This window comes from Abrus precatorius, unplaced genomic scaffold (genome assembly GCF_003935025.1).
Source record: "Abrus precatorius isolate BTA unplaced genomic scaffold, Abrus_2018 Scaffold3, whole genome shotgun sequence".
Lineage (NCBI taxonomy): Eukaryota > Viridiplantae > Streptophyta > Magnoliopsida > Fabales > Fabaceae > Abrus > Abrus precatorius.
The window spans coordinates 3,484,881-3,556,969 of record NW_020874373.1 but is presented as its reverse complement, the minus strand read 5'-3'; the positions used below and the strand labels follow the sequence as shown (position 1 = coordinate 3,556,969).

Sequence of the window (72,089 nt, the reverse complement as noted above, 5' to 3'; positions counted from 1 at the left end):
ATCAAAAGGGCTAAAGTATCAAGAACAAAATCATCAATAATGATTCTGATATTAATGTAAAATTTTTGAATTTTGACCTTATTGATCAAACACATAAAGGTTTCTTCCAAATTACCAGAATCGACCATTTCAGAATCATTATTTTCAGGAAGTTCTTCTTTCTCAATATCAGATTCATCATTTTATTGGGAAAGAATAACTTGATGAATTTGTTGTTGTTCTTTAATATCTCTAATCTCTTTCTTGAGATTGTTTATCTCAATTTGGAGATCTTGAATAGTGGTTGGTTTGATATTGAAATTATTTTCTAATCTTTTGAAAATATTCGTTATATCAAATTTATTTGTAGTAAAATACTCTTTGGGTTTAGATTTTGATTCTAAAACCTCTTTGAATTTGATTAAAAATTCTTTTCTTTCTTGAAGATCAGAAATAGAACTTATTGCTTCAAAAAGAAAATCTTGTTCCTTTGTCAAAATATTGATTTCTGGAGTATCATCACTATCAGAAGAAGAGATGATTTGATCTTCAACAGAGGGATCAAGGTTAAGGTTGTTAATTTTCTTTTTCAGCCTACAGTATTTACTGATATGGCCGGGTTTACCACATTTGTAACAAGTTACACCTGTTATGGGCTTTTTGGGAATATTGTTGGGGATGACATTTTCCCCTTGCTTATTGGAAGGATGTTTCCTATTGTACTTTCTTTTATAAGGTTTCCTATTGGTTTCAACAATCTCTTTTTTGGGAGTTTGTTTTTTCTTTTTGGTGGAGCAAGATGGAAGACCAAATTGCTCGCAGAAAAATCCTAATTCCTTCTTATTCAGGGCTCTTTCTTTGGCAAGTTGTTTCTGTAGTTTATCTTTTTGACAAACTTTGATGTCATTATGGATAATAATGGCAGTAAGTTGACTATAGTCATAACTGTCATAATTAATTTCTCCATTAGGACAATGACTTCGGAGTTTGCTTCTAATAAGGTTTCTGAAAGATTTTGGAAGCCCATCAAGGTATTTCTCTTTCCAATAGGCTTGGTTACAATCTTCTCTGGTTAAAACCCTAGACATAAAAGAATCTTTATACCACTTAAAATTCTCTAAGGATTTACATATAAAGTTAGAAAGAAGCTCATCAGACCGTTATCTCCATAAAGAAGGGTCTCCAAAGAAATGTTGGGATCTAGTATATAACAAAGTATATACAGCATCAGGGAGCTGTTCATTATTGCTGACAATGGTTTTACCTTTGTCATCAATTTGTACTGCAGAGATAATATTTTATCTATCAGCTTCAGTGAGATAATTATCCCACCATCCTTTGAGTTGGCCAGTAAATCCTGCAACTAGAATATAAACAATAGTGTCTTCAGGCATATTTTGATTAGTAAAATAGCCCAGAGCCACAACAGACATGTTTTGGAGTTTGGCAATGATATTATATTCAGATAATCCATCAATATTCTAAATATAAGTATCATTAGAATTGAAAATTTGGATAAAATCCTGTCTATCTTCTAATATAAGATCAGGGGCAATCGCTCTATTATAATAGAGTTTGGAAGAATTTTTCCGGTTATTTACTAGATTAATGGCTAAAATGGAATCTGTTTCAGAATTTTGTTCTGAATCAGATTTAGAGATGACATTAATAGTTTTGGCAAGGGATCTAGTCCTAGGTTTGGCACTGGATTCTTCCGAGGCTTGAGGAGTATCTGGAACAGTAGTGAGCAAACTAGTGATTTTACTAAGTAACTCATTCTGGTTGTCATCAATGGCTTTGGCCTTTTCTTTTTGTCTAAGCTCAAGGATTTTTTGTTTGGCTTTGACGCTAATCTTAAAAGGTTTGAATAGAGGTTTTTCTAATTGAGATTGGGAAGAAGAAGAAGCCATTTCTTCAGCTTTGGGTTTAACAGGATTAATAGAGATTTCTTCTCGTAAAACCTGAAGGTATTTGTTGGTGTAATTAGCCTGTTCCATGAGGCATTGAATATCACTGGGAATGATAGACGCATAAGGATTTTTGGTCTTGAAAGGAGTAGCAGTAACATAATTACCGCTTTTATCTTTTAGATTTGGTAACTGATATTGAGTTGTGGGTGGCAGTTCACTTTGAACAATTTATTCATCTTTGATTTGCCAAGATATAACATTAGCAGAGGAAGTACTAATAACGTCCTCTTGTCAAGGATAATTAATATTATTATGAATGGTATAAGTATGATACCAATCAAAGAATGGGATGTTTTGCTTGACTTTTTCGAGAAATTGATAAAATTCCTCTTGGATATCGGACCTATTTTTTTCCTTATAATTTTGAAAGAACCACTCTCTTTGAGGTTTATATTCCTCAGAGTATAAATCTTTCCTAAGGGTTTCTTTGTCTATAATGAATTTATGAGATAACATCATAAGACTTATTAAGGGAAGAGTAAGTTGGAGATTAGATACTCTGGTTTTCTTCTTCTTTTTCAGAGGTTTGATAGACATTTCTAGGGATTCTAGAAGAGGTATCTAAATCTTGTAGGTTTATAGACGGGTCATGATTAATAGATCTAGGGATTTCAGACCTAGAAACTTGAGATCTGTAAGAGAATGACCTCCTAACAGAAGCAAAACTATAACGACTGCTATAAGCATCTACTCTATAAGAGAAGGAGTTTCTCCTATCAAAGGTTATTTCAACTTTTCCAGAGTTGTCCTAAGAAATATTTTCAATTTGAGGAGCAGGCCTAGGGATACAAGGCGAAGCTTTATCTAAAACCCACTTTTCAGGAAGGAAAACTTCATCCCACTTGATTATTCTTGGGAGAGACACATTAGCCTTTGTCATATCAGTGATAAACAAAGTAGTCTCACCTCTTTGAGGTTTAAGAAGGACTCTAGAAGCACAAGAGTTCATGGCCTTATACTGGATCCTATAAATTAATGCGACAGAAATAAATCCCTCTTTCATGTTTAAACCATGAAAGTATATATTAAGGAACAGAAAGTTAAGGATAGGGTCATCTAAAAGACTCACTGTTTTGTTTGAAAAACAATTGAAATAAATTGGACCTTGGCCAAGACTAGTTTCAACGGTACCTATAAGGGAGTCATTGAAATCATTATGGCGAGCATCTCTAAGACACATAAGGATAGCAACATCTATACCAATGTCTATGAGAGGTTTAATGGCAACTTGGACACATCCTATGTGGAGGTACTTGTATTTACGCTTGTGTTCATTGATAGAAGATTTAGACAGGAGATGAAATTCTTCTCCTAAATCTTTTCCTAAAGGGATATTGTTTTCAACAGTCTTAATGATATAATCAAAATTGTTTTTCTTGGAGTGTTCTTCAGGAACATATAATATATCATAAGGAATTTTTGAGATAGTCCAGTCATCCATACTTTGGTTAATCTTTTCAAAACGAACTTATTCGTCAAAAAGATTATGTTTTGGTGTGATTTCAAGAGACTGATTCTTCTGATAATTGAAAAGAGTGTTTTTGGTAGAAGAGAAGGAGGAGGAGGAGCTAGAACCTGAACGAAAGGATATGCGAGAAAAGGAGCGGAGAAGGCGAGACATCATAAAATAATAATCTGGCACATTACCCTCATTTGGTTCTATAACAATACATCTGTTAATTATTTATAACTCTTTCAACTAGATCTGTTTATTTGTTGACTTTTTTTTTTTTACAAATTCTGAAATTCTTTTATCATAGCCACTAGCTTCTTATGTTCTTTGTTTCTTTTGAATACAATATCGTTGAATTAGTCTTACTGCCCTTTATCCACACGGGACTTACTACTACAACTCTATTCAAAAGAACTAAGAACTGTTGTACTTCCAGTAAAAGCTTTTTCATAAAATAAGGAACTATACAAAAACAATATTTCAAAACCATTAGTTCGTGACGTTATTATAGACATGGACGACCATAAATGGTCTCACCCAAAGGGCCTGTCAGCTATCCAGCTTATAAATCATGGTTGCAGAAATTTAAATTTTCAGATCCAGAAGAACATAGTTATAAATAATCAACAGTTATATTCTTATTTCCCTATCAGACTCTGATACCAGATAACCTGAAGTAAATTAAGGAAGAATAAAACTTATATATATATATAATAAACAAGTTTTTTTTTCACTGTAAATATTAAATGTGTGAAATTATTTTTTTCAAATATATTTTAGAGTTGTTTGTACAATAGTTTATCTATTTTATTTATTTTGTTTTATATATATATATATATATATATATATATATTTTGTCCAATAATCTCTGTTAATGTTATTGATCCTAGTTTCGTGTTTTTTATTTTAGGTTTTATATTTTTTATTGATATTGTTGTTAATTTCACTTTTTGAATTTGAACAATATGTTTGAATGTAACAATATATATATATATATATATATATATATATATATATATTATAATTTTTTTAATAAAAATAAGAAATTTATTTTAACAACAAATTTAACATAATATTTTTTTTTACTAATTATGTAATTTTATATCATTTTGAATTTTATTATCAATAGAATATAATAAAACAAATAAATTATTTGGTATTTTTATATTTGATCTCCTTTCATACTATATTTAATTATTATCATTGACAATATTTAACTATTAAAACCATGCAACATACATGATTTCATGATATTTTAATCTTTGAATTTTTAAAAACACGATAATTTGCTCATTTAATTGCATATTCATAAAAAATTAATCTCAACGACCCTTGTATAAACTACTAGGTAATGTGTCCATTTCTTAACATAATTAATTTATATTTTTTAATAGATATCACTTGCATTACATTCTTGTTTCCCATGCATTCACAACCTTTGACTTAGATACTGATACTCCATAAACATGCATAATTATTATTTTAATTAAATTATGTTTAAAAAGCATACACATGCATTACTTATCAACTCACATTAAAGTTACTAAGTTGTTGTATTGTATTAAAATTTGAAATATATTTATCTAAATTTGACCATTTATATATGTTATAATTCATTTTTCATTGATGATTGATGTTAAGTCTATCTATTTTTTTTATGTTATTTTTTTATATTGACACTTAGATTTATGTATATATTAAATACTTTAACACTCCTACGTTGCAATTTTCACTCATCCACAATTATTATTATTTTTATTTATTTTCTATTAGATTTAATTTGAATCTGACTTGAGTTGTGTACCTGAATATAGTGAATAAATCTACTAATGAAGATTCTTTACATATACAAATACTCTAAATTAATATTTTACTTAAACGATACTAAACTCCTTTACACTTGTACCAATTTCTATAACACTCTTTAAATATAGTTCTCACTTATTTGGTGATTCTTTAAACAAAAAGAAGTATTGAGTTAAAACAGTGACTAGTTCAAAATTAAAAACTTAAATGAATTAAAAAAGATAAAAGTAAATAAAAAAATTAAAATGATCAATTTACTAATTTTGTTAAAAAAATATATAAATATATTTATATTATCTTGTTTTATTTAATAAAATTTAAGAAGTAGTATTTTTTTTCTTAATTTTTAAGATGAAAGTATTTAAAATAAACTAAAATATATTTTATGTCATTTAACATTAATCAACTAATTTTAAATGTTGCTTCTACTTGATTTAGATAACGTATTTTTTTTTTTAATTATAAATTTTCACTTTATCTTTATTTTATTTTATATTTTAAAGAACTGTATAAAATAGAAAAAAAAACTATTTTTATTTAATATCTATAAACGTTTGAGAAACCAAATAGCTCCTAATCTTTCTGTCTTTGGTCAATGAATAGCTCAATCTTTCACGTCCATCGTAGTTTCTTACCCAGTTAATTATTGTGATACCCAAGTGGGCTTTAGATACCCGCTTAGAATGGTACTGGGCTTTTTGTTCAGCTGCTTCGAGATAAAAAACCAAAACAAATCCCACAACGTATAGTCCAGTTTGGCTCGGTCGACGGTGTGGTTACGCCGCTGCTCTGCCGTTCGGGGATCCCTTTGTCACATTCCGCATCATTTTCGGTAGCTTGAAGGTACGTATTTTGCGTCTCCTTCGTAGGGTTTCCGATTTAAACCATCAATTTGAAGTCATGTGATTTGGCTTTAAGCTCTTAGTTCTTCGTCTGGCGAATTGACATGGGTTCAATCTTCGAGTTTCCGTTACCATTATTTATTTATCACTTCCCTGCGTTGCCTCAACTCTAGGATGGAACAAACTTCAATTGAAACTGTTGGTAGAGTTGTCAAACGGGATTAAAATTCATGAACTAACCTCTAAAATCCTATAATTGGCCCTGTCTTTTATCAACCCATTTTATAATAGGGCTGTTTAGCCCTACCCCATACATCTCATAAATAAAGTGGGCTAAAGTACTCAGGCTTGGGGCTGACCCATGGATCACCTCCTCCTGATGTTTTACAACCCGAATAATCTCCCAAGTTCTAACACCGTCACCCTCTGAAACACAATTTTGCAACCGCAAAAGAGAGGAAGGCTTTCGTAAGTTTAACCCTAAGTTCAACAATTTCTTCTTATTTTAAGTATGTCCTTCCTTTTCAGTTTTCTTTTACTATTATACTTCCGAATAAAGTGCTTTCAGTTTTCTTTTACTCATCTTATGGGTTTTGTTTTTTGAGGTGAGTGTGGAGAAAATGAAGGGAAAATGGAGTTTTTGGTTGAAAGGAAATGAATTGATTGGTGCTTTTGATTTGTTTCTTTAATCGAAAATGTGGCTTTTATTTTTACTTTTTTGCTTTTGTTTTTCTATGGAGAGGGTATCTTGCTGTATTGCTTTCTCGGCAGCCAAACAGCGCTTTATTTTCGGATTAATTTTCTGACTTTTTTCAACATGGACCTACCTATATGTACCTTCTAGCTACTGAAAACAAACACAATTTCGCTTCAAATTGCTGGTACGTTTGCGTAAATTTTTTCTTTTTAGGACATTTAGGGAATAATGATTTTTTTTTTAATTTATTTATGAAAAAAAAAAAAAAAGTGAGAAGGGATGCCACGGAAGCAGAGGCTTGATGACACGTTTTTGGCACATTGCCTGCCAACCAAAACCAAAATTCCGAAATGCGCGCGGGCTTTGATTTCTTTAAAATTTAAATTATTCCCTTTCTTTTTCACACCACCAAAACGGCACCGTAGATCTCGCGTTCAATGGCTTCTGTTACCTTTTCCTCACGCCACTCTCTATCGTAATTCCCACTATCCCTTCCAACAAAACCATCACTCTCGTCGTGCTTTCCTTTTCCTCCCCCAAATTGCTGTTTCTGATTTCTCACGCTTTTAACAGGTATGCTGTGAAATTAACCGTGTCTGAACTGCCACTGTCCAATATTTTACCCATTTTATCGTATTATAATGATTGATTAATTTAGTGTGTTTAGGAATTGGGAGTGACGAAAAGGACGAATGAAATTCGGGTATGCATTCACTGAGTATCTGCAGGAAGAGCGAGAGTGGTTGGTCGACGAGAAATGTGCTCATATTGAATATGTGAGGTTAAAAAAAGTGTTGAAGCGTTGCCAGAGAGATACCTCTCTCCATAAAGACCAGTTATGTCAATGTCAATCTTGCCCATGTAAGCGCTCTACTTCATCTTTATATTTGGTTTTGCAGTTTTATTGTGCTTCGAACCGTTAAATGAATTGAAAGCGAGGAATTTGTTTGTTTGTGAATGATCTGTTGTGCGAAACTTATTTGGAATGATGTTAGTTAAAGGAGTCAATTTCGATTATAAGTCATTCTTAAGTCACACCGTCCTTATTTTATGTTTTTTCCAGATGGGGTTGTGAAAGAATTCATATCTTAGATCATTGGGTTGACTGGTTAAGTAATCAAAAGTAAGAGTATATAAGTATTAAGTTTAGTGATACAGAAAGTTCATTTGTGTTTTTCTTTTTGAAAAGAAAGAAGGAAGAGAATGTTTCTTCGAATAAGCAAGAGGTACTGGCTTTAGCATTTTATAGCGAAAACCGCTTTTTAAAATCAGGTTAGTGCTGTCAATGTAGAGCTTTTCTGATTGACAGTTACTTTCATTATAAGGTAGATGGCTGATGATGGTTCTCTCTTGTTCTTATTTTTTTAGTGAAATAGTTTACTTAGATCTTATGTCTGCTGAGATTAGTATTATTTAGTGAATATTGTTTGACTCTCTGTCTCTGGCTGCTCTAATGTCAGAGTTTTGTTATACCTCATTTACTTTTCACTATCATTGAATACTTTTTGCATTTGATAAGAGCTTATGTCACCTGCAATTAGATTTAAAGCATGTTTTAATCAAAATACTTATTGAACATTATGGTGTGCCTTTTATTTTAACCGAACTGTATTACTTAATGCAGTCTGGTAACATATTTTTGTTTTCCACATGTAGTGTGTGATCAAAAGTTCTTCTCTGAGCTGATGAAGGAAGCATCAGATATAGTAGGATATTTTAGTTCAAGAGTTAAGCATCTCCTTCATCTTCATATTGCAACAGGATTGCAGAGATATGTATTACGATTGAGCCAGTGCTTTAAAAATGATAGCCAAGCCCTTGCTCAAGAAGGGAGGATTCTGTTTGAGTACATTGCAATGAATGCCATTGCAATGAGGAAGATACTTAAGAAATATGATAAAGTATATATCAGCTGAGCCAAATACCGCTTAATATCACCCCTTTTCATTTTTTCTTCTATGCTTTAGTGTTATTGTGTTCATTCCTGCCTTTTCTATTCTACTACAGGTACACAGCTCTACGAATGGGGAGAATTTCAAATCTAGGATGCATGCCGAGCACATTGAACTTTTGCACTCACCTTGGCTAATTGAATTGGGTGCTTTTTATCTGAATTCTAGTGGACTTAATGATTGTGAAATTGATGGAGTCTATGGTCACTTTTTGTGTGACTTAAACATAAATAAAGCTGCAATGACATTAATTCTTCCCGATTCTATTAAGCTTGAGTATGATCTAACTTGTGCAATTTGCCTGGTAAGATTCTATTGTATGCTGTACAAGATAGATATTTTACATGTATATCTGTATCTCTTATAAAGGCTTGGGCTGTGATATGATAGGATTTTGTTTTTAATCCATATGCTTTGGGTTGTGGTCATATCTTCTGCAAGTCATGTGCTTGCTCAGCCGCCTCTGTGATGATTTTCCAAGGCCTTAAAGCTGCAAGTCCGGAATCGAAGTGCCCTATATGCAGAGAGGTATGCATTTTGCAGTATTGAATATTTTGATATATCAAAGAAAGAAATAAAACCCTTGACGCTGCCCTTGTTAGACAATCAAAATTATGAAAAAAAGTATTAGTAAAATAATGTCAGATATAAGTCACTATTGCAGTTATGCAATTCAACAGAGGTGGGTTTGGCCAAGGTCGTTGACTGGCCTATTTTAAGGATCCTGTTTTCACTATCTAGATCACTCTCGTTAATTGGTTTGCAAACTCTTAATTATCTTTTTACAAAAACCAAATCTCCATAAGATTATTAGAGGCATTGTAAACTATCTTCAATAGCATTGATCTAGCAAATTACATTTGTTGTCTTCTCAAAACTTTTGATTTTTCCATTTTGCTCGTATGCACAAAAGTATGGCTGCCTTATGACTAAAGTATAGTGATTATGTCATTCATCTTATTCCCTGGACTTTTAAAGAATATTCTGATTTGCTTTTGTATTTTTAATTAGAAAAACTTTCTTTTATAGAAGATAAATACTCCATTTCTTCCTGCAGGTTGGAGTTTATTCTAAGGCGGTGCACATGTTAGAACTTGATCTGCTTATGAAAAGAAGGTATTACATGCATGGTACATGACAATTTTATATTTATTTTTCTTATCTGAACCAATGCCATTGCATTAATTTTCAACGTTTTCCAGGTGCAGAGAATACTGGAAAGATAGGCTAGCTGGTGAACGAGTTGATACGTTGAAGCAATCCAAGGAATACTGGAATTTACAGTCCACATATGCAGTTGGATTGCTGTAGGTTTTTATACTTTGACCATCGAAACATCCAAGTCGTACGGTTAACTAATAGAACTCCCAGGAAGTATTTTACTTGATTATGAGTTCGTCCTTCGGTCATGACTGAACTGCTGTAGATGAAGTGGGATTTAATTAGTTCTTAATACCTTAGGATTAAATAATAAATAAAAACTAGAACTTTGGAAAGCTGCATCTTCAGCTGTCTTTGTTCGAAAATTCTAGGCAGAGATGGTGATAGTCTGCTTGATTGCCAAATTTTTTATGTTAAAGGAAGTTAACAAATAATTGTTTTTCTTGTTAAATTTAAACTTGAAATTTTATGTGAATATTTCTCATAGAAATAAAGAGAGATTATCAATATTTGGATTAGTTTAATTTGTTTATAAATTTATAGTGAGACTGTGAGAAAAACGTTTACCCTTAATATTTAAAGGAATGCAAACTTGCTTATAATAGTTAGTATGTGTGTATCAGAATGTCGTCATGCTACAGAGGTTTGTGTGTGTTCATCTGTATGGGTAATATTTGTCAATGAAATAAAGTATTAGTTTAAATATGTTACTGGTCTCTATGCTTTTCCTAATTTTGATGTACTTTAATTAAGGTTGAAGTTTTCATCCTTCTTGTCACCTCCATTTGTAACAGCACCAACTTTGGGCGCTTATGTGACAGTACATGTGGCATGCTGACATGTCCTTGACAATCCATGTTTATTCCATTTTTTATTATGTTTGATAAAGATGGTTTGTAGTTGGATTAGGAGTTTGGTGAGCTTGTTTGTTTGTTTATTTTTCAAAAAAAATATTGGGCCTCAGAGAGTCCCTTTACATTTTATTACTTAAAAGTCCAATATCTGTTAAAAAAAAATTGATCAAATCTGATACAGCAATGCAATGGAACCAAAGATAAAATCTTCGTTAGTGCATTTACCAAATAAGCATCTTAAAAGTGGAAATTGATTAGTTCTAGATCACACGGGAGATAGACTCGCATAAGCAAAAACAATCTCTCTAGAGTCTAGCCCTTCCCACAAACACAAAAAGAAGGGGGAAAAAAAAGTCTTATCTACTTAATCAATCTAACCCTCGATTAACCTAGCCATTCAATACCTGAATAGAGGACGAGCAAAAAAATAAGAACTTGATATAGAGAGGGGAGACACGCCAATGGGTCAAAGAAGAATGGAGTTCCTAGTTTAGTGTTGCAACTAGCGGTCACAACAGTACAATAAAAATGTTTTTAAAAAAAATTAGTAGAGTTATTATCAAGGTTTATCTAAGAAAATATTGAAAAAATTTAAAATTTTGATCTTTAAAACTAAAAATAGATTAGGGAGTCATTTATGCATGTAAGGAAGGTGTTAGTACTTTACTACGTCTGTTTAAATTAATTGTGCAAATTTATTATAATTTTAAAAAATATTTATTTAACCCGTAAAAAAATAAATGTTGCTATTTTTATTTTTAAAGAAAAAAGATTTATTTACTAAAAATATTAAATTATATCTTAAAAAGAAAAAAAATATTTTTTAAAAATTATTTTGACTCGACAGATATTATTCTGCTCCTACGTATTCCTAGGTGCAATAGAAAACTCAAAGTCATGTAATTCTATAAAAATGATAGAATTATTTTATTAATTCATAAGATTTTAAAAGAACTTGTTTGGAAATTTGTCATATTTTCATAGAGAAATAAAATAAAAATTGTTTAGTTTTTTGAGGAGACAAGATAGCGCAACTATATACATATTATCCCATGACGAACAATATGAAAGGTGAAAGAAGATCACATATACATGTAGTAAGTTATTGTAAAAGTATAATAATTAATACCAAATATTTTAATTTAAAACAAATTATTTTTAATATATAATTTAATTCAAAAACTTTAATATTGAAGAAATGTAAGGTAGCGTAAGTTATACATAAATATCTCATTATTTATCCGTGAACTAAAGACAATGTAAATCACACATCTATGTTGTAGAATATTTTATTAAAATTTAGTAAAAATATTTTCTTAAAGTTAGAAACATAATTTAAATTTTTTTAAATATGAAATTAATTTTATTAAATAAAAAAATGTTTAAAAAGCACAAATTAATATATTTAAATTAATTAGTAACGATAGACGTTTATTTGAGATAAATTAAAATATATTTTTAACAAGTTTGTATTGCGTGAGACCAAGATAATGTTGTTATACAAAAATCTCAACGATTTAAAACTTACAAAAATAGAGACGTTACACGATGACGTTACAAACCGCTAAATTAAATTAGTTAATAAATTATTTTCTTAATTGTTTATTGATTAAAGGTAAAAAAAAATTAATAAAATATATTTAGATTAATTAATTTATAAATTACTATATTAACAAGATTATTATTGTCGTTAACTTAATTAATAAATTGATCATTTGCTGATTAAAATAAAATATTTGAAAAGATATAGTTTAGAAAGATAAAATAGTTAGTAAAATATTATTTAACTTAACAAATTTACATTGCATAAAATCAACAATAACGTAGGTACACATCGACTTTAATGATTTATAATGCATAAAGATAGAGATGTTACACGTTAACATCATAGATCATTGCATTAATTATATAATTTAATTTTGATTTTATAAAGATATGACATATTTTGATTAACTAATAAAGTGAGATAAACAAAAGAAAAAAAATACTTCAATTGATTAACATATAATATAATTAAACAGGAATGCAAATTGTTTCTTTTTATAATAAATTTTTATATTATTTGATAATATGAATAAGAAAGATTTTCATACATATACTAAGTTAAATAAATATGTAATTTATTAATTTTAGAAGTTAGATTTTATTATATTTTTTAAAGTACATTAATAGTGTGTACGACATAAGATAACATAAGTATACATATATCTCGACAATCGATAGCACATAAAGATAGTGTTAGTAATTACTGCATTAATAAAGTAATTTTAATTTAATTAATTAAAAAATAATGATATTTAAATAGACAAAATATTTTACATTAATTAATAAAATAATTATCTAGTTCATTAGAGTTAAAACATGATAAATTTATATTGTGAGAGACCAATGATAAAGTAGGTACACACAGGTTTTGCTAATTTATAACATAGAATGATAAAAAAATTATATGTTAATGTTATAAATTAATGTAAATATTTTATTGTTCATTTACTATTTTTGCTGAAATTGAAAGAAAATAATAAAAAAATATCAAATTATATTCATGTTATGCAATAATAAAATAATAACAAAGATGATAGTGCCAACAAGTACAAATAAACTGAATAATGAAACATGAATATTATATTAAAAGCATATTCAAATAATATATTATTATTTACTAAAAAAATGTATAAATTTTATGACTATTCACTAAAATTAAAAAAGGAAAAGGGATAATTTACATTTTAAAAGGTGAATATTGAATTTTAAATTTGAGATAAGAAGATTTATTAAGAGAAAATATTTTTTACTTTTTATTTATATTTTATATTTGTGTTATTGTTCTAGTCTTATTAAAAATTAAGTTGATTTTTCAATTCTAATTAATTTTTCCTATATATATATTAACGAGATATTGTTTGTATGCTATGGGGTCAAGCTTCGCTACAATAAAACAAAAGGAAGGATTTGAAAAGTAGCCATGAGATTATAGAGTCTTCTTTCGTTCACCAGTTGCAATAAAGATGGGAAAAAAAGTTGAAAAAGAGAAAAACGAAATAAAGAAATAGTAACTATGCAAAAAAAACAGAAACTCACATCTTTGAAAGACACAAACATATTATTCACGAACATTAAGAAGTATCTATGGTGTAGATCTTTAAAGAAAGAAAAGCAAAAGGATAGAGAGAAGAGAGGTTAAGCGAAGAGACGATGAAGGTGAAAATTAACGGATTTAGTTTTAAAGATAAATATATCTTTCAAGATCTCGGATTCGCGGACAAATGAGAGAAGATGAGGAATGTAAAGTACAAGTAATTTTTCTCAACTAATTGATATTTTATTTTCTTGCATTATATTTGAAAATAGAACAGCTATATTAAATGTTAATGATGAGATTTTTCAAGCATTATGAGTTTGAAAGTAAATATAAATTTAAAGATAAAAAACAATGACCTACTATACATAAAGTGATGCCAACAAACTATAACATTAAAATGAATTACTTGATTGTGAGTTTGCTTTCAAACTTTAGTTGAGTTCCTGCTTTTTTGCTACTCTCTTATTCTCTTACAGACCCTTTTCTCCCCCTTTCTCTAGTTTTTATTTTTGCTCTTCAATCTTTGCTTCGTCCTCTTTTTATTTCTCTGTTCTTCCTCTTATTTCTCTTTTTTTTCTTTTTCAGTTCTTTACTCTATTTTTTAATGCTTTATGCATTTATTAATTTTTTTTTTTTTACTTATGATCCATCCTCTTTCACCTCACTCCATTCACGGTATTATTCTTTTGTGTAATTATAGATATTTTTCTTTTGTTTAACTTCAATTCTGCCTAAATGTTTGCAGGTGGCATAACTTGCTTATTCATCCTTTTACATAGCCTACTTTTCTTTTTTCATTATTTAATTGTAATAAAGAAAAAAATGTGTATTCACATTTAGTATTGAAACTTATTTAAGCATCAGAGTACTTTTGGATCCATGTTTGGATTGGAGGCTACAACATTAACGAAAAGGAAAATAGTATTAAGAACATAATTATCTACCATACATCCAATATGGATATTATTTCAATATAAACTTTTGGACTCAACAATTAGTGCATGTTTAAAAGCAATCGTTTATGAAGGATAATTATTTATTTTTCAAAAGCTCTTTTAAAAAGTTCTCAAAAAATAAGTATTTTTTTAGAATTATTGAACTAAAAACTTCTTTATATTCTAGTTGATGATTAGATATGTTAAAATATATTTAATTTTTTAAAATAATTTCTACCTTATAAATTAAGAAGATATTTTATATTTTTTTACATTAAAAACAATTATTATAGAGTTAGTAATTTATTTAAAAATGACATAAATATTATTTAATCTTTAAGATATAAAAAAATTATCATCGTCAATTTAAAAGAATATACAACATTTTGTCTTATAAGCAACATAACAAACACTTTTTTTTACTAGTTTAAATAATCAAACTTTGTATGCAAATTAAATTTTAAAAAATGTATCAATTCTAATTTAATTTAACTAAAAAAAGGTTTTTTTTTTAACTTGCAGTGAATTATGTTAGCTTATTAATAATATTATTAAATTTTTTATTCGTTAATCAATGTCATTGAAATACTATTATATCTGTATTTTTTTTAATGATTATTTGGACCTTATTCACAAAAAAAAGAACTTTAAATCTGCATATTAAAAAATAATAATATTTGTTTTGAACTTCATTAAATTATAAATGTACTAAGTATCACATATTAATATAGAATGTATAAGAGCACGATAATGTTAATTTTATATTCTATTTGTAATGTTACCAGTCTTAAAAATTTTTTCGCATATCCAATAAGTGTATAAAGCATTTTAAAAGAAAAACAAAGATAAAGGTATAATGAAATTTTCCAATGGGTCAATGTAAAATTGTATGCTTAAACCACAATGTTATTAAGGATGACGAGAAAGCATAACGGTGAATCACTGCCACCGCAAAGAAGGGGTGGTGTCAGGGTTTTATCAAGAATATATTTAAAATAAATGTTACATTTTTTTATATAAACGATGTTAATAATCAAAATAGGTAATGCAAATAATATCTTTAATTTATAAAAGCATGTAAATAAAGAAAAAAAATCATCTTCTACCTATCATACCCAAACTTATTGAAAAGTCAGAGCAATTATTTTAGTTTAATTTGTGCTCTTAAGTTTGAATTTTAACAGTGGAATATTTAAAGAATATAATTTTTCTTGTAAAATATACATGTGATTTAGATAAAATAAATAAATATATTAGAGCGAGCATGCTTTACTTTGATTGATACTGCAAATGTTCATCTTAAAGCTGAATCACTTCAATTACCCCTTCTTTTTGTTAACAGTATGTCTAATTTCTCGAGATGGTTCTCTCGATTACGTTCTTCGTGCAACTACTTCTGCTACCGCACTCTCCACACAACAAGGAAGCCATGGTCAAGCTCTGTGCTCCCTCTCGCACTCGCTCTTTCTGCGGGTTCACTCGCACTTCAACCTCACCTCAATCCTTCCTTCTGCGATGCTCCTGATAGGTTCTCTCTCTTCCTCGTTTTGTCCCCATTCCATCCCGTTCTTTTTTTATTCGATTCGTCATTTCTTTGATTGAGAAGATAACTGTAATCAATATATATTACTAGCAACTTGTAAGCATAAGCTGACTCTCATACTTCCATACAGCGTGTAAATGTAGTATCTTCTGAATTCTGATAGATAGAAGAGCATTTATGTTTTTAAAGACTCGTTAGTTATGAGAAAAAGCTTAATATTTCACTTGATAATGACATGCGGTTCCTTATAATGGATGTTAGAGATGTGAGCTTTTGGGGCAAAGGTAGCACTCATTACGTTGTTAAGGGATCACAGAAAGGAGTTCCACGGGAGCTTCTTGAGGAGTTGAAGATCGTCTGTCAGGTACAAAATCAAGGAAAGAAAGACATGGAGGGGCTTGTTCTTATGTTGTTATTTCTTTAGTTCTTACTATTTCTTGTTTTCAACTTATCATTGGATTTGTTAACTTTAGTATGTGTTTTTTTGAGAGCAGGCCAATCTCATTCATTGGTTTGCTTGATCTTCACAAATACTTTTAAGTATGATTAGAATGAAGGGATACTAAGTTAGCAGTTGTTTTGGGCCTTCAACCTGAATAGTTATAATACTTTATTACTACAGGATAACATATCTCTTGATTACGACGAGAGATATTTCCATGGAAAACCACAGAACAGCTTTCACAAGGCTGTCAATATCCCAGATGTGATTGTTTATCCAAGGCAAGACATACTCTGAAACTTTGGCTGAAATTTCTGTTTACTTCCTCATTCATCTGCTCATAGTTCTTACAATGTTGCAGTAATTATGTGTTATCCTTTTAAATTTTAACTTCATTACAAATTGGTACAGAAAGACCTGGGAAGTTTTAAGTGTTTTTCCAAATAATAGTAGTTTGAAAGACTTAAATATGCTGTTGCCTCGTTCCATTATAATTTTCAAAATGTGACTATTGAAAATACTTGGCACTAAGCTATGTGGAAAATGGGTGTGGGCACCGGTTGGTTTTGGAGCTAAAAACTCAGGACCAAAGCTAACTAGAGACACTGTAGAAAGAGCTGTCTCCGACTGCCTGACTCATTGGAAAAGGCCGGTGACAGGTTGGACTGATGATGGTTTATTCGGGTGGATGGGTTTAGGTAGGTTATGTATCGTTGGTGAACTACCTCTCTATTTGTACCTTACCTAACAAGTATTTCTTTGATTGGCCTGAATGTTGTTTGAAAATAGACATACATGATATAATGTGGTTGATTTCTTTGTTAAAATATTTTTCTAGATAACACTGGTCAATCTGTATATTTGCTGCAGATCAATAAATTGATTCATCTCCATCAGGTTTCTTATTCCTGCAGAACTACATACATTCATATTGCTATATGTTTATTGTTTTTGTTCCCACATGCTTTCATATCTAGTATCCCATTTTATTGAGAAGAGATCCAACGACATCTGTTATGCATTGGAATATCCAAAGTCTGAATCATGCTAGGTCAGAAATTACATGACCTTTTGATGTGATATACCATTCACGCCCACCTTGTCTGTCATTTTTTACTAAAAGATATATCAAAAAATCACTTTCATACTTTTTTGTCTAGTACCTCGAATGGACATGAATGAGCTCTGGAAAGGAGGGGTTTTTAAAACATTGCAGAAATATCTTTCAGTAGAAGTAAAAACATATATATTTATTATCTTGCTTTGTCCTCTTATTTACAGATCTGAAGAGGAGGTCTCCAAGATTGTTGAACTATGTAACAATCATAAGGTTTGAGTTCCATCTACTCAACTAACATTGTTTAGCATTTTCAACCTGATTGCTTTACTTTTCTTAACATATTTCTATAAAACCATTTGGATCAGACCAAATCTATATCCTTCATTTATGTCTTGTCATCTGGCATTATTTATCACAATATTTGTGTTGGATTTTCTCCCTTTTTAAAAACTTTATTTGTGCCATTCCTTTCTTACTTGAATTGTTTTGTTTTTGGAATTTATACCTCTTATCATCTGTAACAAAAATAATCCAATCTGCTTACTTTGTCTAATCCTCAACTGAGACTTTATTCCTTTCACACTATTTTTATAAGCCCTTTAACCGCTAATTCAATTATCAATTTACATATGTATCTTTGTTGCAATCATAGATCTAATTTATTGTTTTGTTATAGCCCAGAAATCCTAAAGCATGATGGGCCATAACTCATAAGAACAGATTTAGCGAATCATGAGTGTCAAAAGTATAATTTCTTGATTTTAGCCATCAATTATTAATGAAGATGGTCCTTTCTGATTTAACTTTAGTTGACCTTTGAGTATTGACATGCACAATGTTCATACTTCATTCAACATTTACTTTTGGTTAACTTCAAAACATCCGTAAATAGCCTAAACCAAGGCCTAAAGGGTTGATCCTTTTCAATTGTGTTATGCTAACATGGTCCTGAATCTTATGATGTAAACGGGAGGATAAGCCTGTTTCATCCCCTCCTTAAATTTTGTGTTTCATCTAGTAGTTTCCAGTACTTCCTTTAGTACGAAGTTATTTTTTTTGTTTGAGCTTATCTAGATTATAAGATCTAAAATCCATGCCTGGACCCTTCCTTAACAATTTAAATTTTTGAATCAAGCAGTTTTTGGCATGTTATCATAGACCTAGTGTCTTTTGTGCAGAGTTTAATCTTTGTGACTCCTACTCTTTATACATATTTTTGGCTTAACATGGTGTATTTGTGCTTGTAATACTTTAAGTGCTACATATTTTGTGTGTGTAAATGTTAAGAGTTACCATTTACTGGTTCTCACTTGACAGATTAAGCATTTTGTTGAAGTTATTTTTTGAAACCTATTATTTCCTAAAAGAACCTTCATTTCTGCTTTCCCTTCAAGTTTTAACAGGTTAGAAAAGGTAAAAAATGGTTATGATTTTCATTTTTTTTTATGTCTAACTCCCTTCTTGACTTGGTTTATGAACTAACCTATCAGAAATTTACTTGGAATAAAACTATGATTCTTAAATGTGTGTTTATCCTATTTATACAATTGTGATTTATTGCATAATTCTTGATTTTACAGTATTATAATTCCAATCTGCTTTACATATACATTTAGGGGAAATTATATATATTATGACTAAGTTTTTTAAAAATCCATAGTTTTCCTTCATTTTCATGGGTTTAAAATATTAATAATGATTGTATTCTTGAGAAACTATTGGCTGTAGTTTACTGTTTTTAATGTTAATAACAATTGCAACAGGTTCCTATTGTACCTTATGGCGGAGCTACATCAATTGAGGGTCACACCTTATCCCCTCATGGAGGGGTTTGCATTGACATGTCATTAATGAAAGTATGTATATGTTCTATTTTAATAGTGGAATATCTGCTTATAATTGTTTCTAGTTGGACCATTATGATTACAAAAAAATTATATTTGATTCTAATGGAATAAGTTGTAAGGCCTGTTGGGCACCATTTCTATTCTAGAGTTGTTGAACATACCTGTCCTGATGTGTTCCTGAATAAATTAGAAAAATTGAGTTGTCTTTTGTTGTAATTGAGCATGTTTCTGATACTAAAATATAAGAATTTTCACTACCACAGTCCTTAAGGCAAGAAAATATAAAAGTGAAAACATAAAAAAGATGAGTTTCTTTTGGGAAGTGCTTTATCATACACACCTGTGGTGTTGTCTTCAGTTTGCTAATTGGGGAGCAATTATGGTACACATGCCTGTATTTAGTTCCAACAAGTTTATTTTCTTCTTTGAAATAAATTTTGGGAGTTGTACTGAATTATTCAGTAAGATGTATCATTAATTTGTTTTGCTTACAGACTGGCATGAATTCAATCCTTGTGAATTAAATATCTTATCTTTTTATCTTCCAGAGCTAATTGAATTTGTAGTATTAATTGCGTTAGGGTCAGCAACTACGTTTCTTGATGATTAATTAAGTTTCAATTCATCTACATTAGAATAATCTTGCTTATTATCTACCACCATCACATTACATTTGCTCAGATGCATTTAAAAATGTAGACTATATAAAAAGTGAAGTTTGCTTTCGCTGTTATTTACTTACATTCTATACTGGTACAATCTACAGAGAGTGAAAGCATTACATGTTGAGGACATGGATGTTGTTGTTGAGCCTGGAATTGGATGGATGGAGCTTAATGAATATTTGGAACCTTATGGCCTATTTTTTCCGCTTGATCCAGGTTAGTTGAATTATCCTGGAAATATCTCTGATTGGTGAAGAACAAAAAAGTAATAAAAATCTAGAAGAAAGTACTAATTGTAAGTTAAATTTATACTTGTAAAAATCAGGTCCTGGAGCAAGCATTGGAGGCATGTGTGCTACACGCTGCTCTGGTTCGTTAGCTGTGAGGTAGTCACTCTTCTGTTATAAATGTATTTTTATTCACTGCTGGCAAACACTGTTGCATGCTAGTTCAAATGTTTCATCTGTGTGTCAAACTGTCTGCTTAGAAGGTTAAATATTTGGTTTGAAGGTATTTTGCTTGAGGTGTATTGGTTAGGATTACTAAAGTAGATGTAATTCTAATTTCTATCACTTAAAATGCAGGATCTTGTAAAAAAAAATTTTAGAAACAACTGAAACTGTTCCATCCTACTAAGCATAAAAGTTCCCGTTAATAATTTGTAGGTACGGAACTATGCGCGACAATGTCATCAGTCTCAAGGTTTGTTTATCCCTAATTTTTGGTTTCTAATGGAGTGATGATGTATTTACTGCGTTATTTGTATTCCAGGTGGTTCTTGCCAATGGAGATATTGTGAAGACTGCATCTCGTGCTAGGAAGAGTGCTGCAGGGTTTGATATATTCCTATCCGTTTGTCTATTAATTAATTTCCCCTTCTGCAAGCTTTTCGACAGTTCAGGCAAAAGGAATAAAAGTAAATTGTGAAGGGAAAAAAATATGATAAACTCTATCCACAATTCAATGAAATACCTGAAACACTTCTCTATGACATTCATCTAACTTGGATATCATGTTTGACATCATTTACTCTTTCTCCTATTAGATTCAATCATAAAACCAATTGGCATTAAGTGAAGTTTCCCATAGAGATCCCTTCTACAAAGGAAACAATGGACATGGCTATAGGTTTTGATACTATGTTAGATTTTATCTCACAACCAATTAACACTAAATGAAGCTGCTCAACGAGTATATAAACTGCACCTTAGTAATTGATACAGGCAATGTGGGACTTTCCAACACATCCATCTTTTAAGATGAGATGTATTCAAACTTTCAGTTTTGGGTACCTCTCATCCCCAATTCTTCATATTATCCACTCTCCCTTGCTGACTGAAAATAAAATCACTACTTTTGTGTTTGATCTCTAAATTGAAATCCCTTGGTCTCCGAAGTGTTTCCATGTGACTCCAACTTAGCACCCATCCTCCAAAATTACATCATGAGCAAAAAATCATGTACCAAGACACTTTATCTCAAAATATGCTTAGTAAGTTTATCCATTAGGAAAGAGAAAAGGTATGTTTAATATCAAACCTGGACATAAGCCTAGTATATGCTGGGTCACTCGGATGCTGCACAACTCCTTTACGTTTCACTGCAAAATCCTCCTAAAAATTTTTATAGGATTAGGAAATAGGAATGGATATGCTGTGACAGGCTACTGATTTTTTTCTTTAAAATATATATTCTAGGTATGATCTGACCCGCTTAATGATCGGAAGTGAAGGGACACTTGGTGTCATAACTGAAGTAACACTGCGGCTTCAGAAAATTCCCCAGTATTCAGTGGTACATTGATTAGATTTATTCTTTTTGCAAGTTTGATCTGATGCAATGAATTTTGTTATTGCAATCAATTTACTAAATCTATATGTCATATTATCTTATTTAATTTGATTAAAATTTATAAAAATGTTTCTTCTTGTTTCTGATCTTTGACATGAGCAATGCAAGCTGCATCATCCAAATTAGATAGCAAGGTCACTCGTTTCTGGTTTCTATCCTGTAAAATTTTAATTTATAAGCAGCTGTTCATCATAATTCATAAGTAACACAGCTTTCAATATTTAGACGTCACTTCTTTGTGTTTTTTTCACTCTAGGGATATCTTAAAATTGCTCTGTTCCTTTACTGTCTGTGTTACAATGCTTGTTCCTCCTGTCAGTTTTCATGTCATCTGCAAATCACATGGGTAGTCTCCAGCTGGGAAAAGTACATTATATCCATCCTTCACATGAAGATGTATACAACTATTTATTTAGAAGTTTAATTTATTCATCCTGTTGTTATGCTAAATTAAAATATGGAAGTTTCTATCAGGTGATTTTCCATATTGTTTTGATTGTATTGGAAATCGTAGCAGTTGATCCTTTGTGTGGTATTCTTTAGAAGGTGCATTGGAGGGAGGGGAGGGGGGGAGGGTTATATCTTCTTGACAACTTATGGAGATCGTTTATTCTGCAAGAATACATTCTTAGCTATTGCTATAAGTATGTTTGAATATATGAAATAAACTCATAGCATCAATAGTATATCTTAGAATTTAAAAAGAGTATCTCAAAGATTATCTTTTTGAATTACTTTCCCTATTTCCTTGGTCTTCATATTTCCTTATATTTTACAATTCCTTTCCTTATTTAGTTAGGATTATTAGTACAACTCAGGATTAGTTCTTTAAGTTTTATATAACTGTAATACACACAATACTTAAGATAATATTAAGCAAAGTGTTGTCCCAGTACCCTACCTCAATTCCTAAAGCTTATAATTTCAATGATGTGTATAGTGTGAGTTATTTGGAATCATATGGATTGCTTGACTAATCAAAGCATACAGGTTGCAATGTGCAATTTCCCTTCTGTGAAGGATGCAGCAAATGTTGCTATTGCCACCATGATGTCTGGTATACAGGTAGGACTCTGGCTTTGAATATTCTTTCTCAATCCGATTACAAATTTCTTTGTATGTGGGTTAGGTGTCAAGGGTAGAGCTATTGGATGAAGTTCAAGTGAAAGCTATCAATATTGCTAATGGGAAGAATTTGCCTGAATGTCCAACTTTAATGTTTGAATTTATAGGAACAGGTTGGTCCTTCCATATTGTGTTCTCCAAGTCTGATTTTTTTAAACTTTCACTTAGCATAAAATATAGGCAAATTATAATTTCGATTTCTAACTTTTAACTTCTGAGGATTTTATGGCTTTGGATTGTCCCATCACAATGGTTTTTGTTATGTAGTTCCCTCTGGGTTTGTATCTGGTAACAAGTCACATACCTGGAAGGATTTAGTGTCAAGGACAAAATGTGTATCGTGCACAGAGAATGAGGAAAAGAAAGCAAATCTCTTTGGATGATTTAATTTAGTAGCTTTGTGATAGACTAAGAGAAAAACTAAACAAGTGTATATGAAATAGGCTACCTGCAGTATTCACGTTAATAATAAATAATACTGTTTTCTTTTTTAGTGAATGCTCCTTGCTTCATAAGTGTAATACCTGACTTAATGATATATATATATATATATATATATATATATATATATATATATATATTAATCAGAGGCTTATGCACGTGAACAAACGCAAATTGTTCGGAAACTTGTTTCTAGGCACAATGGCTCAGATTTTGTATTTGCTGAAGAACCTGAAGCGAAAAAAGAACTTTGGAAGGTAGTAGTTTATTCCTTTATTATGTCTAGTTTTATGTGCATATAATGGTTTTTTGTTGATATTCTCTTCATTCTCAAAGAGACATTTATCCACCGTTAACAAAATTAGGTTTCTGTATGGCATGTTTCTAAGTGACCTGTTGCCAACTCGATCTGTAGTTTTCAATCGGTTAGCAATGGGACATGTTATAAATGATCGCATTATTAAATAGTCAGTATTACTATTTACGCATTTAGTTCAATATCTTGTTTGTGTGCAGATAAGGAAGGAGGCACTTTGGGCGTGCTTTGCAATGGAGCCTAATCTGGAGGCAATGATATCGGTAAGTTAGTTATAAAATATTATTTATTTTAATTTTGATTTCTACGTTGTCAAATACATGGTTAGTTGATAGGAAACAACTTAAGATTTCATCTAATTCTTGAAGAAAATGCATTTTAGTCTGATTTAATTTAAGATATCCATATTAATATATATTTAAGAGTGCACGTGCTTGTTGTAGATGAGGATATTGAATGAGAAGAATTTTGTACTTCTAACTCCTGCAGGACGTTTGTGTTCCTTTATCTCACCTTGCCAATTTAATTTCAAGATCTAAAAAGGAGCTGGATGCATCACCACTAGTTTGGTTTGTCTGATCTGGGTTATCTAATTTCATGGTCAACTGATTTAGATTTGATTTGTTATAATTCATGTTACTTGATGATGATGGATGATTGAACATACTGATGCTCGATGCATGTGACTATTGTTGTTTCTCTTGTCAGCACAGTAATTGCACATGCTGGTGATGGTAATTTCCACACGGTTATACTATTTGATCCTACTCAAGAAGAGCAGCGGCGGGAGGCAGAGAGACTCAATGAATTTATGGTTCATGCTGCCTTGTCATTGGAAGGTATTAACAGTAATTTGTGGACACATATTGCCTGTTAGTGTAATATTTCAGGTGTTTTTTGGAATGCTGTACTTTTCTTTTCAACATCCTTGATAATATCCGTGTTAAAGCAATTGCAGTTTTGAAATTTGGTTTATGTTGCTTCCAAACAGGAACTTGTACGGGTGAACATGGTGTTGGCACTGGGAAAATGAAGGTAGCGAGCTAGTATCTGCAATTCTTTAATCTTACAAATGATGTTAATTACTCATGAAACTTCCTGATGTTGCATAATCTTAACAAATCTTAAAAAGTATATGGTGTCAATTAGGCTATTAGATTTAGAATGCACAATTAGACGAAATTATTAAAAGAAATCTTTTGATTGATTAAATTTCTGAAAATTTAGTTTTTGATAGAGTTTAATGGTGTTGTATGATCTATGTAGCTAACTTCATCTAATAAGATAAGGTTTAGTTGTTGAATCATGCTTCATGGTTGTTTTAGATGGCATTTTATTTTCAAATGTGCTGTTCGTTATTTTATAACTGTGACTTCAGCTTTAGGGAAATAAAATTCTCACCCCTGGTTGCTTCATCCAGTATCTTGAGGAAGAACTCGGAGAGGAAGCATTGAGGACAATGAAAAAAATAAAAGCAGTGCTAGATCCCAACAATATCATGAATCCAGGAAAGCTCATCCCTCCCCATGTTTGTTTGTAGTGTTACCCTTACTCGACGAGGCAAGCATGCAGTACAGCAGTCGTGGATGAACACGGTTTCCTCAAATTTACAAAATCAACGCGTTGCGCGTTGCTGTTTCCAAAATCCGGCCATATCTATGGAATCCACTTTTTACTGTTATAGGGCATGCTGCTCCCTGTAATTTGTTCGTCAAAATTGAATGCTTAAGGTCATTTCATAGTTTCTGGCTTCTCACGCCTGAGCTAGTCCATATTAGAAACTTAATTATATCCCCTTCTCATTTTTAGAGAGTTTCAAGATATAATGCATTCTCATATATCAGGAATTTTCTTGCAGTCATTATACCCCTTTTCATCAACATAATTTTCATTTTTAACAGACTTAAATATGTTTTCCATATCTGAAAAAATAGTTAATTTTTGGTTCCTTTTTTATTTAATTTTTGATTTTATTTAAATAAATGTTTTTAGTATATAGTGTTATGAGTTCTGGTAAGCTACGACGTGGTAAACTCATCACTTTCAAGTGGCATAACATGCTTATGTACAATAACAGGATCGATTTGACCCTATGGGATCTTTTTGAGTTTAGTTCTATCAGTAGTAGTTATAGCATCACGTTCTTTACTGTCATGTTCAACTAGTAACCTAGTTGTCTTACTTACATGAGCTTCCTCCGACATCCAGCTTCTTGACTCATCAAACACAACATCATTGCTGATTACAACCTGTTTAGACCTTGGATCAAACAATCTGTAACCTCCAGTTGCATGATATCCAAGTAGGATCATCTGTTCACTCTTGTCATCAAGCTTATGTCTTAGCTGATTAAGAATCTGCCTGTAACACAATGAGCCAAAAATTCTGAAGTGACTAACATCTAGCTTGGTACCTAACCAAGTTTCTTCTGGTGTGACTCCTTTCAATCTTTTAGAGGGACATCTATTGAGAATGTACACTGCTGTAGAACCAACTTCACTCCATAAGTTGTGTGGTAGCTTCTTGCATTTCAACATGCTTCTTACTGTATTGATAATGGTTCTGTTCTTTCTTTCAGCAATACCATTATGTTGTGGAGTGTAAGGTGGTGTGTGCTCATGAACAATACCTGCCTCATCACAAAATTCTTGGAATTCTCTTGAGGTGCATTCACCACCTCCATCCGTTTTCAGAGTTTTTATATGATTACCACACTATTTTTCAACATGAGCTTTAAAATTTTTTAAAAAGAAAAGACTTCACTCTTCCTCCCAATCATATAAATTCAGGTCTTTCTGGTCAAATCATTTATGAATGATACAAAATACTTGCTTCCTCCAAGTATAAACACATCTATATTTTATATCTGCTTTCTCAGCAATGGAATTGCTTTCATCCACGACCATCCATGGTCATGAATATTGCTTTCTTCCACGTAGGAAGTTGTTCACTCAACAATACTTTTTGAGCTCCATACCCTCCACACATGGGTGCCACTAGCTCTTTGCTAGGACTCATTTAGTGTCACCGTATCTTTACGCTGCACTTTCACATTGAAATCCATGGATGCCACGCCGTCGACTCTTTTTGATGCAGCTCATCCACTCGTCTGAATAGATCACCTGAATTTACTTAGCTCTGATACCACTGTTGGGTTGGGGGAATATTTAAATAGAGAGCCTTAAAATGAGTAAGACACCACAATACAACTCTAAAACCTTAAAGCAATGGATATATGGATTTATTTCTTTATAGACTCTAACTTACTATTCTATTTAAAACTCAATTCATACTTGATTCTAACAAAAATGATAAGGTAAAATGTGTATTTACTATTAATTGAAATTGAATTCTTCATAAACTTAATTAATTTGAAATTAATAGCGGATTTTCATTTTAGAAAAAAAATAATAGAAACTTTTCTAAGATAAAGTTGCTTACAGCCTTACAGGATAAAATAACAATTGAAGATCTTTTAAATTGTAGTTCTTATACTATTTTATTTTATTTTTTTTACTTATTTGTATTTTTATACTTAAATTTATGTGTATTTTAATTCTTTTAATGTTTAGTTGATTCAATATAGGTTTTTAAAATATTTAAATTAAACTTCTTATTTTTAAATTTTATTTAATAATTAATAAAAATATAATGAAATTGTAACACGTTAAGGAATGATGTACTGGGGTGTTATTTCTGTATAATAAAATGGGCATGTGTTCTCAATTTTCCCGTGGGTGTTGTGTAAGGATGTGGACTGTTTGAGGACATGATTACATAACAATGACGCCAGTTGACACTCATTTCACATGGCTTAGTTAGGTAAGAGTAAGACTGTAAGATGCATCTCCTTTGGCAATTTGACACTCCTATGCTATGACTAATTTGACCATTTTATGAGAATAGGATGTTTAGCATGTAGCACCCTGAGGGGTCCTTTTTAACATCGTCCTTATCATTCTTTTTGAATCGAACTCGGACACATGCTCCTTCCACTTTTCTAAGATTAGATTAGAAATTTAGAGGGTAAGACAAAAACTGCAGGCGCCTCTCTCCCTCTCTTTTTGTTGAAGCTGTGGTGCATGCATGCAATTAAAATACTATTCCTTTTGCGACTCAGAAATAGAAATGGTGCATTGCATATTTGCATTGACCAATTTAATGGTGACCCCTGACACGGGGAGGAGTCTCTTCTCTACTATTCTGTTTGTCTCCTTCTCAGCCCAGAAGGGACATCCACAACCATAAAAAAGAACAGAACATGGACCTCAAACTCACCACAAGACAAAACAAAAATTCGAGTTAGGTTCCAAAATTCAAAGATTCTCTTGAAACTTGCCTTTCCTGTTATATTATATAATCAATTTTGTTAAGATTAGCTTTGAGAGTTAATTTTAAATAATTTAAAGAAAAAATATTTTTCAAATGATACTATTTTTTATATTTTTAATATAATATATTAAAAAAATATATTTATTTAAAATTTATCTTGGATCAATTTTATATATTCAATGTGCCCATCAAGTTGATTTTCAATAGATGTGTAATTATTGTTTTGAAGGTAATTAATATAAAAGTAATGAAAATATTCAGCTAAAAACGTGATATATAATAACAAATTTATTAAATATTATACCTTTGAATCAAATAATAATTTTTAATTTTAATTATTTCCTTTAGCATAATAATCACTAAAATTGTATGAGTTGTGTAATATGGAGTCAAACTAAAACTAAAAAAAAATTGAAGAGTTAATTACTCATAATAGTCAGGTGGTAAGTGATCTAAGAAAGACAGGCACAAAAAGAAACACTAGGTTGAAGAGAAAAAATGTATTTGTGAAAGACTGTAAAATGAAGAGATTATGCATGTGGTATGCCAAATTTTTATCTGACTCCTCTCTCCATTTCCTTTTATCATTCTCTTTTCTGCAGTTTGTTTTTATTGCTGTTATTCTTCTGTCAGATTGCTCGAGTAATTGTGACTAGATTTATTTGAATTGAGATCAATATTTTTTTAATTGATTGTAACTAATATTCATTTATCCATTACTTTTTATACTCATGCATACTTTTTTTTTTTTTTTTTTGTATTGTGATACCATTTATTTTGTTATTCAAAACTTACATGGTTCATTATTGTTATAAATTGCATCCCTCTTTACTCATGTCACAGACACAGACTTAAATTGGGATCCATAATAATAGGTTTCGCATATTAAGAACTTCTTATACGTTGATTTCAAAATTAATTTTAAATTGAAATCAATGTATAAGCTACAAAAAATTAATTTCAAAATCGTGGAGTTGATTTAATTTTATAGTTGAGCCATCTTTTTTTGAAAAAGGAGAATAATAATGGTTAGTAAAATTAATGCTAGAAAACTATTTATACATAATATGATTTTAAAAAAAAAATTAAGTAAAATTTACAAATAAAAAATTAATGAGAATAATTGATATTTTAGAAATTTTATTAAAACAAAATAAAAAATTAAATTACAATAAAAAATATAATTAATTATTTAAACTAAGACATATATTTCTATTGAGAAGGTTTGTCACAATCTGAAAATAAAATTGATTAAGATTATGATAATTGTAAAAATACCTATCAAGACTTAAAATTTAATTTAAAAATGAATTGAATTTGAGTATTTTAAGTAATAGTTGAAAAGAATAAAAAAACTATAAATAAAAAATTAAATACTCAATGCAAGAAAAATCATGTAACTTAAAAATAAAAAAGATAATTCATAAAATTAATTCCATTCAAAACTGAGTTTTACAATATAAATTTAAAGTATATGATAATCAAGACTCAATAATATATAATATTTTCTTTCAGCCTATATCAACTCAGCTCGTTTTAAATCATTAAATTTACTTAATCACAAGAAAAGTTCTATTATCTCTAGACACGTAGATATGAAAAGTAGGTCTTCCCTATAAACGATGATTTAAACGTTTAAATTTTGTCTTATCCAGAGAACAAAAAGTTTGGTGAGCATTACACTCAACTCTGTGAGTGCAAATGATAGAATCTTGATTTGGATGAATCATGGAGCGCCCAAGTTTTGAACAGGCTACCCATTAACCAATGAAAGTGGGTAAATCATTGGATAAAGAGTAAAAGTTTAACATAAAGAAAACTGAAGTTGTAATGGGAACAAAGCTAGTAAAGTTTAACATAAAGAAACTTGCAGTTGAAACATGTCTAAATCATAACAGTATCCGAATCTCAGGACAATTTCTCAGAGAATATTTAATAATGAAAATAAACTGTTTTTATTTGTCCTGTTCCTCATCCATTACTTGGAAAGCTAATCATCATCGCTGGCTTCCAAATGTAATACACACATTTCGTTGCTTCAAAATGGATAATTTAACCATGTGGATAACATGAAGGACAACCAAACCCATTAAGGCAAAGAAATTGGAAAACCATAAACGAAATTAAAGGTCCCAATAACCATTCTTAAATCATAAAAACAATACAGATTAAAACCCTCTTGCTTAACTTTATTATATCATCATTGTATTAAAAGTATCCAAGATAAGATTGTCTGCATTTAGGGAAGTGTTGTTATATCATAAATTTAATTATCTTGTAAACTTAGTTATTTAATAATGTAATTGCATATGATAGATTAAATGTCATTCAATCTTGTGAAATTCATATGTATCGAAAAAATATTGTTAGGACTCTTTGTTTTAATACTTAATCGTATTTTGCAAGATTAGTTTTTCATTTCTTAAGAAAAAACATATTAAATGATAGGATAAGCTTTTATATTTTAAAAATAAATTATAGTTAAACTGAAAAATGTGAAAATGATGACCTAGCACCATTCATTAATGTCATATATTCTAAACAAGTTAAACACACAGTGATTAACAATTATCAAACATGAAAGATAATTTATACTGCCTACGTAACTCATGGGAACACATGCCACTACATGATTAACGCATCAGCTGTGAGTGAGTGAGTGAGTGAGTGAGTGACCTTAAGATTAAATTACTATTTACTAAAATAATGGCTTAGTTCATTATTATATGTACCATCTGCTAGTAGCCAGGATAAGCCATTTTCATGGCTGTTGTTGGCCCGCCACTAGCACTAGTAGTTGTACTACAACCATATAAAATAAAAATAGACCTACATGGATCCAACTCCAAGCACCTAAGCACCAATCACCACCACTCTTAATTGGTTTGTGATGTCTCTGTATTAATTGTTTCGAACCTCACATTTTCCTTTCGTAAAAAAATAATAATTAATAACACAATTTCCTGACAAATTTCACTAATTCAAATGTTTTCTCAACAGAAAATGTCACTGGTCTTATTTTAATTTTATTAAAATATATTTCTTAACTCTTTATTTAGTGTTTTTAAAAATTTAAGTATCATCATATCAATTTTAGAGATCACTCATGTTTATTCAAATTATAATATCTCTTTATAAATTGGACCGTTCTCATTAATTGCAAAAAAATATAAAAAAAATAATTTTTACGGTGGTAGTTTTTAAATTATTAAGAAACAACTTATGTTCTCTTACATTTAAAATAATTATTATTGATTTTATATAAATATAGTAAAGGTTATAATTTATTTAAAAAAACATCAATATCTTTTAATCTTTTAAATATTAGAAAAACTATCATTGTTAATTTTATATATATATATATATATATATATATATATATATATAATGTTGATCAAATTTATGAGTATCGTTAAAAAAAATTCATATATTTATCTTCTTAGATTGTGCAATTTAATAATGAGGTCTTTTATGACATTGAAAAGTAGTACAAATTTAAAAACTATAGATTTAGTTTTAATTGGTTTGTGTATATTTTATTTATCAGGCTATTTAAATAATTTGAGTATAGTTATTATTGTTTATAAATAGAGCTAATCAAGTGAGTCATCCGATTAATTTGAGTTAACCTATGACAAGAAGCAATTTTTAACGAGTTTAAAAAAATTAAAAATAATTTAAACTCTTAAAAAAATAGTACCTAAAATGAGTACAATCTAATAATTGTGGGTTCAGACTGTTAATCATGCCGATTTTGTTGACTTCACATATAAACTCAAAATAAGATAAAAATTTTATTTACTCGTATGAGTTATCAGATTTCAAATATTACTGCAAGATAACTTTCACATAATGAAATGCCTTGGCACCAAATATTGCTGAAGATGGAACGAGAGGAATTTTTTGGTAATAGGCACCCAGGGACTTTGATTACTATTGTTGTGTAATCTAATTACTCTCTCTCTCTCTCTCTCTCTCTCTCTCAAAATCCGGTGACTGGTATAACTTTTTTCTTATGGGGTCCATGAATATGGCTCTGAACAGTGAACAATGCTACCTTTCCTCTTATTGGATAGATATGCGCAGCGTGGCACTTCCCCTTTAGGTTCTTATTCGTGTTGATCACAAGAGGGATATTCGATTGGTCTTTCACAGTTTTCAGTAGTTTTCTGTAGCAGCAAGTTTAAAAATCTGGTAAAAGAAATATGAATGTTAACCTTCAGCAATAAGCAGCTTGAGATCTAACGTAGAAAGTGGCGGCAAAACCATTGTTATCGAATAATCTCCAAGTAAATCTGGTACTTACTTTGGACAGCAATAAGTAATGTTTATTTATATTATATGATGTGTAAAAAGCAAAATCAAATTAGAAAAGTTGTGGTCAACGTCATGCTATATATATCCAATTTGCTTAGCGTGTGAATTATGAACATATAATAATGTCTATCCAAATTCCAAATCACGAGGCACTATCACTGCGATTTATTTATCGTCCCAATCCGAAGATGTTCGAATGATATAACGCGCGAATCCAAATCGTATCTGAACTGTAAAGTAACACACCGGATCAATTTGTACATACTATATGGTCGTTTGTTTTAAAATTAAGTTGAGCCCATGTTACCTTAATTAAGAATTTATTTTAAAATTATTGAACATGTTATTTAAAAGTATTTATTATTTTTTTATTAAATTTAACCTTTATATAGATTACATTTATCAGTCCATTGCCTATTAAAATATATATGTGTGGGTTCGAATTGGATCTAAATTTTAGTCTAACTAGATGGAATAACTTATCTAGATAGCTCTAACTCTCATAATTACATATTATAGATCTTTTAACATAAATAATTCCTTCTTAATTGTTTTAGTGGTTTATGAAATGTTTTTTTCGCATATGAAAATTAATAATAGGGTAATTTTATTTTAAAAAGAGAAACTAATAAAATTTAATATTATTAAAATCTATTAAATTAAATGAAAGAATAAATTGTATTAAATTATAGTGCAATGCACTTAATTTCATAAATAGGTTAAAAATTACAACTAACTTAATAATTTAAGGAATTACAGTGTTCCCTTAATTAGAATAATTTTTTAATTACAAATGAAATGATTAATCTTTTAGCTATAGAACAAGGAGAAAATCATATTTACTTTGCTAAAGTCTAGCCTAATTATATTCAATGTCCCTTCTATGTTAGAGGAGGTTAATATACTTTTAACGACACCCTTTAAAACAGAGGAAGTATAATGATAATTAAACCTTACGACAAGTCAATGCAATTTTACCTTAGTTATTATATTAATAATTATAAATTACATATTTCTTGAAAAGACATATAAATTATATTGTCTATGCAAGAAATTAATATGTCTTATGTTTTAATTTGTTTTATTATGAATAAGTCATATAAAAAGTTCTTTATATTTTTTAACATCAACTAATTAATTTCAAATTCTTAATTTGAAGCATCAGAAGATATGTAAAACAAGGATTTTGAATGGATTTTAAAAACTTATAATAAAAGACTTTAATACTTTATTTCATCTATGTCAACTCTAAGAATTGATACTATTAATTGTTTTTTAGTATTTTTTATTTCTTTAATATAATTTCCTATTAATATCAATAAAAGTATTAAAAACTCTCAATACCGAATACACAAATTGACTGATATAATCATTTCAATCTAATTAATATATTTGAATTCGAATGTCTAAGAATAAAAATATATTAAATATTAAAAGAAAAAATTTACTCATAATTACATCCCATAAAATTACCATAGACAGACAATTTTTTGAATAAATTTGCTCTAATCCATTCACATCAAAACCCTTAAATCCCGGGGTTTACCATATGAAGCCAAGACTTTATATATAGGGTAAAATAGAATGATACGTACATAAAAAAAAAACTTTACTATATAGCCGATTGCATGCTTCATATTCACATATCATATTAATTTACCCTCCAAAACAAACATTCCACAATCACGGGCAGCTCCTCCAATCCAACTATACCTAATTAAGGTCCAGATTTCAGTGACCAATAGCTTGGGATAAATGTGCCACCATATTCAAACATAATTACACAATTACCATCCACAATCCCCACCAATAACAAGCCTACCACCACAACCACAGCCTTGGTCCATCTCTATATATATCCCTCCCTCGCAGTGCTTCATTTCCACTACATAAATACAAGCAATTCACAAACATACTAGAAAAATAATTACAATAATGGGTTCTCTTCCTCATGTAGTAGAGGACTGCTTGGGCTTCCTCCAACTCTATAGTGATGGTTCCATTTTCCGCTCCAACGACATAGAATTCAAAGTTTCAGCCATTGAAGACAACACCGTAACCTTTAAGGATTGCCTCTTCGACAAGAGATTCAACCTCTTTCTTCGTCTCTACAAACCCAAACACTCAACAACCAACAATAGAAACAAGCTTTTCCCCGTGGTGATGTTCCTTCACGGTGGAGGCTTTTGTTTCGGTTCACGCACGTGGCCACATGTTCACAATTGTTGCATGCGCCTCGCTTCGGGGCTACAAGCGGTGGTTGTTGCCCCCGACTACCGCCTCGCACCGGAGCACCGGTTGCCGGCGGCGGTGGACGACGCCGTGGAGGCGGTGAGGTGGCTCCAAAGGCAGGGATTGAGTTTGAAGGAGGATCAAAATGGTGGGGACGGGTGGTTGAATGGTGACGTTGACTTTGACCGTGTATTTATCGTGGGTGACTCATCTGGCGGGAACATTGCGCACCACCTCGCGGTTCGGTTGGGTTCTGGTTCGCGGGAGATGGACCCGGTTCGGATACGAGGTTACGTGTTGTTTGCGCCGTTTTTCGGTGGGGAGGTTCGAACCAAGTCCGAGGAAGGTCCACCAGAGCACATGTTGAACCTTGAGTTATTAGACAGGTGAGGGTAACCCTTTTTTTTGTTTAAACATTAGCTAAATTTTTTCTTCTTTTATTTTTTTAACGTTTAAAATTTTATACTAAAATTAAAAAATGATTTATACTTGAATTTTTATACAATATATCTCTCATGATTTTGACGTAATTAAGTTGGGTAAAAAGCTGCATGGTTAATAATTTTGGCTATTAATATGACGTTAAAAGTTTTTAAAAAAAATCTTCACCCTACGTGAGGTCCGTTAGTAACCTTGTTTATATATATGTGGGGTTAAATTTAGTGAAAATAATTTGTTATTACAAAACAATTACTAATTAACATTTCATTGTAACAACAACAATAATAATTAACAGTTATATATATAGAATAAAACTTACTTTAAATAAAAAAGTTATTAAAAATAGCGTACTACCAAGTTTAATGCATATAAAAATACGAAACACATAAATTTGAGTGATGAATTGATTAACTGGTTTTCTTAAATTCTTCTCTATATAAGTGTATGGATTATTTGAGAACTTTAATTTCATTTATTTAAAAATTATTCATATTTTTAAGGGTTTATTTTGCTCAAACTCGCCCTTTTCACTGCTTGGGTGTGTTATTTCCAACTTGTGCGAAATGGACACCTAAAATAGGAGTAGCATGAGTATGATAGACTACTATTTTAAAAGTGGTATGTAAGTAATTAAATGAATAAATGGTATGAAGTGGTTCCACTTGTGAGTGAATTCGCTCGCATATTTCTTGAATATGCCTATGAATGGACCCACAATTGTTTTCGTTTTGACCTTTATCAGAAAGGGATGTACGATGAATAAGACACACAACGACAATTTTGCCACACTCGTCTTATAATTCTTACCAAGATAAACTTGGTGTGTTTTTTTTAAATTAAATTAAAAAATTTTGAAAAATGTTTTCTTCATATTAATAATTTTAATAAGAAAAATAGTCTAAAACAAGGTCTAAATATGCTGGATGAGAATATTCTCTGTATTATATGTTACAAATGATTTTTTTCTTTTAATAGAACTATGTAATTTACGATAATTTGTCACTTTTTGCTCCATCTTTTATTAGGTTTTAAAAGACAATAGCAGTTTAATTGCTAAAATATTCATACAACCCTGTAACCTTGAATGTTAATTATTACATAAATTTATAACGTAAAATATTATGTAATAATTTATATTTCATCTAAAAATAATTTCACTGAAATTTTCATTTAATAATATTTCTTTTTATTAGATAATTGAGATTATAATAATAAATATTATTATTATAAGCATTTTTAATATCCTAAAAATTTCAATTAACATGTTAAAATAAATATAACAATCTTCTTCATTTAAATTATGTGTATACAGTTAAGAAATACACCAAAATATTATTACAAAAATTAAATTACACAATTATTAAAGTTTAAATATAGGCTTTCAAATATTTTAAATGCATAAACACATTTCAAATTCTTTTTTCTTTTTTTAAAACAAATCTTATATATGAAAGAAAACCTTGGTTATAATACTAGTCTTAATTACTACGTTAGAGATGCTGTTGTTTGAAACGAGCAGAGCTATCCTACATATAATAATGAAACCAACAGAGGTATCCTACATAATCTCACCACTCATTATTATTATTATTAACTGTAATTGTGTGACTAAAGCCGCGTAAATCTGCTATTAGCATAAGATGAAAGCCTGAACTGTTCAAATAACTTTAAATTTTTTAGTTCAACTGTCATAAGTTTCCTACTTACGTGATCAGACTATAGCTTCACTGTTGACTCAAATAAAAGTGTCTTTTATAAATAATATTTGCAGTAATACCCCAAAAAAAGGCAAAATAATATATTTATATATATATATATATATATATATATATATGTACTTATTTATTTATGAAAAAAATATCATAGTCACAAATATTTAATCTCAACAATCCGCACAAATACTTGTCAAAGATTACTAATTACTTTTGAAACGTGTGGAAATCAAAACGGCAATAATGGTTGGAAGGCCAAAATGCACACAAAACTTAAGTGATTAGTGGCGACGCTTCTCTTTATGTCACCTCCTCCTGTCACTGCGCCCGTAGCCATATCAAAAAACTTGTCTGTTTAGTGTCCTTAATTCTGTAAACAAAATTTAATTTTAATATTAAAACAGATATTTAATGTATATACTATTTCTAAATCTCAACAATAATCTATAAGATAATAAGTCATATATACTATTTTTGATTAAAAAATATAATACTTAATAGTATTAATGTATTGAATTATATAATTTTTAATAAAAATTTACTATATATAACTTTTATCATGTAATTTAAATATTTTTAAATAATTTTATCAAATCAATTCTAAAAAAGTTAACGTTTTCCCTCTCAAATGATAATTTATGGAGATCGTATATAAGAAACTTAAATTCATATAAATAAATTTATCAGTAACAGCATAATTTATATTTTTGAAAGAGTTATATTTTTTTCTAATAAAATTTTATAACAATATTTTTTTATATATACATTTTCTATCATATCACCTATGTAATCAACTTCTCTCTCTTTCCTTTCGATCTTTTTTTTAAAAAAATTTATAAAAAAATACACTAAATTTATTATAAAATGATAATTCTCTTAAATAAAAAAATTTGTCAGAACATGAAACGCGTGTACAACATTAACATTAAATAATCTAATTAGTCATCAACACACTTCAGATTTCCATCCCGATATAATTTAAAATCATTTAGAAACTTTTCCACTTTCGGATATGCCTAATCCAATATTAGCAAGATGCAATCTTTTTGTATACATGTTCCGATTCCAAAACATTTGTTTATTCTAAGGCTTATCCAATATTCTTAAAGCCAACTGTTAGATAAATATTCATAAAAAAAAATGTGGGAATGAAATAAAGTACGCAATAAGAAGATTCTGAGAAAAAATACATTAAAAAAATAGATAAACAAATATGCGTTGTAAAATTGTAATAATTTAGTATTCATATTTATAATAAGGATTGATTAAATTAGATCTCTCCTAATATATTTCATCCTGGGATAATCATGCGATTTTTGGGTCTCTCTCTCACAGGCTAATTGTATGAATTTTGCATTTCCAAGCAGATTTTGGAGGCTATCGATGCCTATTGGAGAGAGCAGAGATCACCCATTGGCGAATCCGTTCGGAGCTGGCAGCCCAAATTTTGAACAACTGAAGCTTGACCCTATTTTGGTGATAGTAGGTGGCAATGAATTGCTTAAGGATAGGGCAGCACACTATGCGACAAGGTTAAAAGAACTAAGCAAGGACATTAAATACGTTGAGTTTGAGGGGAACGAACATGGGTTTTTCACTCATGACTCACACTCAGAGATTGCAGAAGATGTCATACAAATCCTTAAACGATTCATGTTTGAAACTTCTAGTTAGAACACACCTCAGAAACAAGTTAGAGAGTAAAGACACTTAAGTAAAGTTAGTTAGTCCATATTTTTATCCTAGAAACTAGAAAAGTAGTTTGTGGGAACGGATTGTGTCAATTTTATTAGTGTGTACGTGTAGTTTTTCATTGGAGATCGTATTTCAAGTGCCTTTCTAAGTAATTTGTGCAATTACCTTTGAATTAATTGTATACGTTATTACTCTTTCCATTTCATATTTTTGTTGTTATTTTATTTTATTTATATATCAACAACTTTATTATTTTAGAAATTTAGGTATCTTTAATTAAAATCATTACATTCAATTTGGATCAATATTTTTTGGCTCATATATTATCACATTCTGAAATGAGAAATTATATATGAGGATGAAATTAATTATTACAAACGTGTTAGACAATGTTAAAACGTAGCTGTGATTCATCCAAATGTGTGCAAGAGAATGAAAAAACACTTTTGAATTCCACTCAATTTATTTTTTTGGTATTATATACCTATATTTTAATTTCCCAACCCCTGCTGTCTGTTCATGAACCTAGGTTAACATGACACCATTTTTCCCGTTTAAGCACAAAGAAAAGATAGAAAGGGGAGGGGGGGAAAAATGGTGGGATCTGCATAGATATTCTCTTGTAAGAAGAAAATGGAGGAAAAGAAAAATGAATTTTCTATTCTCTAATGTATTTTTTTCAATGGATATTCAATTTAACATTATTTCAAAGTTATTTGAATTTACACTTGTATCAGTACTTCATTTGCAGGTTGACGCCATTCATTCCTTATCAAACTTGGGAAATTGATATAGATATTTTGAAGATGAAAAAAAGTGGTGTGATGATAGATCAACGAATGGGAAGCATATAGTGATCAGATTGTGGGAGTGGGAATCCTATGGGTCATTCACATTTTGTTGAGGATCATACAATTTGACAGAGAGATAGAGTGCAAAAAGATGACGAATAACACCAATAACATCAGTTTAATTACTGATTTCTTTTGTGTTCGAAAGTTGTTGACATGCGAAGACATGAATGACTTGCTTTTTATCGAAGTTCCACTTGACACTCAATTATTTTGTCCTTCACCTTTTTAGTGGGTTGGGAATGCATATCAGGGATATAGTTTTATGGTTGCACTTATGGTGGATATATCATTGGATCTTTTCATCACCGCTGGTCCAATAATAATAACTGTTAATATAGTATTTTATTAAACGAACGGATGAAATTGTATCTTAGAAAATATCATTTTAAAATTAAATTGAAGTTTTTATTAAAAAAACAAAAAACAATTACAATGCCAAAAAGACAAACCTTATTGCAGCCACTTGAATCTTGGGTGAAGAATGATTCAAAAAGTACAATAAATTCTGCATTTCTTTAAGATACTATTTTAAAGAATGATATTGTTATTATTACGCAAACATATACACTTATCTTCAAATTTTTCGTTTTGTTACTTTACAATGTTTCAGCTATGTTTGTATTCGTTCTTTCAAGATTTACTAAAAATCATAAAGCCCCCTCCAACTAAGTTCTTAAATGGTATTTGAAATCATATTTAGATTAATTTATCTTAAAGTTAATTTTCTTTCATAGAGTTTTCCAAAAATTTAAACTGAACACACGTTAAATTCCCCCCAATGCAACTAAGTTCCTGAATATATCTTTTTTAATATTTAGATTACTTTACAACAAAATTTGGTTTAATATTTTACAACCTTATGAATTTTAAACTGCAAGGCAATGATCTTTTTTTTCTTAATTCACACTCATTTCAATAATTTAACTCCTATGATATCATTTTCTAAAATTCCATCCCTTCAACTGTAAGTCAACTCTGCAACATGAACTGTATTCCATTTGACTAAAATGTAGCCATAATTGTGAAGACTCTAATTAATACCAAGCATTCGTGATCATGGTTGCGTCAACATCGATCGCAACCTCCACATTCAAACCACCACAATCTTTCAAATTTCAATCACTGTCCACCACCTAGCTAGAATCACACAGCTACCGTGGCATTATAATTTGACCAATAACATATATAGTGTCTATCAAAACTCTTACATAACGCAAGACCACTGTTGCGGCACATCGTACCATCTTCCACCACTATACTTGAGCTACTAACAAAATATACCAACAAAATAGCTCACCATCATCACCTATGACCTACATAAAGATCAGAACAGAAAAGGAAAATAATGAAAGAAGCTCCAACAAAACACAGTATAAAATTAGGAGGGGATGAGAAAGAAATTCAAGTTATAAAATATTTTAAAATGTCATCGCAGATGAATTCAAACACTAAAAATGACTTCTCTGTTATGTATATAATTATAAGAATGTAAAGTTTGTTCACTTTTATATAATAAAATTAATTTTTCCTTGTTACAATCGAGGTCATTTTACGAGTATTTTTTCTTCTTTTATAATACAATTTTTTAACATTGCATATCAGTCAACTTAATATTTTAAATTTTCTTTTAATTTTTTAATCAATGATAATGACTTTTTTATTCTTGTAATCAATATCCAAACTCATTTTTATCAAAATTCAACATGTTGAAATATTTATAAATTATCGTTAAAGCAGTCTTTTGTCAATTAAACTAAGCATCTAAGAATTTTAAAAACAAAATATCTAAATGTCCACAAAGTTTATGATTTAATTATATTTTATCATGAATAAATTATTTTTATTTATTTTTATATTTTAGCTGTATGTATAAAAAAAACACATGCAATCCTTGTAAGTTTTCTAAAGTTATAAATAAGAAACCCTATCGAATGTGCTTTCTTCACTATTTTATGCTTTCAAATATGTTTTCATTTGAAACAAAAATATAAAACAGTGAAACTAAATAAGATCATATATATTTTTTAATCATATAAATGGTAACTATTATAACATGTATATATCCACAAAGAAAAAACAAAAACTATTATACCAAGCATACGTAAAGCTATTGATTGGGACATGAAGCCATAGGTTTTCTTTTAATAAATGTCGTATGAATTTCAGATAATTCATAGTCATAATCACCTTATGTAAAATACTACTCTTGTAAACTCTCGCTGTAAATTGTTGTTCTATATATTTGTAGAAACGTATGGCATATATCTTTTTAAAAGTATTCATCATTTAATTTTCTTAAAATTAACAAAATTATTAATTAATTAAACGCCTTTATTTTTTAATAAATGAAACTATATTAACTATGTTATTGTGCAGTGAAAAAATCAGGAAGGATGAAGAAGACAAACGACACCCACGTGCGTTTGGAAATTTTTTCATTTGCATAATTGCCATACCTTTTTGGGAATAACGTGCTTTCTCTCAACATCAAAATGCTTTTTGCGTGGATTTGGTGGGTCCAAAACGGGTATGGACTTGAATCTAGCTAGTTCATATAAACCCGGATATATACATCCACACAGGTTATCTTTAGATTGATAAATTACATTTATAAAACATTTAACAAATAAATGCGTGAAACAATATATTAAATTTTATTGTTTGAATTATTTAAAAAATAAAATTGGATTGAGATATTTCTCTTTAATTTAAAATAGGAGATTAATTCCTTTTTCATTTCATAATAAAGGTGTTTAAGTAAAAAACTTGTAATTTTATTCTATTTAATTTCGCTATGATATTTTTATTTGACTCTTCTTTAATAACCGATTATAGCCACTAATTACTAAATTAAACATCACTCTATCTTGGGGAGGTGAATAATCACTATCACTTCTGAAAAGATGATGCAAATCAGAAGAGCAGTTTTGGGTGGAAAGTGGAAATACATCTTCAGTCAGGTTCAGAGAATCTGTTCCGAAATCCGAACATGTTATAATTATAGTTCATAGTGATGACAGAAGCCTCAATGCTCCAAGAGCTTTGGCTTTTATCCAAAAAGACACGAAGTTCAGTTTTCTTTAATTAGCTTAATTTCTTTATTTGGAATGTTTTAGATTGATTGGACATTTCAAAACGATTAATATAGTCAGTGGAGAGTCCATAATGTCCACTAGAATGACCAGATTTTCGCAGCAAATTAAAGTCTTGGACATGTGTCAAAGGTTCAGGGACTGAAGATTTATAATTGTGTATATATATATATGATCAACTTTTCAGTTTTCGTTATTTTTTTGTTTATCATAGTTTTCCACCATTTGAGACAATAAGAGCATGTGCTATAAGCAATTCAAGGCAACTAAAAGCTGAAGGAAAGGAATTTTACGCCGCAAACACTCTACACAAGATGCAATCTTTGGATTGGAAAAAATAAAATGAATTAAATAATACTCGTGGCATCATGAATCATTACGGATCGTGACTAGTCATATATTGAGCTCTCAAAATTTCTATAAAATAATCTATACATCGCTGAATTCCATTTCTTCTTTCCCAGCACTAAATTGAAGATGATGAGTATCAAAGAGTTAGTTGCTATCTCTTTAAAGTTGGCACATGCAAACCCCTTATCTTATCTTCTAATGAAATCGAAGTACTCAAACTAGTGCGATCGATGAGAAAATAGCCTTTCGCCAAGTCATGTTTCAAGCCATTCACAATTATTGTACAATTTGATTTTTTTTCCGAGTGTCAACAACCATGACCGATCAGTGAATCTCAGCCAATAATGGATGATGGTAGTAATCATGAGATGCCCTGCTTATTGGCACATGGTCATAGCAAAATCAAACTAACTGTTTATATATGTTGAATGGATAGGGATCCGGTGGAGTACTTCTTATATTTGTTGATATAAATATCATAAATTTATTCTATAAATGTGATATATTAATAATATAAAATAACTTTTCAAATCAAAAAAATTATTTATTAGTATAATATATTACCTTATAAATATAACCAAGCAGTAACTAGCCATATAATAGTCATATCACTGAATACTTATTATTTTTTAAATAAATAAGTAAAAATAAAATAAAATACCATGCATGTACTTAAATACATTATAAGCTTCGTACTTGTTACAACATATAAAAAACGTCTACTCAAACATAAATCTATTTTAATATTATAAATTATACGTAAGAAAAATTTTCTTTTAAGTTATAAAACCATAGTAAAAGAAATAATATTTTGAATAGTTTCAAAAAGTCGGAGAAAGAGTCACATCCTTTACTAAAAAATAAGCGCAAACTTAAGAAGTGTTAGAACTTTTTCAAATAAACTATATTTTAAGTTGTTTTAAAGGTTTTTGTCATACTCCTAATTTCTCTCAAAACTACTTGAAAGACAGGAATAGTAACGAAAAATTATTCTAAGTTCACAGGACTGAAGGCTTTATCGAGGTGTTTCTGAAGATTTTTAGTCCCTGGACTGAGAATAGCTAAAATTGATCAAAAAATAAGACTGACAAGAAAATTATTCTAAAGTCCACAAGGCTGAAGGTCTTTCGAGAAATTTTTGAGGGTTGTAAAACACATAGAATTGCTTGAAAACCAGGAAGCTGTCAGAAAATATTCTAAGTCCACAAATCCGACTGAACTCCAAATTTTCTCAAAAATTGCTCGAAAAACATGAATAAACAGAGAAAATATTCAAAATCCACGAGATCAAAAAGAGCTCTTAGACTCTCCAAAATTAGTCAAAAAATAGAAATTGAGAGAGAAATAATTCTAAGTCCATAATGTTAAATGAGCTTCTTAGATTTCTCTCAGAACGGCTCGAGAAAAAATAAAAAACAAAAAAGAAAGATTCTAAGTCCATAAGAGTCATGATAGGACTCAAGGCTCAAAAGTGGTTACCAGCAGTTTACCAACAGACAAAGATGTAACAATACGAAAAAGAATCGTGGACAATAGCAATTATAAAAGAAACCACAACCGACAGCATGATTAGAAGCCAGTTGTGGATAATGGGCAGCAATTGAAGGCTGTTACCAAAAAATGCCCGCGAAAAAAAGGAGAATGATGGTGGTCTCTCTTGCCTATAAATACTTCAAGGCTTGTCTTTCAAAATGATGACTTTTTACACTTAGACAGCATATTTAAAAATCTCTGCACGCTTAAACTTGGAGACACACAGTTGTCGCTGTTCGTTGTTGTTAAAGAGTCGTACATTTACATTCTTGCACATTTACGTTTTTGCATTTATTTTAGTTTAGTTTGTTTATTTATGTTCTTGCAATTTAGTTCTGGTTTAACACATTTTTGTAAACACCTCTACATTTGATCAAGTTCTGTATAATCATCATTTGCTATTTCTGTTTAATCCCCTACGTTACAACGCCTATTTAAGCATCATGTTAACAACACACTTAAAAAGAATTCAAAAGAATCTAAATCCAGTTCTCAAATTACTCTTTCATTATTTATTTATAAATTGTTATTTTTGGTAAACAATTTTACATCACATTTTGACGTGATTTTATTAGATTTTCAAACATTAACATATTAAAGTTTCTCCTTTCATAGCTGGCTTATGTTATGCACAATCTATTATTATCTATGCAATCTATTATATATCCTAAGAGGCGAGTATATATATATATATATATATATAGAGTAAAACTTCACTTGGAAACGTTAGACCACTAAATTCTTCAATCTGGCTTTTATAGTTTCGATCATGTATGGTAAGTCAGAACTCCGAATTCTGAAAACAGTTGATGATTGGCTTCAATCCAAAAAAACAGTGGAGAGGAATGGACTTTTGAGACTACCCACTGTCCTTGGCAGTTCGCTGTGGAACCCTAACGCAAAGTTGGATCCGTTAAAATGAATTAATTTTAAATATTTTTTTAAATATGTTTGTTAAAAAGTAAAATATAATTATGTTAATTATTAAATATAATTAAAATATACATATTCAAATTAGTTTTAACTATAAATTTATATTAAAACATACACTTTTCATTAAAATACGTTTAAGCAGGCTAGTTGACCTAAAACAGTCCTCATATACATCTTTGCCAATTGATCCACGAGTATTTTTGGCCCAAAAGAAGCCTCGTTGGCATGTCAGCTGTTTTGTAAAAAAACACTACAGAGCGATGAGAATCTGTATGCTCAAGCCCAACCCATGAACCCAAGTTCAAGTCTGTTTTTTTTTTTTTTCTGGATAATTTTATCACAGCAAAAAAGTAATTTTTAAAGTTATCATGTTTAAAGAATTTATTTATTTGTCCTTACAAAGTTAGAAGGACACTATGAACATGTAAAAGTTACAACTCTATTCCCTCCCTTAATCCCCAGCCATTTCCTGGACTTAAAAAAAAGAATTGCCATTGTGATATTCGTCCAAAAAATTAGTATTCTGCAGTGAATTATGACATTGACTTCTATTTGAGACACTTGGGAATTCCAATTAAATAATATCATTGTTAGAAAAATAAATAAAAACGTAGTGATAATATTTTAGAATGTACCTAATTCATATAAAATATTATCATAAAACTTTCCAACAGAAAAAAAAAAAATGATTTATTTCAAAACGAAGAAATTTCACATAAAATCTTCAAGAATTGGGGTGAAATTTTCAGTTAAGATTTCAGTGGGTTATCACTTTTTATAGTGGGCGAGAATAATGCTAGTCCAAGTAATTAACTATAGATGATGATCATGACACCAAAATTGGCACGGTCCAATTTGCGGATAACAAACAAATGGTTAATAAAGCTAAGAGGTTGCATGTGCTTTCCATCAAGCACCTTAAAATTTTAATTAGAAATAGTTCAACCTTGCTCATCAATGAAAATTAATAGGTTTTATTTGCTAACCAATAGCGATTAGGAGCTAAATGCACGTAAACTAATCCACAACATGAAAATCACATTCACATCACAGTAACAAACTAATAATGTAGGTTTCTATTATTTACAAAATAGTTTTATTTATGATTTATCCTCTGATTATGAAGAATATTTAGAACAATTAAAATGTGTGTCTGTGTGGGAATAAGAATAAAGAATGAGAGGGTTTGCTCCCAAGAAAGCGGGTTCACCCCTTCTCCATTCGTCAATCGTCAACCACACTTGTTCATTTTCATTTTCTCTCTTAAATAACTTTCCCCATTTTCACCTTCTTCATTTTCAAGCAGGCGCTGTAAATTTGTCTTTATTAATTTCATTGTCATTAGAGTCACGTGATTATTGTGGCTATTTGTTTGTATATAGGTTTTGTGTCGAATTGGTTTATCCAAAGCCAAAAGGAGAAGGCGCTTCGCATGGAGGTAGGGGAAGAGAATACGAATTGACACATTGAGAGGATATGGCAGATCTTTCCTTACCGTGGTCTTCATTTGTTTAAATCATCGGTGAATTTCATTTTATTTTCTGAAATTGTCCCAATTTGAATGCATTTTGATTTATGGATTTGGAATCTTCCGGTGATTCGGTGAGTTGCGGCAAATACTGTGAAGGTGAGTGTAATTGCAACATGGAAGGGGATTGGCACCGTTCCGTGAAACGGAAACACGATGGTTTGGAACAGGATTGCCAATTCCCCGTGGCACGGGTGGAAATTGGGAGTGAATGTATTGCATTACGGCAGGCTGTGAGTAGTCAACAGAAAGCTATACAGAATTTGTATGCTGAATTGGAAGAGGAGAGGAATGCGGCTTCCTCGGCCGCGAATGAGACAATGTCAATGATATTGAGGTTGCAAAGGGAAAAGGCTGAACTTCAAATGGAAGCTCGTCAATTCAAGCGGTTCGCGGAGGAGAGGACGTCGCACGATCAGCAGGAGCTATTAGCATTGGAGGATTTGTTGTACAAGAGAGAGCAGGCAATTCAGTCACTCATGTGTGAAGTTCAGGCTTATAAGCACAGGTTGATGAGTTTTGGCCTCAGTGAATCAGAGGCAGAAAGGGATCAGTATGAATTTCCCCCTTATGAGTACCCTGCTTTGAGATGTAAGGTAATGCATGCTTCTGTTGATGGTGATAATGACGACATAGACATTGAGAAATATGTATTTGGGGAAACTCCAAGGGATCGTTTGAGGAACCTGGAAAGTAGGATATCTCAAATGGAGAGAAGTCCCACTTATAGCCAGATGGATGGGGATTTTTCAGGGAAAAATATTCTAGAGAAGGTGATAGTTGGACACTCTCCGAGACGAAATAAACATAACAGGAAATTTTCCTGTGATTCGTCTTCATTAGGCCCTGAGTATATGATGGATTCTCCTAAGTTCACTGGTAGTGTTAGGAAGATAGATTATATCTCGCAAGCGGAGGACCTTTCCAATTTGAAGAAAATGGACAATGCATCAGAAGCTGGTGATGATATGATTGACAGAGTCTATACAATTGACTCTGAGTTCAAGGCTGGAGCTGGTGTTTATGATGATTATGCAGCCACTCCAAGGGAGTATGTTAATCATGCAGATTTTGAAGATCCGTACATAAAGAAGCTTTACATGAGGCTTCAAGCACTTGAGGCTGATAGGGAATCAATGAGGCAGGCAATCATTTCAATGCGCACTGATAAAGCACAGCTTGTTTTGCTGAAGGAAATAGCTCAACAATTGTGCAAAGAGATGTCACAGCAGAAAAAAATGACAGCAAGATCTTTTATTGGCAGCTTGTCCTTCTTGACTGTTTTTAAGGTAATTTAAAGACAATTGGTATCTGCAATCTGATAATATGGACTTGCATATAATCTCTTTCCATTTCATTCGTCTCATGATTGAAGATTTTTATAGAAGCACTTGTGCTATTTGATCTTTCTTTTTATGTTCAGTGGATTGCATCTATTGTCTTCTGGAGAAGGAAAGCTCATCAAATCAAGTAAGTAGTTAGGAGCTTCAGTCTTTGTTTCAAAATTTATTTACCTCACCTAGTGAGATAAATAATATCTGATTGTTGAGTTAACGAAGTGGTAGTCAAGTGAAGTGAGCACGATCTGGCATAATTCTCACAAACCACCTTAGCCAGAAATCATGCAAAGAAAACAGTAGTCTATAATTCAAGCAGCCTTGTAATGCATAATGCTTGCAAATGAATGTCTTAACTTTGACCCAGCCATTCTATATTTCTGTAGGTTCTTCTTTTTCCTGTGAAATTTCACTGCCTGGCCTTTGATGTGTCAAATATACTAGTCATATATTGCATTAAAAGCTAGACGTGAATATGTGGTAATCTCTTTAAAAATGTACTTTTTGGTTTACAACACCACCAACAGTGAGTGTAAAAATCTTTGAATGATTATAAATTAATTCTTATTAATTGTATATTGATGCACAGTCCGCTCAAAACAGACTTTATTAGAACAACAAATTCGCTGCGTTATATCCATTAATTAAGATAATATTTCTTACAGGTGAGTTTAGGGGGTACATTTGTCTTTTCTTAACTTGGGTGCAAAGAGAAAATTGGTTAGGGGAATTGAATGATTCGTAATTCACTGAACTGGTTGTGACTGTAGGTATATGTTTGGGCTACCATCTGACAGCGTCGGCTTGCTGATGCTGCTTGACAAGGGACCCCATGTAGGGTCATGGAGATATCTTCAAAATACACAAGTGGGAGATTAGTACTCATGTTTAGCTTACAGGGCAGGCTCATATGTGGGAGCGCCAGCTGAATCTCCATCATACTATACGGTATATATACATAATTTTTTGTCCTTTCTTTTTTCCCCTAGATTTTTCTCGCCAAAGAAGTGGTGTTTTGATGAGTGTTCTTTTGTTTCTTTTGTATGAAATTAATTGTAATTTGTTGATTGATTGGTTAAACTTGGATAGTCCAAGACATTTGAGCTCGTATGGTTTGTTAAAGGGGAGCCGAGGTACATGTCTTTGGACAGTCCTCTCCTGTAAATGGCACATTGAAAGTTTCCGCATCATGCAGTTTCTATTCGCTTTTCATATTCAATCATAGGGAGTGGTAGCGTTGTTTGTGGAAACGCAGATTCTGGTTGGAATATATTATCCGTATATTATAGGACGCCCGGATATGGGCAAAAGAAATTTGCAGTTGTTCTTTCCTTTATGCATCTCATGACTGAGGTTCAGTTTTCGGGAGAAACACGTTTGACCCAAAAAATGATCTAAAATAGGGGAAGGCGTGCGTTTGACCGTGAGGTTTTATGTAGATAAATATTGCAATTATTATATAAAATAAATATTTCGTATAAATACTAATATTCAAATAAAATTTCAAAATTTATGTTTTCTATTATGTATAAATTACATTAAAAATATTGTTAAGATTTAATAAAAATTTAAATCAATTCGTAAAGTTGATTTTAAGTGAAAAAATGATAAAGATTTTATTTAAAAAACAAATATTTATTACATGAAAATATACTTTTAAATATAAATCATTTTTATATATTTAAATTAATTTTAAATGTTCATAAAATCCATAGTTTAATCGTATATAATATATATTCAATCTGGGCATCGCCCGAATTCTGATATAATCATTTTATAAATCAGGGTAAGATAATACATCAATTTTTAATGTATTTTAATCACTTATTATCTGGTAATTTCTTCCCCGAACAAAGCTGGAATTTGCTTTCTAACATTACAGACAAGAATCTTATTTGAAAAAAAATGACAAAAAAAAAGTATTTCGCAAAACTCGAAAGGACTCCTGTCAACTCTATAATTAATTTTGTTATCTGTATATGTTGTAACTCATGATAGAATATAAAAATTGATTTTTATTAACTTAACTAGTAAATTAAAATTCTTTCATTTACGATTAAATTAAAACTGATGGAGTTTATTTTACTTCTTTAACTTAAAAAAAAAGAAGCTTGAAGAAACTTATTATAAGTTGATTACTTCTGAAGGTTATTTTGACTGTTTTAAAAACATTAAAAATAAAAAATATGTTGGAAATAATTTTCGATAAGAGAACAAATATATATATATATATATATATATATATATATATATATATATATATATGTATGTATATGAAGTTTTGGGTTTTGAAAGCTTTGCTGCATATCCTTGAGCTGCGCAGATCAGGCCCCTCGGCGGCGACCGCTCTAGAAGCCTCGGATTTGACGATGCGGAGCTTCAGAATGAGGAACTTGTTGTCCCGTGTCAAAAGACGGACAAACAAAAACATCACAAACAGAAACGGAGTCACACGCAAACTCAGAAACCTAAACTGCATTTCCGTTTCAAAAGAGTCGCCATGTCAAATGGAGGAAGAAGAAGAAGAAGGTTTCAGCATCAAAAGCTCTGCCCCATCACACACCCACGGTGTTCAACCCTTGGGCAACCTTTATCTGAACCCAGGTTCCATCAACTCCAGAGACACTGGGTTAGGTAACCTCCATACCCTTTCGGATGAGCTTGTCCTTGACGTTCTTGGATTTTTGGATGCTACCAACTTGGGGGTCTTGGCCACTGTGAGCAAATCTTTTTATGTTTTCACCAACCATGAACCACTTTGGAGGAATCTTGTGTTGGAGAATCTTCTTGCTGGGTTTCGCTACAACGGGTCTTGGAAATCCACTTATGTTGCTGCTTGTTGCCCTTCATTTGATATCTCAACCAGTGCTCTTCGGAGTTTCAAAGTTAGAGACTTTTATTCGGATTATCTTTTCCAGAGTTGGCTCTGTGCGAATCTTGAAATGAAGCCCGAGTGGTTAGAGAGGGATAATATAGTTAGAAAGAGAGGAATTTCGGTTGAAGAGTTTGTGTTGAGTTTTGAGGAGCCTAATAAGCCTGTGTTGTTGGAAGGGTGTGTTGATAATTGGGATGCATTGAGAAATTGGGATAGAGATTATTTAGTGCGGTTGTGTGGTGATGTTAAGTTTTCTGTTGGGCCTGTGGAGATGAAGCTTGGAGACTATTTTGGGTACTCGGATCAAGTTAGAGAAGAAAGACCATTGTATTTGTTTGATCCAAAGTTTGCTGAAAAAGTTCCGAAATTGGGTTCGGAATATGAAGTGCCAGTGTACTTTCAGGAGGACTTGTTTGGTGTTTTGGGCAATGAGAGGCCCGATTACAGGTGGATTATTATTGGACCAGTTGGGTCTGGATCATCTTTCCATGTTGATCCGAATTCAACTTCGGCTTGGAATGCGGTGATCAAGGGCTCCAAGAAATGGATATTGTTCCCTCCTGATGTAATTCCGCCTGGCGTTCATCCTAGTGCTGATGGTGCAGAGGTGGCATCTCCCGTTTCAATAATTGAATGGTTCATGAACTTTTATGGTGCAACAAAAAGTTGGAAAAAGAAACCAATTGAGTGCATATGTAAAGCTGGAGAGGTTATCTTTGTGCCTAACGGATGGTGGCATTTAGTGATCAACCTGGAAGAATCTATAGCCATAACCCAAAACTATGTTAGTAGGTGAGGTTCTTTGTTGTTTTTTGTAGGTTTTTGAAGTTTTATTATAAAATACTCAATTATATGAGATTCGTTATAGTTACTGTGGATTTTCTATTGGTTGAAACTAAGGGTAAATGTGTACACTTTTAAGCTAATAATAGTTACAGTGACAAACGTCATTTGGCTCAGATTCTGAATGAACCAGTGCTGGTCATTTTATCCCCTTAGTTGTAGTTTGATACGTGCTTGGCTTTTGAACGGTAAGATGGATTGATTAGTTAATTTTTGTTTTGTAAGTAATTGAGTCCTGATATTAGTTGTATTCATTAGATATTGTATGACAACAACCTGAGAATCTTGAAGGAAGCAGATATTTTGATTGAAACATTTTGTTAGAATACCCATTGTTTGTTGTTGATGTTAAAATATCCATTTGCAACTCAGAATTTGGCAATTTAGAGTACCATCCTTTATTCTAGACATTGAAAATATTTGGACTCATTTTGCAGTAACTAAAGGTCAGCAAATGTTCATTGCCTGGTTTATGATAGCATGGGTCAATTATGGATCTCTGAGCTATTGCAGTTTGCATGACTTATCCTACTAGTAATTAGGGTGAGTGAAAATTTATCATATGTATGTCTATGCAGTGTTGGACACTGATTAGATGCTGGGTTAAGTCACCTATGATGCTAGCTTGATCTCACCTTAGTCAAACAGCTCCTTCAGGGAGTTACCTACATACGCCTGAAGGAAAGTTTTTTTTTTTTTCCTTGCTGTAGCTAATGCCTAAAACAGATGAGCAAAATGCATATGCCGATAACAACAGCATGCTTGGACTTGTCTTAGAACACTTATTAAAACTCATTAAATTAATTCCATATATTAATACTAACTAACTAATAATTTAATGACATTTCAAATTTAGATTTGGCTTTGTATTTTGCATGTGCATTTGGTAATCTAATATCATATGGTTGGCGGTCATTTGTTACAGGAGAAATGTGTTAAATGTATTGGATTTTCTTAAAAGGCCAAATGCTAGCACATTGGTATCTGGAACAAGGGATCGAGTGAATTTATATGATAAGTTTAAGAATGCTATTGAGGCTTCTTTTCCTGGAGAAATTGATGAACTGACTCAAAAAGAAGAAGAGAGAAAGACCCAGCGGAGGAAACTTTCCTTCTGGGATTCTGTCACAGATGCTAACATGGGAGCTTTCAAGTTCTCTTTCTAGAGATATACATACTCAGCCACAATTAGTATTGGCTGATCCAAATTTCAGATAGATGATTTAAATCAATTTTGACATTTTAGTTAGTTTTCCATTGATTGTACTCTTTCAATTTTTTAAGGAGCTATCCATTTCATGAGAATCCTCGGTTTTTCAGCTCTTGGTTGGTAATTATCAAAACTGCAAAACCATTGATTTTCAGCTCCCGCTTAGTGGACTTCTGTTGTTTTTCTTATCAGCCAAGAAATTCATTATAATGAGGAGTACAACAAAAGTTCAGTAGCACATTAATTCAGATCCAAGGATAGATGATCAATCATAAAAAGAGCAAGATGCCTCACATCTAGTTTTATTCCAAATCCAGGACCGAATCTGTACAAGTTCCAGTAATCTATCAAAATCCAACCCTACATTCTTTTAATACCATTTCATTTCTGAACAACCAACCACACAGACCATAAAATCAAGGTAGTTAAAATCGGGATTTTACTTTAAATCGTAAAAGAGAGTGAAAATTGTAAATCGTAAAATTGTAAATTGAATCGTAAAATTTTATAAAATTCATATATCTGATATAAATTCATATTATTCATATAAAATATCATAAATTAAGGAAAAAAAAGTTTCAAATCAGTAAAGTACTTAAACAATGTAGCACTCATAAATCATAATTTATTCCATAAGAATGTAATGCATTTACATGAATAAAAAATAGACCAGAACAGAAAAGATGCAAGAACAACAATAATAGATTTAGTTGCAGACCAGGTTGCACGCACTAGGAGGACTGTTGAATGTTGACAACAATGTTAGGGTTCAAAGCTGCTAGAGGCAAATTAGATTCCCTAAAAAGGAGATATATGAAAGAGGCGTACGATAGGATTCAACAAAATAGACTTTGCGAGAAATTTTCAAAATCGAAGTGAAATCGTAAAATCCCACAATTTGAGGGATTTTATGATTCAAATCGAGATTTTACAAAGATTTTACTCAATTAGGATTTTATCTACGATTTAAATCGGTGAGACTTTCAAAATCGTAAAATCGTAAGATTTTAAGATTCAAATCGGGATTTTAACTACCTTGCATAAAATTGCAAACCAAATAACCATCAAAAGTTGTTTTCTTTTCTTCCCATGTACCATTCCAATGTGTTGCGCAAGGTGCATTTGGCTATTTTCTGGGAAGAGCCGTGAGTATCTCAAACCATGCATTGCACTTCTGCTATAATGAGTATAAACTATGAATTTCTACATGAGAAAAAGAGGTGAGTTTGAAGAGTCCTCCATACATTTGCAGAAAGGACACAGATTGTTGTCCACCCCAGTTCCTCTTTGTCGGAAGTCTGTCAAGGAGCACCTTCCATGCACATGCTATGACTTTTAAAGGAACAAATCGAGCTCAAAAGTGCCTGAAAAAAAGTCTTATCTGCAGTAATACAATCCTTTTGAAGACAATGTGACAAACATAAGCATATATATATATATATTATTTTTTTCCATTCAAAAAGAGGTATTCTCCGGGGAAAATTCCAGCTCCAAATTCCTTTGAACCACACTTCTATACATTCACAGAACGTTAGTGGACTTATGTAACCTTAGTAGGACCATGTTTTGATGTCCCCAAAGCCTCATGAACTAAATGGTTTATATGCCTTGAACGACTTTGTATGAGTGAAGTATGCAAGGTATTCATATATTGAAAAATACCTTTGAGATAGACAAGGGAAATCAGTTGCTCCTTAACTAGTTTTCTCTTAATTAGGTCACTCTCTGTGCTGTTGTTTGCTATTTGGACTATTTGACTCCTTGATCAATTTGGTTCTGTTGAGAATCTTCCTAGTACTCTGTGAATTCTTAATCAATTTTGAAGTAAAATGTTGTTTATGTTCGTCGTTGGGTTCTTAAGGTAAGCTGGATGTATGGTTTCTTGATTGTAAACTCTCCTTGGTGCAAGGAGTTATATATGAACTGGAAAAGACTCTTGTCTCGAATTGTTGGAACATTAGGCCTGGCATCTTTTGCCTCATCTTTAGACTTTACGTATAACTTGTGTTATTTTGCTATCAAAAGTACTTCGGGCTGAAAAAATAATAATGAGGTTTAGTTGAAAAGATTATTTCTTGTTAATAGATTAAAATTTGTATTCTACATTTGTAGAATCAGGGTGTCAAAAGCACTATTACAGTATTACCTAGACACTTACTATGGAACTTAATAAGTTGTCTACTTTCAAATTGAGACCCAAAATTGTTTTTGCATACTAATACAAGTGGAAATGAACTAAATGGAGTTGGTTTGATGTAACAGTACCCATTCCTTAGGGGAGTCGACAGGATAGCCTCATGAAATTGCATAAGAACTTAGACTGCTGTATAACTATTTCAAATAAAAGCTCCAAACATGGAATCGAATGATTCTGATATTAAAAAACCTCGTATTTTTTTTTTTTTACTGCAGATTGTAGAATCTGTTATGTTGCTCCAGTTGCCTTATCGTTCAATAATATTTTTTGGCACCGAAACATGAGCAGCACTAGTGCTAGTAACACGATTCTGGAAACGCTGAGGCTGAAGAGTCCCAAGCTCGTGCTACTGGAGTGTTGTTCCAAACTTGGGGACCTCAAAATCATCCATGCCCATATGCTGAGAACCCATGTCTTCTTCGACGTGTTTGCAGTGAGTCGCCTCGTTGCTTTCTGCATAAACTCCACTAACTTGCTGCATTACGCCATCAAAGTCGCGTCCCAAATACAGAACCCCAACCTCTTCATCTACAACGCATTGATTCGTGGTTGTTCCACCAGCGAAAACCCATCAAATTCCTTTCACTATTATATCAAAGCTCAACGCTTTGGTCTCTTTCCTGATAATATCACTCACCCTTTTTTGGTTAAGGCGTGTACTCAGCTTGAGTCTGCCGCTATGGGCATGCAAGCACATGGTCAAATCATTAAGTATGGATTTGAACAAGATTGTTATGTTCAAAACTCTCTCGTTCATATGTATGCTACTGTTGGGGATATAAAGGCTGCAAGGAGCATTTTTCAGAGGGTGCATCGTTTTGATATAGTCTCATGGACTTGCATGATTGCCGGTTATCATAGATGTGGGGATGTTGTGGCTGCACGTGAGTTGTTTGATAGAATGCCGGAGAAGAATTTGGTGACGTGGAGTACGATGTTCAGTGGTTATGCTCGGAATAATTGTTTTGATAAAGCGGTTGAGCTGTTTGAGGTTCTTCAGGCAGAAGGGGTGGTGGCTAATGAGACCGTGATGGTGGGTGTGATATCTTCTTGTGCTCATTTAGGGGCTCTTGATATGGGAGAGAAAGCTCATGAGTATGTGATGAGGCATAACTTGACTTTGAATCTGATTCTTGGGACAGCTATTGTTGACATGTATGCAAGATGTGGGAATGTTCAGAAAGCTGTTCAGGTTTTTGAGCAACTACCAGAAAAGGATGTGCTTTGTTGGACAGCTTTGATTGCTGGATTGGCCGCTCACGGTTATGCAGAGACAGCACTAGAGTATTTGTCAGAAATGGTGAGAACGGGGCTGGTTCCTAGAGACATCACATTCACTGCAGTGTTGACAGCTTGTAGCCATGGAGGACTGGTTGAGAGAGGTTTGGAAATATTCGAAAGCATGAAACGAGATCATGGGGTGGAACCAAGATTGGAGCACTATGGATGTATGGTTGATCTTCTTGGCCGTGCAGGGAAGCTGACAGAGGCAGAAAATTTTGTTCTTAAAATGCCTGTGAAGCCAAATGCTCCAATATGGGGAGCACTGCTAGGAGCTTGTAGGATCCACAGAAATGTAGAAGTTGGGGAAAGGGTGGGAAAGATTTTGATCCAGATGGAACCAGAACATAGTGGTTATTATGTGCTACTCTCCAACATATATGCTCGCACAAACAAGTGGAAAGATGTTACTATCATGAGACGGATGATGAAGGAAAAAGGAGTTAGAAAGCCACCTGGATATAGTCTCATTGAGGTAGATGGAAAAATTCATGAATTTACAATTGGAGATAAAACACACCCGGAAATAGAGAAAATAGAAAGAGTGTGGGAAGATATACTACAGCAAATAAAATTAGCTGGTTACGTTGAAAACACAGCTGAGACATTGTTTGACATTGATGAAGAGGAAAAGGAAGATGCACTTCACAGGCATAGTGAGAAGCTGGCCATTGCATATGGAATTATGAATATTCGACCTCCTACGCCAATCCGGATTGTGAAAAACTTACGTGTATGTGAAGATTGTCACACAGCTACCAAGTTGATTTCTAAAGTTTTCAAAGTAGAGTTGATTGTGAGAGACCGAAACCGATTCCATCATTTTAAAGAAGGCACATGTTCTTGCATGGATTACTGGTGAAAGAGCTATGTAACTTATTAGAGATTATGGTTTTTGCAACAGGGTCGTTAACTGCATCGGATAGACCCATGATCCCAACAATTCAAACAAATCAACTACGTCGATTTGAATTAGTTTAGTTAATCAATTAATTTTATTTCAAAATAAAATATAATTAGTTTCATTTTCTGAATCATCTTTGATCAAATTCAAACCCCCTTAATCATTCGATCAAGCTTTTTTTCTTAAACTTTTTAAATCTCAGTATTTAAATATCCTTTTTTAAAATTCATTAACCTTCTAGCGTTATTAGGTATATATGATTATTTTAAATGCAAAAATCAACTATTGGAATAATTTCATATTCTTTCGTAATCTCAACTTAAAAAGGTGGCAACACATAAATTTAAAATTACTATCTACTTAACAGATCTCCAAACATAACTTATTTCACACAACCAATTATCTCAATAATAAATAATTCATATATTCATAATAAATTAATTTACTTGTTTCAACTAATACAAACACTTATTATTTGAAGTTTGTTTTATATATTAGTTAACAAGATTATGATGTCTAAAGTTACAATTTTAAGAAAATTATATATTAATTAAAATGGAATCAATACTGCGAATTGATTTAATTGTTTAAATTATTGAAGTGTACATAACTCTTAAAATTTGCAATAATACAAAAATCACAAGTTATATAACAAGAGGTTATATGAGAATGAAAACTAAAAAATATCTTAATCCGGTGACCTAAATCAAACCAATCCAATATTATTTCAACTCACAAGATTTATAGATTTGTAATCGTGAATGAAATCTTCAACATGCCCCAATTGCCAGAATTAGCAAGTCGCAATTGGCATGGATATTACAAATTCTTGGTTGGCAACATGTTCCTCCAGTTTTCCATTTCGAAGTACAAAATTCCTTGTTTTTAATTTTCTGGAGGTTCAACGGACGGTTAGGAATTTAAACAAACTAGCCATCAATGTGATGAATATAAGTTACTCACTTGTTTTGATATGATTGATTATAGAGGGGATAGTGATGCTGTATAAGAACCATCACAGTACTTCACGCCTTTTAGGGAACATGAGCACAGTCGAGACGTGACTACGGCTTCTGGAATGCCAAATGTACCACTGCAGTCTTGCAAACTTTCACCACAGGGAGCTTTAGATTCCGACTTCTCACAAGTTGATTTTAGGGCAACATTCAAGCCAACGGACATAGGTTCCGTCGCAAAACTGAGTCACAAGATAGACTAAACATATTTAGGTTTCAAATATCTCTGTATGTTGCAACTAGTTTTAATTGAATAGTGTGCAGCAAAAACCAGTAACATCAGAGCAGCATAAACGCTCATGAAATTCTACTTATTTATCCAAGTTCAGTGTGAAACAATCTGCAAGTTAACATAATTAAGTACTAGGGGATGGGTAGGAGTAAATATCTGGAATTCAAGATCATGTAAGTTCTATCTTTTTGTTTGGGATTAATTAAAATAATAATATAAAAAGGATAATTATCCTGACCTGTCTGAAGTTTATTATACATCTTTATTTGAAAAATTACCTCCCCTATTTAATGTACCAATTACCAAATGCAATTTCCTCTTTCATTTGAAAATTACACCCTTACACCTGCCTCCTAACATATGTAAATTACACATTTTTACACTCGGGAGTGATGGTGTGATTTCTAATATAGAAGTGTTGTAATAACTAATAAGCGTTATTCCTTAAAAACAACGTAAAGGCGCGTTTGATTTTAGAAAACATCTAATTGTCACATTACAAAAGTATCATCCTGTTTTCACTTTTTACTTTATTTTCTGTTGTAAGGAATTAGCACAAGAAACAGTAAAATTTCTTTTATTACGAAAAAATACAAAAATACTACTCCATTTTCACTGAGCAAATTCTTGAAAAATATGAACGAAATAAAAAGTGGCAATTTTGTAATTAACCGCAAAAACAAGAAATAAAAACACTTTTTTTTCCAAACCAAACTACTGACCTTAATTATTCCTAATATTCATTGGACCCACCTAAATTTCCTATTCACATATTAGGAAGCCTCATTACCAGAGCTCAAACATTTAATGACTCCGAAAACTCTCTAGCCGTTGGTCCACATTAGCGTAACACAAGCTCCTTAGTCCAGACTCCAGACAACCCCCCAATCGTAGGAGTCTGGGCTCGGATTGACATGTCTGTAAAACTACGGTTCATTACCGAGTCTTTTAAGGTTAAATTAAGGTTACTTGAATTTGCATGTATACCCATATTGTCGCCCATTCTCCAGCATGCGGCTTGCACCGCTACGTAAGAATAACTAAAAACAGCTTACTGTTATTGATCACGTGAATTTATCCTATCTAAAATATCGAACACTAAAACAAGTATCAAAAAGCAAAGGTTACTCGTACCTGGCCTCAAAGCTTCTTCCTTCAGAGGTCATCAATGCACATATACCACCAATAATCCAAGGTGGAAGAAATGCATCCTTAATTTCGATGGTAGAAAGGCCATCTGATGACCCTCGTGCAGTGTCACCATCTATCCATATAGACCCATTATAAGAAACAGCAATGTCTTCAGCTCTTCTCGTCTCCATGCATTTAATCTGAGAAACAAAAGTACATGTTCCAATTGTAGATTTTAACAGACGAAAAATAACTTCTGTAGCTTAAAACAAACTGGACAAAAAGAATTTCAAATTTTTAAGTTTTGCGTTCGGCCGTTGCTCTCCATGGTTTTTTAGAAGAAAATGGTACATCGGTACTGGATCAATGCACTGATTTAACAATTTAAGCAACTAGTTATAATTGGTTTCAATAACTAACGTGACAAATTGCAGAAACAAAGCACAGGAAAAGTAAAATGCAAGAAAATGAAGTCAAGGACGCATACATCAGGAGAAGACAAAGCAGAATTTTGAAACGGTACAGGTGAGCACAATACAGGTACGTCCACACCTGAAAGTGAGGTCAAGAGAGATCTACAGAGTGCAGACAATAAAAAGTTAGCCAGCCACAAGATTGTAAATTTGAGAGTAAACATCAAATAAGTCTAAGGGAGAGTCTGAAAGATATTATTTAGGCTAATGAAAGTGACTTATGATCTTTTTAATCTGTTTTTCTTAAACTTCGCACTAAACTTCACAGCCACACTTATGTGTAAGCTCACATTTGATAAAAACTAAATAAATATTAAATTAAATTATTTATCCAAATGTGCCCCAAGCCAATGACGTATAAAAACCAGAAAGAAAGCTATCAAGAAATTAAAAGGTCAGTCACCTGTAGTTTAGTAAAAGGTCATATAAACCATGTACATTGTTGTTGCCACTAAAAACCAGCAAAGATTCTGGGCTATTGTCAACATCAGAAAATGACCTTAATCTTCGGGTCTGCATTATTTGAAATAAAAAGTACCGAACAATATAAATTATACATAAAAAACTTAAATAGGTATTAGGAGTTACTTGACAGACAAACTTTGAGAACATAGTAATATATACAGGGGACGGCAAATTATTGACATGAACCACGGGACAATAACGAAGTTGAATAACTTAAGCATGGATTTGTCAACGAAATTTCCATCCATCAACTAGTTGGGTTCAATTTAGATATACTTGTAAAATGTAACCCTTTTAATAATGTAACAAAACATAATTAGAGGATAGTCTAAAAACACTTTACAACCAATTCTAATTTAAACTCCAAAGACGCTAACTGGGGCTGGGAGCCAATAGACTAGTGTAGCTTCGGTATTCAGTACAAATTTATGAATAGACTCAGAGAGATAAGCATGCTATACTAGGGAATTGTTCATTTTGATCATTAACAATGCTTAATACAAACATCAATGGAAAAGCACACGCCATATAAAAAGCATCTAGATACAAACCTGTCCTAAGTTCTGCTTCTCTATCTCTGACAACTCAACTAGATCCTCAGTAGCAACTTGTTCCACTTTTGAACGGCAAAGAGGCATAGTAAAACAAAGATCCTAATAAATAGGGTATACTTCAGAGACCACCACCAAAATAATATTAACAGGAATATTATATATATAATGATTAGAGAAAGAGAGAGAATCTGCTAAACTGCCTAAACATAAATAGTATACAGTAAAGCCCTAAAAAAAACATGAGCACTTATAAACAATCATTTCCACAAAGGCTCTAACAAAGGCCCTAGACTATAGAATCACAATACTAGCCAATTGGTTGGCAGTCAAAGACTTGGTAGGAAAAAGAAATAAGACACCTTACCATGATCTATTCAAAGACACAAACACTAGGCAACTACAATGCAATACATACTATACTCTATGACAAAGTCAAAGACTTGGTAAGAAAAACAAATAAGATATCTTACACCTACTATACGAGTTTACTTCCACTGAGAAGTTCCGAGAAACTAGAAAGAAATATCCCAACAATGAAATATTATTCTTGGCCTAGACAAACATTACCACCACCACCATCCCCAAAAAATATTCTGAGTGTATGATAGTGATACTAGACAATTAGTAACTTGTAAATAAACTATATAATACACACAATATGTGATACGAGTACAACTTACATGCTCTTTTAACAATGATCTTAAACCTCGGGTGGACTGAGAGATATAAGCATTGCATGAACATTTGGATCTCCCAGAGCTTTTGTCAGCAGTGAACATCACCACAAACTGGGACGTGCAAACTAGAAATTGAAAGGGGAAAAATTAACAAACATCAAATGTTCCAATATGAATAAATAAATATAAAAATTCTAACAAATAATGCATTATGAAGTCAGAAAGTTCAAAAAGGAATCTACATCAATAAAAGAAACAAGTGTATTTTGATCATGATAATTATTCATAATGCAGAAACAATTTAAAATCACATATAACAGCAAGAACGGAGGTATGAAAATCCACAAGAATAGAAAAAGTTAATATAGAGAGGCATCATACATAAGCAAATTTTTATAAACATTACAACTGTCTGACAAAAAAAAGGCCATTTATAATTACCATAAAAAAGGCCACAAATGTTCCCTCGAAGCTTATAATAGAGGTCTCGGAAGGATTCTTCCCAAGCTGCTTGTCGCTTCCTTAAGAATTCCAATTCTATTGCATTAAAAGAAAAAGGGAAAAAACAACTCAGAGAGAAAATAGAGAAAGAAAGAGAATGAGGAAGAAACTAGAAATGGGTATGCTGAAAACAGTTTGAGGACCTCCATCTGCTGTTGATGAGCTCAAGATTGATATGAGAGAAGGTGGTAGAACAGATTGAGGATACATCCATGAATGTAAAACTTTAAAGCCCTCAGAACCTCTAATATTGTGACTCTTGAAAGAACAATGCCGGAAGTTTGACTGAGGCATGGTACCACGAATAACTGACCTATGTGTCGTGAAATTTGGAAGTCAAAATACATTTCACAAAAAGACAACACCAAGGATAGTTGACACCAAAGCAAGCAAGAAATGAAAAATCCAAAAATTCATATAAAAGGTGCCAGAACTACATAAAACATAGACAGAGCAATCTGATATCCTTGTCTTTGCCAAAAAATGCTCTAGATAGGCAAAACAGATTTTAATGATAGAAACATGAAATATTAACATATCATGGTTACCAAGATAGAAAAAGGAATTGCGTAAGCAATATATTACTCAGCTCATGCAAATATATTGAGAGGTAGAAAGGAATTAAGGAAACCAACATACCTCATCCTTTTAATATATAAACTATGAATTGCATCCTATTCTACCAGGCTTGATGCCAATATTTAGTCCATCCTATGCACTCATGACTTACCAATTCACAGAAGAGGATGATACTATCCGCATACTGGTTTTTAGAGTAAGATCCAAGGGGACCTTCTGGCCAGGCACATGACACTCAGATAAGAAATTTCCTGCAATGGTTGTTGTCAAATCTGTGTGTCCTTTAGCTGAATCAGCAAGCACACCATTGTCATCAAAGGAATCAAGTGCAGCTAGTCCTCTTAATGCTTTACCCTATAATTTTTTTTATAGATAACTTAATTATGATACAGCCTACAGGATCTGAAATGTGAGTAAACAGGTGAGAAAAGGTCAGCCACTGTCATCATTTACCATGTCAATAGCTGCTGCCAAGCCAGAAGATCTATCAGCAGCTGACGAAAGCTCAGCAACACTTAGAAACTTTCCTTGGCTGCACTTTTCATTTGTTTGACAAGCATGTAATACACCATCTTTACTAACCTCATTTGAAGCAACAGAATTCGCTAAGCTGACAACATATTTGGAACAAGATCATCATTGAAAAAACTTAATTATTATATCAAGCAAATGAATAAGCTACTAGGCAAACCATGAAATTCCTTGCCTCCTTTTAGCCTCTAAAGTTGAAAAAACTGAAAGATTCTTCAGACTATCAATTTTCTCCGAAGATGGATTTTCCTGAGCATAGTAACAAGGTTACTTGTTCAATATCAACAACATTAACAACTCCAGATCAATGATTTAATAAAAATGCTAACTGAATAAACTAAATGAGTCAAAAGTTGGGCAAAATTATAAGTACCCTTGCATTTTCCTTTCCAGATGGAATTTTAAACCTGGGCTTTTTGGCAGCAAATACTTCATCAACCCGTGTTTCAGTGTATCTAGGGGTCCTCGACAAACCCGGTCTTTTAAATCCATTATCCACCTCAGTGGTCCTGCGAATATAAATCAAGCAAGTTCTGAGCAAATTACGAAATAATGGATTGAAAGAAAAGCAGAAGAAGCTTACTTTGTAGGATCAGCCAAGGGAGATGAAGATTCATCAGTAAGGTTCACAACACTAGTTCGCTTCAATAGCTCTCCCTGCCAATAATGTATAGTATTATAGATGTGAGAATTAAAATTTTGCCTCCACCACAATTAAATACTAGTTGGTTGGTAATATGGGGAGAAATAAATGATTATTGATAATGCAGGGAGCTTGGCAACTGACCCTAAGTTCTGACGGTGTCTTTCTTTTAACCATGGATCCACTTTTTAAAGGCCCTGCGCCAATTTGATGAGAACTCGGAGGCACAGAACTTGGCGTAGCCACTTTTGCCATGCCTCGTTCCGGAGTACCACCGCCGCGTGCACTTTAACGATCAAAACACATCCTGGCGATTGATCTGTATGTAAAGTGTAGATTTAGCGAGCGAAAAGATTTCACGAAATCACAAATTGCGCCAATCGAATGTGAATGGATGGCTTAGGTTTTCAGAATCGATTGTATAAACGAGAGAAAAGAAGAAAAAGAATTGAAAGATGAATGTGATGTACACCTGGGAGGATCCAATGTGCCGTAGCATGAGATTCAATGGCGAGCGGCGGCGTCTCAGTTTCTAGGCGCCAGAGAAAGAGGGAAGAGAGAGTGAGTGAATGGGCCAAAGAAGCGGGACCAAGTCGAAATTGTTTCATTTCATGTGCGCTTTGCATTTAAAACAAATTTTGATTTCCCTCCTGTTTGTGACGCCGTTTAGAAACGGGGTTTGTGACCGTTTGTACTTTGACAGAGTAATGAATTGACTTGAAAAACAACAATGATTGACGAAAAACAAAAATAATATATAAAACAAACATAGGAATATTTTTTTATATATGTGAATTAAAAAATATATATATCAAAATATGATGTTTTTAAAAAAATTATAAAAATTTAAAATTTAAAAATCGACGATTTTTTTTGTGTAGATATGATAAAAAAGAAAAATTACTACATTTTAAAATGATACTGGGCAATTCATTAAAAAATATTAAAAAATCAAAAATTGTCAGTGACATTTTTTAAAAATATTTTAGTCAAAAATAGTTATTGATTTTTTGAAAACATCCCATTTTTTGTAATTTTTTAAAATATTATATTTTATTTTATTTTTCATATAAAGAAAACCACAAATGTAGATTTTTTATGCATATGTAATATTAATCATTTGTTTGGTATAAATATTTGTTTTAGATAATTAGAATAATAATTGTTTTGTTCGCTTATTATTTAATTTATTGTTAAGATCGATATTAAACTTTTGTTATTTAATAATGTATATAAAAAATATAAATATTTAACGTTATTTGGTGCCTATTGATTATATTAATTAATTTTTAACATAGTTTTAATATTTTATAAATAAAATTATAATTCTTTTCTCTTATAATTCTTACACAAACAATATTACAACTATTTTTTTACACTTTTTTGTACAAACAAAATTATAAATATCTTATAACTCGTAACGATCTCAATGTAGGTATACTATGCTAAAAAAATTACATATTGTTGTTGCGAGAATATTTATAACAATTTATCATATTTATAAATTAAAAAATTACTATTTTCTTCTTTAAGTTTTTTTTATTATAGAAATCAAATGAATAAGTTCACTTCATTTTAATATATCTCAAGACATCTATTTGTTTTCACGTCAGTTATTGATATTCTTAAAACTTAGTTCTATTGTAAGTTTCATATCCAGCAAATTTCATCAACTATATGTAAAATAAAAAACATTATAGTAGCATAATAGGGCTCAATAATTACAACTCATTAATTACTTTTCTTTTCTTTTTTTCTGTTTAGTTGGACGCACAATATTTTCAAACCAATATCATCCCTCGAACTAGGAAACCACAGTCAAACAACGTCCTTAAACTCTTCGAGACCATTCAATGTCCGGTCAATTGACGCCAAGTTTCAACTATTTCACAACCATATACTACACTCCCCGAAATCTCTCAAATTTTGTCCCATTTGACCGTCATCTTCATGTGTGTATAATTTTGACACAGATTCTCACATTTCCACGTCAGTACCTTTAAATCCGAAACGTTTATATTTAACTTATTTAAACTTTTATTTAATAATCTCATTTTAATCAATGAAAAACTAGAAGTAGTTTATTTTGATAATTTATGCCAGAAACTTTATTGAAGTAAGTTAAAACTAATTTATTAAAGTTATAAATTATTTATTATAAATTGTTTTTAATCCTATCCAAACAGGTCCTTAATCACTTTTGCTATAAAAGACAGATTTAAGATGCAAATAGCTCATGTAACAAAGATTTTGACTATGGATTAAAAGTGACGGAAATTTATTTTCTGTGCACGGGCGTTTGTGCTGTGAGTAAAAAATTAATTAAACAATATTATATAAAATTAAAATACCAAGATAATTAAATATATCAATAATAATCATAATAAAAAATTGTAGATTTATTTGATGAATATATAACATTTGTAATTAAAGTTATAATACTTGAATTCAGTACGACAAGTAATAAATTAATTATTTTTCTATAAATTATACTTTCAAAATACAATTTATAGAATAAGTTATGAAACAACTCGTATAGTTACATAGCTATCAGTGATTAAAGAGGAAAACTCGTTGGATATATAAATTACTAACTCTTGTTCTCTAGGTAAGGCTTAATTTTTTTTGTTCACATTAATAAATATTTTTTAATCAATAAATGTTAAGTATTCAAAACAAACATAATTGATTACATTATTAATAATAACTTAAGTATTTTTAAATAAATTATGATATTTTTTATAAAAATAATAATTAATTGTAATTCACAGTAATCTATAGAAAAAATTTAACATGTGTAACTTATTTAATATCGTTTTTTGTGCACACATATATAAATGAAAATAACTCGCTGGCTTTATTATTTTTCATTTTGATGGCAACTATGAAAACAACTAAAGAAATGACTCAGCGCTCATACAAAATCTGCAAAATGCATCAAAGCTTGGATATCAACAGAAAGGGCAGTATGGCCTATACCCATAAAATTCTCTATTTGGTTTTCATCCATGGCGGTAACGGTGCTTCTGTTCTCCATATTCTGAGGGGTTTTCTTTCACGTGGGGAGCAACAGCAGATGCTGATACGCGGTTCCCAGTTAGTTGCTGCACGAGACCCGTAAATTCTTCAGGCCTGACATGAATGACCTTGGGAGATCTTAAATGCACTATAACGGGTGACCCATTTGCATTCGAAAGGTGCCGCTTCTTGATCTTTGTCGAGTTCCCTTTAACCATTAGAGCTGCAGGCTTTGGACCCTGCAACTGCATGTGCTTTCTTGCCTTGGAATCCATTCACAAGCTACAGAATATAAAAACGAAAAGAGGGTCTTCAGTGAGTGAAATATCGTTGGAGTATTTGAAAAATCAAAGTTACACTAGAACTTGAGAAGGGGTGTACGGATAAATGGCATGGTTAAGGTGGATAGCTATATATAGGGGTGGTGAGAGGAGGGAATGGGATAAAGTATATGACTGTGAGTAATGGTGGGTTTGGCGTGTTGAAAGTAGACAAGCACTGGGGTTTAGTCTGAATTCGTCTACGTGTGTGTGTATGTTATTTGCTTTTGGACTTGAGATACCAATATGGGGAAAAAATTGCCGCCTTTGGTGGAATGTTTGCCGGCTGTCTTGTCTGACTTGCTTTGTCTGGTCTTAAAGTCGAAGTATAGACGAGAGTTTGACACAGTAGTCACGGTCAAAGTCTTCTTATATTAATATTGTACGAGGACTTTTTTTTGTCGTTTTATTGGCCGGTTGTAAGATTAATTGTTAATTCAAATGTTGAGAAATCACCATTCAAAAATCACTGTTTCCCAGTGAGTTTTCATTTTACGCATTTTTATTCCTAGTCATCGATCGGAGTTAACGAGCCCAAAAACAAAGTAACTCAAAAATTTAAGAGATCAAATGTTAAGAGTTCAAGACTTAACAGGAATAAATAATAGAAGAGTATGATCAAAACTAAAATAAGACCAAACATTCTCAATATCAAACTGAAAAAGTTTTCGAGAATTTTTAATTGAGCAAATCAAAAGAAATAAAGGATGTCAACATTTAAAATTTTTAAAAATATTATTTAAATTAATCTCAACCTAAATATTATAAATACTCTTTTTAACAATCAAATTAACTATCAAATAGATACTCTAAGGTTTTGTTTGAGAGTTAGATTTGAGAGGAAAAGGGAGGGGAAGGGGAGAGTTAGAGGCATTTAATTTATGTTTGGGAGTTAATTATTTTGGAGGGGAAGGTTTAGGGAGTTTTTTTTAAATCCCTTAAAACCCTCTTAATCTTAATTTTACAAGTTCTCCCATTCTAGGAGTTTTTTAAAATAAAATTGTGATTGACTAATTTACCTTTCAATTTTGTTTCCGTTCTCACGATTAGGGTTACTCTTTCACTCTATCTCTTGGGCCCTCAATACACTATCTGCTCTGTATCTCTCCCACTCTCCACTCTTTGTTCTCTGCTCTCTATCTCTCTCTCCGCTCTTGGTACTCTTTGTTCTTCACTCTCTCTGCTCTTCGCTCTCTCACTCCCCTTTCTATCTCTGGTCTCACTCTACAGGTAATTTTTTATTTTCAACCAAACTAGTATGAGAAGACATGGTGTTGCCATTTGTTTTGCAATAAATAGGATTGAGGAATATTTAAAATATGTAGTTACAATATTTATTTGTATTAGCCATTATGGTAATTACCTAGTTGATAGTTGGAGACAAGTTCTTCTGTCACATAAAGATCACCAAAGTATGGTTTTCTCTCAACATAGTCTTTTATATACACATGATCAGGAATGGTGATTAAGCACAATTTGGGCTGGTAGATAGATGGGTAGCTGTTTTACTGGGTGTTCAGCTAGTAAGCTTGTGACTGGTAAAATTATTTTTAGTTTTTTTTCTAGATGAAAATTATAGTAATTTAAATCTTGGAGTTTCAAACTTTAGATTATAAACTTGTCTAGTATGATGATCTATAGTGGACTACTTGTTGCACTTTTATGTGGAAAATGAAATTTATAAATTGAACTTGAAGCATTTTCTAGCAGCATCCTTGTATCCTCAAAATTCATAATATTATTGCTTGTTTTTTCCTGTGGTCCCAAGTAATTCTATGTGTATGTGTGAAATGATTTATTCATTAAAAGCTATATTTGAGGATTTTGCTAGAGCAAGTATGTATGAACATAGTTATAAGGAGTTGATTTAATGAAGATTGCAGTACTAACAGGAAGTACCAATATTTGGGTATCATGCATTCTTGCTTATTTGTGCAGATTTAGTGTTGTAGTATTGGATGCGGCAAGTAACTAGTACAACCATTATTCAAGATGAAATATTAAACCTTTAAGTTATATATATTAATAAGCTAATTGAGTTCTTATTAGCAGAGTTCTATTTAATCGAATACAATACCAAATAAAGAGCCCAAAACTAGACTGAGAAGATCAAGCAACAGTATTTAAAGCCTTAGTGCCTATTTAACATTGTTTCATTTTTAGAACTGCACATTAATATTCATTCCCAGATATACATATGCAGGTAAGATAAGAACACAAGACCAAATAGTGTTAGCTAAGAAAAACACTAGATATCCAATGACTCTGATTCCCTAGAGAGTGACCTTTTATTTCTAATATCTTGGGTAGTTTCAGCATGCTCTCTGGTTGCCTTATCTTCTCCACTCATGATCACCATCTTGTCATAGTTTGGAATAGACTTTTTCATCCACTTTTCAGCTTTAGGTTTAGCCTGTCAAATAAGTTATTAAATAAAGTTAGAAATAAATATTATAAAATTATATAAAATCAAGAAATTCAAATTTTGTAACATACTTGAATTAGTTTTTGCCAAACTTCGAGTTCAACAAGCCATCGCTTTGTGTTTGAATCCCATGCAAATCCACTTAAACTTTTGAAGATGTCATAACATTTGGTAAAACTCCTTTTCAATAACTGCCAACGACCTTTCACTTTATCCTTTTTAAAAGGTCTGTTAAATTTTTCTTGCAACTCTTTAGTTATGGAGTCATAAGCCTTTGTTATAAAACTTCCACCCACCTTATTTCCCTCATTTTGTTGATGTAGAAAGGCATCAATAAGAGCATTATCCATTTCTGGTGTCCATATCTCTCTTTCTGATGTAGACATAATAATTCCTATTAGAAGATCTTAACTCCAATTTTAATAAAAAAAATGCATATTATATAAAAAATGTATACACTAATTAAGATCACAAAAGTCATCAAATCACAAAATATATCAAATAAATACATAAGTTAAGAAGTATAATCTCTCTACATAGAATCAACAATATAATTCCTTAAATTCTCTCCTAGACGAGTATGTTCTTCCTCAATATCATCTACTAAGATAAAATCATTTTGAGGTACACTCTGATTGTCAATTTCTTCATCCACCTCATCAATTAACTCTTCATCAGGATCTACTATCAACAAATAATTATGTAGAATGCAACATGCTAGGATGATCATATTTTGAGTTTTGATTCCATAAGTTGGTTCTATGCCACTTGCAATAATTGAAAATCTTTTTTTCAAAATTCCAAAAGCTCTTTTAACAACATTTCGCAATGATGAATGTCAATGGTTGAACAATTCTTGAGGTGTACGAGGTGGATTTATAGCGGAGAATTCTTTCAAATGATAACGAGTTAATTTAAATGGTGTGATTAGTCTCTTTCTCAACATGAATCCAGCATCAAGAATATAATATTTACCTAATAAAAAGAATATTATTATTGACATATATATATATATATATATATATATATATATAGAGAGAGAGAGAGAGAGAGAAATAGAGAAAAGAAAAAATTTAATTAGCTCTAGGAATTTTAAGATAATTTGTTCTGTGTAGTGCATCTTTTAATATTCTTGAATCAGATGCAGTGCCCTCCCATCTAGGCAAAACATAAGTAAATCTTAGGTCAAATGAACATGCAACCAATACGTTTAGTGTTGAAAAAACTTTTTACCATGATATTTTGCAGCTTTAGTTGATGACACCTTTATATGAATATGTGTACAATCAATTGCTTCAACACAATCCTAGCATTAGCATTTTGTTATCAATATATATATATATATATATATATATATATATATATATATTATCATATATATTTTTAATTTTTATACAAAAATATATTTACCTTAAAAAAAGGGTTAATCCGACTACTTCCAAGAATTTTCAATGGAATTTGTGACCCATCTAGTTGTTTGAAATATTTATCTTCGAACTTAATTATTGACCGAAGCACATGATGGAAATGTCAACTAGTACTTTCACTAGAGCGTTGAAACCAAAATTGAATCTCTCGATTTCTAACATTATGTGTTAATATGTAGAGTGTTTTAGCTACTTGTTCTTCAATAGAGACTCGTTGTGTTGGTTGAAGCCCACCATCTCGTTCCAATATAGCACATAAGTCCATAAAGGCTTTAGGGCTCATTCGTATTACCTTACGACTTTCATCGGTACAAATCTTTTTCATAATCTTTTCTCAGGTCCTTTCTTTTTCTAAAGTCAATGAATGATAGATTCTCTTACTTTGAGGATGAATTTTAGTTATGTAGTA

The 72,089-nt window shown here is 31.4% G+C and overlaps 7 protein-coding genes across 9 annotated transcripts; 6 read left to right on the top strand and 1 right to left on the bottom strand.

Moving 5' to 3' along the window:
* Positions 1-5,953: 5,953 nt before the first annotated feature.
* LOC113863375 (probable E3 ubiquitin-protein ligase BAH1-like) lies at positions 5,954-10,190 on the top strand. 3 transcript variants are annotated; one of them, XM_027496934.1, is made up of 7 exons: positions 5,954-6,051; positions 7,415-7,608; positions 8,404-8,648; positions 8,755-9,003; positions 9,090-9,227; positions 9,757-9,815; positions 9,902-10,190. In XM_027496934.1, the coding sequence occupies exons 2-7, from the start codon at positions 7,440-7,442 to the stop codon at positions 10,008-10,010; spliced, it is 969 nt and encodes a 322-aa protein (XP_027352735.1). In that variant the 5' UTR covers positions 5,954-6,051; positions 7,415-7,439; the 3' UTR covers positions 10,011-10,190. The 3 variants fall into 3 exon arrangements, with proteins under 3 accessions (XP_027352735.1, XP_027352736.1, XP_027352733.1); XM_027496935.1 differs by lacking the exon at positions 5,954-6,051 and adding an exon at positions 7,198-7,320 and having other exon boundaries at positions 9,141-9,227; positions 9,902-10,178; XM_027496932.1 differs by lacking the exon at positions 5,954-6,051 and adding an exon at positions 7,198-7,320 and having other exon boundaries at positions 9,902-10,178.
* A 5,809-nt stretch (positions 10,191-15,999) lies between these two features.
* Positions 16,000-25,978, top strand: LOC113861095 (D-lactate dehydrogenase [cytochrome], mitochondrial). Its single transcript, XM_027493706.1, has 18 exons — positions 16,000-16,259; positions 16,536-16,638; positions 16,897-16,997; positions 17,998-18,046; positions 19,540-19,632; positions 20,390-20,504; positions 20,614-20,674; positions 20,954-20,990; positions 21,060-21,121; positions 21,986-22,082; positions 23,130-23,204; positions 23,269-23,377; positions 23,853-23,962; positions 24,222-24,284; positions 24,511-24,590; positions 24,730-24,860; positions 25,013-25,056; positions 25,442-25,978. Exons 1-18 carry the CDS (start codon positions 16,075-16,077, stop codon positions 25,559-25,561), a joined length of 1,635 nt encoding a protein of 544 aa, XP_027349507.1. The 5' UTR covers positions 16,000-16,074; the 3' UTR covers positions 25,562-25,978.
* Positions 25,979-34,554: 8,576 nt separating this feature from the next.
* On the top strand, positions 34,555-38,953 carry LOC113863807 (probable carboxylesterase 15). The gene is made up of 2 exons (XM_027497527.1): positions 34,555-35,288; positions 38,423-38,953. Exons 1-2 carry the CDS (start codon positions 34,606-34,608, stop codon positions 38,727-38,729), a joined length of 990 nt encoding a protein of 329 aa, XP_027353328.1. The 5' UTR covers positions 34,555-34,605; the 3' UTR covers positions 38,730-38,953.
* A 7,719-nt stretch (positions 38,954-46,672) lies between these two features.
* LOC113861614 (myosin-binding protein 7-like) lies at positions 46,673-49,684 on the top strand. Its single transcript, XM_027494557.1, has 3 exons — positions 46,673-48,330; positions 48,465-48,511; positions 49,149-49,684. Exons 1-3 carry the CDS (start codon positions 47,089-47,091, stop codon positions 49,255-49,257), a joined length of 1,398 nt encoding a protein of 465 aa, XP_027350358.1. The 5' UTR covers positions 46,673-47,088; the 3' UTR covers positions 49,258-49,684.
* Positions 49,685-50,633: 949 nt separating this feature from the next.
* Positions 50,634-53,375, top strand: LOC113861613 (F-box protein At5g06550). The gene is made up of 3 exons (XM_027494556.1): positions 50,634-50,643; positions 50,674-52,045; positions 53,022-53,375. Exons 2-3 carry the CDS (start codon positions 50,748-50,750, stop codon positions 53,260-53,262), a joined length of 1,539 nt encoding a protein of 512 aa, XP_027350357.1. The 5' UTR covers positions 50,634-50,643; positions 50,674-50,747; the 3' UTR covers positions 53,263-53,375.
* A 2,371-nt stretch (positions 53,376-55,746) lies between these two features.
* Positions 55,747-57,646, top strand: LOC113863884 (pentatricopeptide repeat-containing protein At5g06540). The gene has a single exon (XM_027497650.1). The coding sequence runs from the start codon at positions 55,784-55,786 to the stop codon at positions 57,644-57,646; it is 1,863 nt and encodes a 620-aa protein (XP_027353451.1). The 5' UTR covers positions 55,747-55,783.
* An 859-nt stretch (positions 57,647-58,505) lies between these two features.
* On the bottom strand, positions 58,506-65,075 carry LOC113860970 (protein downstream neighbor of Son). Its single transcript, XM_027493554.1, is given in 15 exon segments — positions 58,506-58,886; positions 60,071-60,267; positions 60,555-60,619; positions 60,918-61,053; positions 61,557-61,658; positions 62,240-62,361; positions 62,678-62,773; positions 62,881-63,050; positions 63,468-63,670; positions 63,770-63,926; positions 64,008-64,096; positions 64,221-64,356; positions 64,431-64,504; positions 64,635-64,809; positions 64,963-65,075. Coding segments are annotated over 14 exon segments (1,875 nt in total). The 5' UTR covers positions 64,746-64,809; positions 64,963-65,075; the 3' UTR covers positions 58,506-58,669.
* Positions 65,076-72,089: the final 7,014 nt, after the last annotated feature.

Bases quoted from the DNA above. Each gene is read 5' to 3' on its own strand.
- LOC113861613 (XM_027494556.1), top strand. From the start codon at position 50,748: ATGCGGAGCTTCAGAATGAGGAACTTGTTGTCCCGTGTCAAAAGACGG. The intron at 52,046-53,021 runs GTGAGGTTCTTT...CATTTGTTACAG, and splicing joins ACCCAAAACTATGTTAGTAG to GAGAAATGTGTTAAATGTAT.
- LOC113863375 (XM_027496934.1), top strand. From the start codon at position 7,440: ATGAAATTCGGGTATGCATTCACTGAGTATCTGCAGGAAGAGCGAGAG. The intron at 8,649-8,754 runs GTATATATCAGC...ATTCTACTACAG, and splicing joins TACTTAAGAAATATGATAAA to GTACACAGCTCTACGAATGG. The intron at 9,004-9,089 runs GTAAGATTCTAT...GTGATATGATAG, and splicing joins TAACTTGTGCAATTTGCCTG to GATTTTGTTTTTAATCCATA.
- LOC113863884 (XM_027497650.1), top strand. From the start codon at position 55,784: ATGAGCAGCACTAGTGCTAGTAACACGATTCTGGAAACGCTGAGGCTG.
- LOC113861095 (XM_027493706.1), top strand. From the start codon at position 16,075: ATGTCTAATTTCTCGAGATGGTTCTCTCGATTACGTTCTTCGTGCAAC. The intron at 18,047-19,539 runs GTTTGAGTTCCA...CAATTGCAACAG, and splicing joins AACTATGTAACAATCATAAG to GTTCCTATTGTACCTTATGG. The intron at 19,633-20,389 runs GTATGTATATGT...TACAATCTACAG, and splicing joins TTGACATGTCATTAATGAAA to AGAGTGAAAGCATTACATGT.
- LOC113861614 (XM_027494557.1), top strand. From the start codon at position 47,089: ATGGATTTGGAATCTTCCGGTGATTCGGTGAGTTGCGGCAAATACTGT. The intron at 48,331-48,464 runs GTAATTTAAAGA...TTTTATGTTCAG, and splicing joins CCTTCTTGACTGTTTTTAAG to TGGATTGCATCTATTGTCTT. The intron at 48,512-49,148 runs GTAAGTAGTTAG...TTGTGACTGTAG, and splicing joins AGGAAAGCTCATCAAATCAA to GTATATGTTTGGGCTACCAT.
- LOC113863807 (XM_027497527.1), top strand. From the start codon at position 34,606: ATGGGTTCTCTTCCTCATGTAGTAGAGGACTGCTTGGGCTTCCTCCAA. The intron at 35,289-38,422 runs GTGAGGGTAACC...ATTTCCAAGCAG, and splicing joins AACCTTGAGTTATTAGACAG to ATTTTGGAGGCTATCGATGC.